The 72,089-nt window shown below is 44.0% G+C and overlaps 1 non-coding gene across 1 annotated transcript; it reads left to right on the plus strand.

The window, feature by feature from the left end:
* The first annotated feature begins 29,827 nt into the window (after nucleotides 1-29,827).
* On the plus strand, nucleotides 29,828-29,932 carry LOC138995197 (U6 spliceosomal RNA). The gene has a single exon (XR_011468531.1). It is a non-coding gene; the product is annotated as a U6 spliceosomal RNA (small nuclear RNA).
* The last annotated feature ends 42,157 nt before the right edge of the window (nucleotides 29,933-72,089 follow it).

The following is a 72,089-nucleotide window of genomic DNA, read 5'->3' on the forward strand; positions in this document are numbered from 1 at the left end:
CCGTGCCACTGCTCTCCATCCCCAGAGAGTTTTGGGTAGGTGTTTTCCCTCCGCAGATTTCTTCCAGGTCTATTATTTCATTTAATCTCACGCTCTACCTATGAGTTGGGTAAGGCTCTCATCAGTAAAGAATGATTTATGTTTGCCCTTGGGCACAAGAGAAACAAGAACATTGGCTGTAGAATTGTTTATAACTATTTATGAAGCATGAATTATGGCATTAGAGAAATGTTCAAACTAAACAGCCTTCAAAAAAGCCAGTCATTACCCCTCATTCTCTGCACACGGCATCCCGCCCCAGGAAAGGGAAATGACTTACCCAAGGTCACACAGCCGGCAGCGGGCAGAGGCTATGCTAATGCCAGGCATTGGGTTTTGGTACCTGGAGACAAAAGGATGACTGAACAAAGCTGGCGAGCCACCTGCCGGGAACAGCAGCGCAGGGCACAGTGGCTGCAGCATTGCTCTGCCTTCAGCAGGGGCAGCGCAGCCCTCTGCGTCTGATGCCACCGGGCCACAGCCACTGCCTCCCGCCATCCCGCTTCCCACAGTTGTTCCTCGTCCCAGCCTACACCTACTCGACTCTTTACAAAGTCTGTTGTCTTCATGTCACACCAGACTTTCTTTTTAAGGAGGTGTTTTGAATATTATTTTTAAATAGCTTTATCGGAAGTGTATTTTACATATTATAAAATTCATCATCTAAACTGAACGACTCAATGATTTTTAGTAACTTTGCTGAGAGATGCGACCATTGCCATAAATCAGTTTTAGAACTAGTTCATTCCTTCCACCCCTTTGCCGTTAATCCCCATTCAAAGACCTGCTACATGCTCTCCTGCCAGAACAGTTCGCACCCAAGAGATCATGTGCTCACCGTGTTGGCTCACCTCCCGGAGAGCAGGCCACGGGGGGATGCACCAGGAGAGTCACCCCATTTACGCCTGGGGATGTGAGTGAGTCTCCACACTGCCTTGTGGGGCTGGGCGGGCAAGGCTGCTCACTCTCCTGCGTGTACCCCTTTCCTCGCCTCTGCCCAAGGTCATCTCTCTTTATGAGGCTAAGAGGTTATAACCTAGAGACTAGGAAGAGTTTTCCAAATCTCCTTCTCACACTCAAAGCTCTCCCCCTGCCCCGGCTGCCTGGCTTGAGCCCTTGTCCTGAGGAGCGGAAGGGAGCATGTGGGGAGTGAGTTTCCTGTCAGAGCCTCTCTGGATGACAGGCTCTTTCTTTGGGTCACTTCACTTGCTCCGTCCCATAGTCCTGCCTTACAGTGTTACCATCACGGCACAGGCTCAGCCATCAGGCAGTGGCCAAACGCATCATCAAACGTAGATTTCTGTGTAACCATTAAAATATGTATAGCAGAGTCTCTTGCGATGTAGAAAAGACCCTGTGATGTCATAGGAAAGGGGATGCCAAATGATGCCCACACAGCACGAAGCCCGTCCATAGTGCATGCACTTACCAGTAAGTATGTGTGAACCTGAGAGTGTGCATGAAATCTGGACAAAAAGCAAACAAACAAAAAAACACCAAAATATTAGCAGTGGTGGCTATGCATGGCAGGTAATTTATACTGATATATTTATATTTTTCTGAATTTTTCTAACTTTCCACAACGCACACATAATAAATGCTGCTGCAAGGAGGGGAGGAACCGTGACGTGACAGCAGGAAGGGGAGATCATCGCCGCTGGGCTGCGATCGCGTGGCTGGTTGGCCGCCCAGGTGCACTGTGGGCACCGGCCTTCCCCTCACATCACTGTCATTACCGCTAATCACCGCGTGCAGGCTCCTTCCTCTGTGCTAATCGCCGCCGCACCTGGGAGGCTGGTCCTGCTGGAGGAGACGCGGAATCCCGAGCAGACAGACAGTTTGGACCGAGTTCAGAGACAAGTTAGCCAAATGATCAAGGGAGCGGGAGGGCTGCTGCTGGGAGGAGATGAAAGGGCTCCGTTTTTATAGCTCAGCTGAGCAGAGGCTGGGGCGGGGCACCTTGCAAACAGACCCGAAACATATGAAAATCATGAGCAATAAAAAGCGAGGAGGGAGCGAGCTTAGCCGGCCCAAGCTGGCGATCGCGGGCTGCGGTGAGCGGAAACACAGCGCATTAACATCAGGGCGTCCCCGCTGGCAGGGCCGCGGGTGAGCGCTACCCCGGGGGAAGGGAGCCTCGCCGGCAGTAAGTAGAACATGATGTTGCCTTGCACCGGGAAACCCTCCCGCTCCACGGCGCAGTGTGAGCCTTCAGTCCCACGTTCCTCGAGGTGAGGAGAGGCCCTTCTGGTTGGAAGCCCGATGCAAACTGCGCCCATCAATCACAGCCCGGCGCTTCTGCAGCAGAGCCCGCCCCTTTTCTGCAGCCGGAGAGCCGCTCACCCGCCCGCCCGCCCGCCCGCCCCCCTGCCAGGGGCCTCTGCTGTTTGTTTATCTTCCTCGCGCCCAGTCTTTCCAAGGATTTCCTCAGGGGCTCCTGTCGCCAGCCTGGTTTTGCAGTAAGTGCAGCCGAGTAGTGGAGCTAAACGAGAGCACGCAGCAGTGCCCAGCGAGGTCCATCAGACACACCGATCAAGCCCGGGGCGGGCGGAAGTGTCACTCCTGCATCCAGGCCTCCAATGTCCCTGACCTTCCCAAAGGAGGAGGGCCTCGATGCAAGCTCAGTCCAGGAGGCTTCCAGCAAGACATTCGATCAGATTTCTCTCTCAAGAAGATAACTGTGCTGACTTGGAGGTGGGATGGAAGAGTAAGAGACAAGAAGCAAGAAGACCTGCCTGGGAGCTGTGACAAGGGGGGCGGGAGGAGGAGGGGGGCAGTAAAAGGCAAGGAACGTTTGACTGAAGCAGTGGCCAAAAATTTGAGGAAAGCAATGGTTGGCAAATGCCATTCAGGCACCATTTAAATCCAGGAGCTAATTTCTTTAAGAGATTAATAAAATGTACAGAGAAGTCTTTTCTCCGGTTTTGTTGATTGTCATACTCTATACTCTGACTGGAGAGTGAGGGAAGTTTAGAGATCTGTGAACCCTGAGGAACTGAAAGGGTTTTTGTGTGTTGTGTGTGTGAGTGTGTGTGTGAGTGTGTGTGTTAGTGTGTGTGTGTGTTTTGAAAAAAGACAAGGCTGTAACACCCCAGCTGGTGTGGCTCATGGTTGAGCATCAGCCCATAAACCAAGAGGCCACCACATCGATTCCTGATGAGAGTACATGCCCAGGTTGCAGGCTCAGTCCCCAGTAGTGGGCATGCAGGAGGCAGCCAATCGATGTTTCTATCTCTCTATCCCTCTCTCTTTAAAAAATAAAAATAAAAAAATCAATAGAAACATTTTTAAAGGCTATAAGAAGAAGCAAAGAAGATGATTACATAATGATAAAGGGTTCAATCCAACAAGATGAAGTAACCCTCATAAACATTTATGCACCCAACATGTGTATGCACCCAAATATATAAAGCAAATACTGACGGACCTAAAAGGAGACATCAGCAGTAATGCAATCATAGTGGGGACTTTAATACCTTTTTATGTCAATAACTAGATCTTCCAGTCAGAAAATTAACAAGGAAACAGACTCGTTAAATGAAACATTAGACCATTTAGATTTAATTGATATTTTCAGAACATTACACCCTAAAACTGAAAGATTTTTTTCAAGTGCACATGGAATATTTTCCAGGATAGATCCCATGTTAGACCTTAGAACAAGTTTCAATAAACATAAGAAGATGGAAAGCATTTCTAGCATCTTCTCTGACCACAATGCTATGAAACTAGAAATCAACTTCATGAAGGAAAAAAAAACACTAAAAACATGGAGGCCATATAACATGTTACTAAAGAATGAATGGGTTAACAATGAGATCAATAAAGAAATAAAAAGATTCCTTGAGACAAATGAAAATAAGAACATAGCAATCTAAACTCTATGGGACACAGAAAAAGCAGTTCTAAGAGGGAAATTCATAGAAATATGGGCATAACTCAAGGAAAAAAATCAATTAATAATCTGACATTTTACCTAAATGAATTAGAAAAATAACAACAAAGTTCAAAGTGAGTAGAAGGAAGAAAATAATATAGACCAGAGTGGAAATAAATAAAATAGAATCTAAAAAGTACAAAAAAATCAATGAAACCAAAAGCTGGTTCTTTGAAAAGATAAACAGAATTGATAAAACTTTAAACAGACTCAGCAAGTAAAAGAGATAGAGGACTCAAGTAAATAAAATCAGAAATGAAAGAGAAGTAACAATTGACACCACAGAAATACAAGATTATAAGAAAATACATGAGCAATTATATGCCAACTAATTGTAAAGTACATTTTTGTTTAATCAGTATGCTGTATAACTGAAATTAATGCACAATAATATTGAATGTAAACTGCAATTGAAATAAAAATAAACACTGATTGAATTAAAATATATAATAAAATAGAATGTACAAACTCTCAGCCAAAACCAAGAAAATTAATTTCACTATCATAATTTAAAAGTTGTGTATACCCCAGACACAAAGTAGATTGAAGATATTTTTACACCCAGCTGTTAAACTTTATTCTAATTAGTTTTAGTCTGAATTAAAAATGAGTGGTTTTCTATAAAAATACAAAGTATTTAAATTCACTAGCCAAGTAAAAAATCTGAAAATAAATTTAAAATATTGTAAAAAAAAACAAAAAAAAAAACACTTCTCTAAATAAAGGCCAAGAAAACATATAGGTAGTATAGTTAATGGTATTGGAGTTCAATTAATAGAACTGTCTATAGTTTAATAATAGTATTAAAATAAACACCAATCAAAAATGAAATGCGTATTTCAACACATAAGAGAAAGCAGAGTGTCTATACCTATTACATTAAATTAACTAACAAATTAATTTTAAAAATACATTTTACTATTGATAAATAGGCAAAGAAGATGGATGTAAGTGCTAATATTTTTATGAAAACATTCAAGCTTATTAATCCTATATAATAAAAGAGGAACATGTAAATTGACCATCCCTTCATTACGCTCACCAGCCAATCAGGAGTGAATATGCAAATTAACCCGACAAAGATTGGTGGGTTAATTTGCATACACAGGTGCCAGGCGGAGAGTAGAAGCGGGAGAGCCCTCAGCTTGGGGGGACATGGCTCCCTCGGTCGCTTTCCCAAGCCACCAGGTGGAGAGCAGAGCAGCAGAGCCAGAGGCTTGGGGGGATGTGGCAGAGTGGGAGGCCATGGGATGGAGACAGAGCAGGAAGGGAAAACCTAGAGCACGAGGAGCACCAGGAATGCTGGGAATCATAGTTCTGGTGGCAGACTGATCTCCTAGACACTAAAGCAAAGTGAGCCTGGAGCAAGTTACTGTTGCGGTGAGGGATGGAGGGAAAGCAAAGGTGAGAGACATAAGTAAAATCAGAGTGTCTAGGAAAAATTAAAGGGAAGATATCCTAAAACTTCCAGGAAATCTCCACCAATGAAGCAAAGAAAAAAAATGCCTCTATTATTCTGTGAGCAACAAACCAAACTGAGTTGTGGGTCTCAGACAATTTGTTCATATGATTGCAAAGACAGACAGAAACTCCCGGATTGGAGAGGGCTCCCTTGAGGGCTCCCAGATTGGAGAGGGTTCAGGTCGGGCTGAGGGACCCACCCCCAGTGCACAAATCTTCGTGCATCAGGCCCCAGTAATAAAATAAAAGCTCAGTTGGTTAGAGTGTTGTCCCCATATTCCAAGGCTTGATCCCTGATCAGGGCACATACAAGAATTGACCAATGAATGCATAAATAAGTGAAACAACAGATCAACGTTTCTCTCTCTCTCTCTTCCTTCCTCTCTAAAATCATTAAAATTTTAAAAATGTAATAAAAGCAATGAGTTATTATTTTGTATGCATCAATTATAATTTTTAGTTAAAATATCCAAAATTTGTATGAGGAAGCATTTATATGCCGTGCTGGCGGGTGCGCAAAATAGTTTAATCTTTCTGGAAAGCAGGTAGGCAATTTATATCCAAGAGCCTACAATTTAGCATTTCCCTTCACCAAGCAACTTCTCTTTAAGAAATGAATTGTGAGGAAAGACAATGGCTAGGCCTAAGGACTTAGAGCCAAGGATGTTTTTGTTTGTTATACAAAAAATGCATTGCTTGTGGTAGCAAAAAAAGTATGCATAGATTTGTAACAGGAATCAATCTTCTAACCCAGCCTGCTCAGAAGTCCTGTTTAGAAATAATTTTTATCATGAAAAATATAAGTTACAAAGAAGCATTTTCAGCATGGTTTAAGTTTTTAGCTTTTAAGAGATAGAAAAATAGAATGTATGAGAGGATAGATATAAAAAGAAAGTATTTGACAGTTATAAAATATTTCTATTTTTCCATGTGGTGAGATTTGGACAATTTTTTTTTTTTCTTTTTTGCTTTTGCTTTTTAAAAAATTTTTCTCCAGAGTAAACATGTGTTACTTCTGTAATGGAAAGAATAATAGGTTTTTAAAAATGTATGTTACAAGAAATCGCTGATTTTCAGCACCTAAGTTGAAGAGTTTTCCAGTGTAATATTCTGTTCACCAGAGTACAGGAAATTATCGTCTCTCATGCAGAGAGGTTGGCGACAGGCACGAAATTCCCTCAGCTTTCATTTGCTTTAGGGGTGCAGTTTCTGTATCCTGCCACCTCCCCAACATTTTAAATCGTATCTTGGAACTATAAAAAAAGTGCCAAATAAAATGCAAGCTTTTCAGTTGTCTCACTTTCCTGGGTTGTAAGAAGTCTTCTGGTTGCAGTCCTGCCTACTGTCAGATGTTTCCATAAAAAAAACAACAAAAAAAAAACAGTTATACCACGTATAGCAGTCTAAACTAAATAAATGTAGGGTGTCTCCCAAGTTGCAGGGCAAGGCTGAGTTCAAAGAGCTACCTTGGTAATTACCACTCAGAGATCTCCTTGAAGTTGGAACTCAGAGGGAAGTAGGTGTCTAATGCCTGAACTTGCTTTCTGTGTCCTTGGAAGGCCCTGGGAAGCAGAAATAGACGGAAATGGAAAAATGATGACAGAACTTGAAAATTAGGCCTTGAAAAAAAAATGATTATGATTATTTAATTCTAAAAAAAGAAGGCTCATCTGAATGTCGCTGTTTTCAAATATTCAAAGAATGATGATGAAGAATAAGAGCATCTGGGACTTTAAGAGCTGTGAAGACAGAAGGAAACCTCTCAGCAGCTTAATTAATGTTTATGGAATACTAGAGCAGGCTACTGACAGAGGTGTTAGCTTTTCTCTCTTTTGGAAATTCTAAATAAGAGACAGGAAAGTAACTGCTGGGGGTCATCCCAGACGGTGGAAAAGGATAATAAGGAGAATTACAATGAATCACGCCTGTCAGGGCAGCACAGAGCATTGCTGCTGTGAGTCCATATATTCTTCTGAATTCTGATTGACTACCCCTTACAAACCCATCTAATGAGCTAAGTGTAAATGGACCCAAAAATACCAAACCTATGTTTTTCTTAAAATAAACAAGCATAAAACATTTAGATGGGAAGTCCTTAGGGGCAAACCACAGTTGGATTTTAGCAGGTTCCTCCTCAAACCCTGCTCCCTACACTAACTGTTGGGTCTGAGCCCCTCTGCCAGGGACTGGGCCTTCTTGGACGCCGGATCTAGATGAAGAAGCCATGAGAAGCTGTGGGTGTATAAGAATGAGTCTTAATTGCAGAAGCCAGTGGCCACATAGCCATCAGACAAAACAGTCCTTCACAGCAAAGTCCCATGCAGGCAGCTGGTGAACAAATATATCTTTCCTACACAGCAGTAGCGGTCTCTGTACTCACGGCCATTATCTGAGCAGCTGCACGCTGCCTCTAGACTCGCATCCTCACATAGTAGCAGCACCTAAGCTCTCCACTCAGCAGCCTCTCTAGCCTCTCTGGCCTTTTCCCCCAGCTCACTGGCTTCACATGGTAGCTATATCTGAGCTCTCCATGAGCTCTTAGTTTTACATCGTAACAGTATCCTCTGTGCCTGCCTTTTTCTCTCCAGCCTTTCCTGCACCCCTCTCGCAGCAGCAGCAGCCTGCTACCTTAGCTGCACCAGTACACCAGCTGGTCAGTAACGTAGTATACCACTTAGACAAAAGAGGCCAGTTGCCAACACTGACATCAATCATTTGGCTTATAGACGGGCACACTGTACTGTGAGATCATTGTGTCCTTGCACCTGTGCATGGCATCTTAGCCTTGAACATTCTGATTAAGATTCCCATGTTCAGAGTGGCCTTGGCCATCTGGGGTACTATCAACAAGGCCTCCGCACTCTAATTAGCCTTGGCTATCCAGTGACTCTGGCATGGGTCCCATAATGCCCAATACCCACCTGTGCTGTTCAATACCTACCCACCTCCACCCCCCACCCCATTTCCTTGATGAGCTTATTGGTGTTGAACAGATAGATGCACAGGTGGAGGTTACAGAGGGGCTTGAGGAGTCAGGAGGCCACAAAAATGTTGAACCGTTTTCCAAATGTCTTGGGATTAGCAAAAAGTTTTCAACTATTTTTTAAGTATTTTCATATCTGCTAAAATCCAACTGTGGTTTGCCCCTAAGGATTTTTCATCTAAATGTTTTATGCTTGTTTATTTTAAGAAAACCTAGGTTTGGTATTTCTGGCTCCATTTACACTTAGCTCATTAGATGGGTTTGTAAGCCTGTTCAGTGTCCAAGATGCCTATGAATTCAAAGGAAGATGCCTCTCACTTGAGGAGTTACATTTGGCGTAAAACAAGCAAACTGCAGAAGGCCTTTGGTTCAGCTCTCTCTTCTCAAGATACTCGGACAGAGTCTGAATTTGACAATCCTCCAATAGTTCTTAAGTTGCATTTGTGTTTAGGTATCAATGTTCCCCTCAATGACTGGGCTGGAATCAGTAGGTTGCTTGAACATGGGAGAGTGGTTAGAATTAGAATTGATGTCAGATAAATGGTCTTACTGAATGAAGGTTTTCTACGAAACATGCAGAAGTCAAAAGTTCAAAACATCAGCTTGAATAAGCCCTCATCTGTTGGCTTTCTGATTTCATTTTTATGCAATGCTAAGTTAAATGGTCAAATGTTTAACTCTGAAAATGTCAGTCATTCAACATGTATGCCTTTGTTCCTGTTGTGTACACTGAACTGTGTTGGTTAGAAAGTTTATGAAACAGCTATAATATATGGCCCATGCAACCTTAGGAGGCAGAGTTTATAGGTGTGAAGCAATTAACATGCAATTAATTATGAATTGCATGGTACAAAGTTCAAGGGTAATAGAAATTCATGAAAGAAAAAGATCTGGTTAAAGATATGGTTAAACATAATGTTCCTCAAGATGGACTTAAGTAGAATGTATACAAGGAGAGAGAGAAAGCAAGAGGGGGGGGTGAGAGAGAGAGAGAGAAAGAGAGGGGGGAGATGTCTAAGCAGGAAGAGCATTATTTATATGCTTGTGGTGAATGTAGTGCGACCTGTGGTCACAAGGAAGTCTATATGAGTTTGAGCGAAGTGGCGGGTTCTTATATTGTGGAGCAGTGGAAAATAAGAGCTCCGTAGAGGAAGGCTTCATAGCCAGAAAAAAATGTGTATATTCTTGATGCAGAAATCCCAAGAGCACCATTGCTGATTTTGAAACATTAAGCATTAAGCATGGAAAAAGCAGTGATGCCCTGGCCAGTGTGACTCAGGGTCACAGGATTGATTTCCACTCAAGGGTGCAATGCAGGTTCGATCCCCACCCCGCTCAGGGCACATGCAGGAGGCAACCAATGCATGTGTCTTTCTCACATTAATGTCTCTTTCTCTCCCCCTTTCTCCCCTGCCCTTTATACTCTCTCTAAATATCAATGGAAAAATATCCTTGGATGAGGATTCACAAACAAAAATAAAAGAGAGAAAGAAAAAGCAGTGCTGAAGCAAAATTAATATAAAGAGAGTGTTTAGGATGAACCACAGAGGGACTTAGCTAAAGTCAGGGAACCCAGCTATATAGTTGTTGAATGATCTAGGTACAAAGTGTATATACAAAATGTTGGTAGTCTCATCTCAAATAACACTTTAAGATGTTTTTTTCTGGCTTTTGTAATAAGACAACAATAGTCAGACATTAGCAATATCATATCATTCAATTAATACCTAAAAGTCCAGAGGTATACAGACTTCAGGTGTGGCTTGATCCAGAAGTTCAATGATGTCACCTCGATTTCAGTTTCTATTTCTCTCTCTTCTCTCTGCCTTTTACCACATTAGCTTCCTCTCTCAGGAGGAAGTCTGGCTCCCCTCTCAGGAGAGCAGTGAATGCAATTCCTTTGGGGTGGTGGAGGGGAGGAAGAGAGAGAAAACACTAGCAATGTGGCCTCTCAATTCCTTGCTCTAAAATAAAATGCTCCTCACTGAACCAAAGACTGTGGCCAGGACAATAGGATGAGGAAATTATATTCAGCCAATTAAGGTCCACCTTGAGCTGAGGGAGGGGTCAGTATCCCCCAAAGTCATACTGCTTTAAAATTTGAAGTCTCAATAAGAAAGGGGCTGCGAGGGAAGCCTGGGTCCCAGGTGCCAGAGGGAAGCCGGTGCCAGCAGCTGGGGGAAGGAAGGCCTGCTCTTGCACGAATTTCGTGCATCAGGCCTCAAATACTTTCATAATAGTCCTGACAGTACCTAGATTGTCCTAACAACCTAGCTCCATGCTGCAGACCTCTTTATGAGGCTGTAAACAATACCTGAGAGTCCATTCTGCTCCTGTCCCAGTGGATTATTCCTGCCTTATTCATTACCAGATACTTCCTCTCATTGAAACTCATCTACCACGTTCTTGCCCATTAACACAGACTCTGAAGCTCTTCCTGCAGTGGATCCCCATCCACATGGCATGGCACTTTCTGGAGAACTTCATGCCATCTGCCAATTTAAAATTTTCATGGTGCCTGTTTGTCTGAATCATTTATTTTGTGAGGAGAAATAAACAAGACCAATGCCACACCCATCTCCAGGGACAGTCTATTTTCCACCAGCTGGGCTTCAAAGCCAATTTTTGGTGAGTTATAGCTGCGCTCTGTCTAGTGCTGTCTTCAGATCCTTCCGATGCCTTTGCACCTAGAAGTGTTACAAATGATGCTTTTGTTTGTAGGTGCAACAATCACAGGGCAGCCAATATAAAACAAGACAGGTGTCTGCATCATAGAACAAATCAATGGCCTCAGGGGGACTTGGTGGCTTCCCCTTCTTTTTTTCTGATTTCTTCAGATGCACAGCCCCACCAGGCACCAGGCACTCCACCAGGGGGACAGCTGGCTGAACAAGACCAAAGGGAGCTGTCAGCTAGATGCTTCTTTTATGATGACTCAACAGCTCAGCAATAAATAATAATAATAAAAAAATCAGCTTTAACCACTCTCTAAATGCACTCCAGCCCGTGAGTAGTTTGCAGTTTTCATCTGAGTGTGTAGATACCAAAGCAGGCTTTGCCTGCAAAAGCCCCAGCAGCAATTAAAGACTAAATAGGGTTTACAGATGTTGGTAATATGCAAGCTAGCCAGGGAAACACTAATCTAAACAGATGTGTGTGTGGAATGAGAGCAATCCTAGCACCTGTAAGATTGACTAGATTAGTATCTAAAAGTGGGTTGGGGGTCAGGAAGTGGAAGGTTGGCAAGTATAGAAGGATATATAGTTCTGCAAGGTTCCAGCTTCATTACCAGGCATTTAGCAATGTGATGTGACTCTTCCAAGACTGGAAGAGTGAGCTGCACTCTTGGAAAAACAGCAGCTTATTTTCAATGTCCTTCCAAGTATGTCTGTCACTATAGAGGAGGTGGTGCTTAGCCCAGGAAAAATCTACTACTATTTCTTATAACTGATTATATCCTGTTAAAAACTAAGATGTAGCCTGACCTAAAGACATTCATTTGCTTACTTATTATTAATATCAATGGAAACACTAATAAGGAAAGCATACATTCTTCCTAGTAACAAAGAAATGCAAAATAAGACAATGACATACTATGACATACTAGTACTATTAATAAAAAAAAGAGACAACCATTTTTATTAATAGTACTAGTGGCCTGGTGCACGAAATTTTTCCATGGTGGGAGAGTGTCCCTCATCCTGGGCTGTACCCTCTCCAATCTGGGACCCCTCAGGGGATGTCCGACTGCTGGTTTAGGCCCAATCCCTGTGGAATTGGGTCCAATTCCACAGGGCCTAAACAAGCAGTCAGACATCCCTCTCATAATCTGGGACCACTGGCTCCTAACCGCTCATCTGCCTGCCTATCTGATCACCCCTAACCACTCTGCCTGCCAGCCTGCTCACCCACAACTTCCCTCCCTGCTGGCCTTCTCCCCCCTAACTCCCCCCCCTGCCAGCCTGCTTGTCCCCAACTGCCCCACCCCCCGCCAGCCTGCTCACCCCTAACCGCCTCTGCTTCGGTTCCACCACCATGGCTTTGTCTGGAAGGACATCTAGAAGGTCTCCCGGAAGGTCTCCCAGTCTAATTAGCATATTACCCTTTTGTTAGTATGGATAATTCAATGCCAGAAAGTATGTGGTGTAATTTATCATTTCTGGAAGACAACTTTAGCAATATATATCAAGAGCATAGTAATTCCTTGAGATCTTGGGTACTTCAAACAAAAGCTAGAGGAAGGGCTATAGCAGCTGCTGCTTGAGATGACAGCAAAGTAGGGGGATCTTGCTTGCAATACCTCCCAGAACCAAACAGGAAATTACAGCTAAACTGGGGAACAATCACCATGAAATACTAACTGGAGACTATCTGAACATGAGATTTTTTTCCCATTAATCCCCACCTGAGAATATTTTTCCATTGATTTTTATAGAAAGAGGATGGAAGAGGAAGAGACAGAGAGAGACACATCAATGTGAGAGAGACACATCAATTGGTTGCTTCCCATATATGCTCCAACCGGGGCCAAGGATCAAGCCTACAACCAAGGTACATGCCCTTGACTGGAATCAAAGCTGGGACCCTTCAGTCTGTGGGCCAATGCTCACACTACTGAGTCAAGGCTAGGGCTGAAGAGACTTTTGACCAAGGATGGCAGAAGCCACATCAAGACATCACCTGTACAACAACTCATGCAATGTACTGGGATTTGAGCCACACAGTCAGCCACCCTGAGAGCTGATTCCACACATGAATAGGCCAACAGCAATCCAGACCCAGCTACAACAGAGGGCCCACATAGTCCACACAAGGACATTCCTAGAGTATCCACCTCAGGAAATCAAGGAGACTGTGCCACTGGGTCCCCCCTCAAGACATTTACTACACAAGGTTACACCATGAAGAGTGGGAGGCATAGCAGTTTTACCCAGTACATAGAAATAAGCACAAAGAGACAGCTAAAACAGGAAGACAAAGAAATAATCCCCAAATGAGAGAAAATAAGGAGTCTCCAGAAAAAGAGCTAAATGAAATGGAGGCAAGCAATTGCTCAGATTTAGAGTTCAAAGTAATGGTGAAAAGGATGCTCAAGCAACTTAGTGAAAATTACATGGAACTTAGTGGGAACTACAACTGCATGAAAAGGGGAAGAAAAACCATAAACAAGAACCAGTGAGAAGTGAAGAATACCATATCTGACATCAAGCATATACTAGAAGGATTTAAAAGTATATTGAATGAAGCAGAAGATCACTTCAGTTACTTGGAAGACAAGGTAGAAAAAAACAACCAGCTCTAGCTGCTTTTGCTGAGTGGACAGTGCCTCAGTCTGTGGATAGAAGGGTCCCAGGCTCAATTCCAGTAAAGGGCTTGGTTACAGGCTCAATCCTAGGCCCTAGTTGAGTCCAGGAGGCAACCAATCAATGTGTCTCTCACATCGATGTCTCTCTCTCTGTGTCTCTCCCCCTCCCTTTCACCATCTCTAAAAATCAATGGAAAAAAAGATCTTCAGGTGAGATTAACAAATACAAGCAAAAAATTAGAAGAAAAAATAATTATAATTAAAAATAATGAGGATTGTTTAAGGGAACTTTGGGACAAAGTGAAATGTAGAAACATATGCATCATAATGGTACCCAGAAGGAGAAGAAAGTTAGCAAGGAATAGAGAATCTGCTTAAAGAAATAATGACAGAAAACTTCCCTAACCTGGTGAAGAAAAAAGTCATACAAGTTCGGGAAGCACAGAGAATCCCAATCAAACAAAGAGACCCACCACAAGACACATCATAATTACAATGAGAAAACTTAAAGACAAAGAAAGAATTCTTAAGGCTGCAAGAGAGACAGGAAGTTACTTACAAAGGAGTTCCCATTAGACTGTCAGCTAATTTTTCAACAGAAACACTTCAGGCCAGAAAGCATTGGCATGAAGTATTAAAAGTAATGAAAAGCAAGGACCTAAATCCAAGACTACTCTATTCAGCAATGCTATCATTTAAAATTGAAGGCAGCCGAAACCGGTTTGGTTCAGTGGATAGAGCATCGGCCTGCAGACTGAAAGGTCCCAGGTTCGATTCTGGTCAAGGGCATGTACCTGGGTTGCAGGCACATCCCCAGTAGGAGATGTGCAGAAGGCAGCTGATCAATGTTTCTCTCTCATCGATGTTTCTGACTCTCTATCCCTCTCCCTTCCTCTCTGTAAAAAATCAATAAAATATATTTAAAAAAATAAAAAATAAATAAAATTGAAGGCAGAATAAAGAGCTTGCCAGAAGCCCCCCAAAAACACCAACAAACAAAGAAAGAAAGGCTAAAGGAGTGCATTACTACAAAACAAGCATTGCAAAAAAAATATTAAAGGGACTGGTTTAAGAAGAAGAAAAAGAAGAAATGGAGAGAGAGAAATAGGAGCAAAGATATAAAGAAAAAAATGGCAATAAATAAGTACCTATCAATAATAACCTTAAATATAAATGGGTTAAAAGCTCCAATAAAAAGACATAAGTAGCTGAATGGATAAGAAAACATGACCCATATATATGCTGTCTACAAAAGACCCACCTCAGAACCAAAGATTTGCACAAATTAAAAGTAAAAAGAGGTAAAAAAAAAAATGCCATGCAAATGGAAATGAAAAAAAAAAATGAGGTAGCAATACTCATATTTGACAAAATAGTTTTAAAACAAAGGCCATAACAAGAGACAAATAAGGTCACTGCATAATACTAAAGGGATTGATCCAACAATAAAATATAACTCTTGTAAACACGTACGTACCCAATATGGGAGCACTTAAATACATTTTAAAAACCTCTTAGTGGAGTTTAAAGAAGAGATTGACAACAAAATAGTCATAATAGTAGGAAACTTTAACACCCCACTGACATCACTGGATAGATCTTTCAGATAAAAATTCAACAAGGAAACAGAGAACTTAAACAACACACTAGATCAGATAGATTTAATTGATATTTACAGAACATTTCAATGTCACCAATCATCAGAGAGATGCAATTATAATGGGGTATCACTTCATACCTGACAGGATGGCTATCACCCGCCAGGCCTAGGGACCCTACCTGTGCATGAATTTCATGCACTGGGCCTCTTGTAATTACATAAAGTAACTGAATATATATAAAGTGGACATACATTAAGAAGTCCAGTATGTATGCATGTATATGGTTGCTTTCCAAAGTAAAAAGATGTTTTTCTTTAAGCAGTTCCTTGTTTTTCTAAATTTTCTGGAAAATGATGTTTATTTAAAAAATTATAATTTTGAAAATTTTCCTTCCTTATTTTATTTAAATAAAAAAGATGTATTAAGCCTATAAATTGAGCTCCCTTGAAAGTATTCTGTCCATCAAAACAAACCTGAAGATAATCTATCTCGAGGTTTTTATCTTTCAGAATCCAAACAAAGGATGTCCAAAGTGTGGGATCGCATCCCTGCCTGGTGGCCAGGCCCTGGCCCACCCCTCCTCACAGCAGGGGCTCTAACAAGTGCATGTCTAGTTAGGAAAACGGCCTCTGGTCTACAAAGGAGTAGGGTTGTCCTGGCTTCGAGGAGGAGGATTTTTAACACTTCTTGTCTTGCTCTGCATCTCAGCATCATGTCCCCTGGACCTCTAGGCAAACCTCTGTATCCCAGACCTGATAACTGGACTTCTGCTGCATTGAGATCCACTGCCCATACTGTATCCCTCTGTGCCTTCCTGCACCGAGCCAGTCCTAGCATTCCTGCCTCTCCAGAACCATGGGTCCAGCCTAGTTCTTCCTGGCCTTGGATCATGGTCCACTGAGTCCCTGCAACCAATTGTCTCCCCAGGTCTACAAGTATCCCTGCCCCCCAACTCCTCATCCCATGGCTGTCCTGGGAATCTTCATGCCTTTCAGCCACCCTAGGTTAGTGGTCGGCAAACTGTGGCTCGAGAGCCACATGCGGCTCTTTGGCCCCTTTAGTGTGGCTCTTCCACAAAATACCACGTGCGGGCCTGCATGTACAGTGCGATTGAAACTTCGTGGCCCATGAGCAGAAGTCGGGTCACAGCAAGCAGTAGACATGGCCCGTGCCGGCTAAGTTTAGCAGCAGCTCTGGAATGATCATGCCTTGTATGCCTTGTATTCGGAAAGGAGATAGATGAAACAAGTATACAAGATGAATGTGGATGGGAGAGTTGGAAGGGGTCAACCTCAGAGAATGTACCTCAATCAGACTGAGGATGTTTTTAGCAAAAGCCAGCTTAGGAGTACCCTAATTAAGTTAATAATGATGTACCTACCTATATAGTTTAAGTTTAAAAAATTTGGCTCTCAAAAGAAATTTCAATAGTTGTACTGTTGATATTTGGCTCTGTTGACTAATGTGTTTGCCGACCACTGGCCTAGGTGATAAAAATGTTCATTCTTTCTGTGAATTCTGGCCCACTCATACCTGGCTGGACTCTGTCTAGGGGCCTATAGTAGGGCAGGAAGCCCTTGGACCACACTTGTGGACTGATACTTGGTGCTATTCTACCCAAGTCAATTCTAAAAGTAAGTTTATTCTAAACACACATCTCTTTCATTTATTAATGTAGCTTATAGGACACTTAGTCATACCTCCCACACCAGAATTGCCTAAAAAAAAATGTCTTGAGTTTCCCCAGTATATTCTATAAGAAACGGGCAGGACTTAGACCTACTATGTCTCTGTCTTTGGATAAAAGATACGAGGACAGGATGCCTTCCTCCCATGGCATTGCAGTTGCACCAGGGATGCTGTCCAGAGTGGCATAGATGTCCCCAAGCGATGCCCTTTGTTAGGTGTTCAGGCTGGGTGCTCCCAGCAGTGGGTTCAGGCAACAGAGCAGAGAAGTGGAGGGGGAGTTAGACAAGTTTCCCTGAGATGCTCTGATTCCCCAGTCAGGATACAAGGCATGATCATTCCAGAGCTGCCGCTAAACTTAGCCGGCACGGGCCATGTCTATTGGCCCAGTCAGGAGGCCAAACCGGACAGTATTATCTCTTCCCTCCTTTTAATGTTTACAAAAAAGAATAAAAGCTGGTGTAGCTCTTGGATAAATAATGAGAAGGGTCGATGTGAAAATAAAACTGTGTTTCATTCAGTTCTTTGTTTACTTGTTTTTCATGCCAGACTCTGGGCTGGGTGCTTTATACATGTCATCACTACAGTAGCTATTCCCCAGGCTGCCCAGTCTGCAGGTAAGTGGGGTGGTGTTAACTTTAACACCTGAAGATCCCTGGTGGTTAAGGGTTCCTGCCCCAGCTGAGAAGCCCAGTCCCGCAGAAATACTTACAAAGAACAAGAATTTCTGGGAGCCTCTAAGGAGAATGTTACCTAGTCCCACGGCCCAGGCCTGCTCACTCTTACACTGTCGCCTGCTGCTCTAGTCTCTTCCCCTCCCTGGTAACGGCCCCTGTAAGACTGGCTTCTGCCACTCTGCCCAGCCCACCACCACCAGCACTCAGGGGAAGCCACCTGCTGGTCAGACTTGCCCATGGCTCTCCCAGGATTCAGGTGTGGCTACTGCACAGGACAGCAAGGGGAGGCCTACCCTGAGTCTCAGTAGGGACCCACAGCAGAGATGCTTCTACCACAAAGTCCTGCTGATGGAAAGTCCTCTGTTCGAATTGGACAAAATCACATGCGTGAGCTGTGAATTGAGGTCAGATTGATTCAGGAACCTGAGACTCATGTTTTGTTTTGTCTCTCAGTTCCTACACGCAGTGCTTTATCTCCTGGGAAGGGGAGAGGCCACCCAAGTGTCTGGCTTGGGGTAGTTTCCACAAATGAACGCTGGTGGACCAGTTCTTGAAGTTGAAAACAAGCAAACAAACAAAAAACCTGACTTGTGATGTTGACAGTTTTTATAGTGTCAGTGCTCCCGCCACAGCCAACTTCCAGCTCCCTGATGTCCCTGCACACGAGTTGAGGTCTGCTGTGCACACAGGGAGTGGGTGGGAGCCCCCAGCACCCCGGATGGCCGCGGGCCAGGGACCACCAGGGCCGCCAGCAGCCGCCAACACATCCGAGTCTCCCTCTGCCTGACGCCTTGTCGCAAGTGGAGAGTTGGCTCTAGCACCCACCGCCCATGCCAGCTGCCCACAGCCTACTGCCCGCGCCCTGCAAACAGACGACATGACTTTCTGTCCTGACATCCATGTGGAGATGAGTTTAAGTTTAAATGTGTCTCCGCCCCCCGCCCCCCCCCCGTGACCCTAACTCCCATTTGGGTCAGCTAAACAAGCAGGCTGTCAGCAACCAGACAATGACAGAAGCACACAGAACCCTGACACACACACACACACACACACACACACACACACACACACACACACACTCCCCCGAGACTCGTTCCATGCAGCCAGGTCTCCTTCCGAGGAGGAAACCCAGGCAGTTCCCGCAACTGCCCTTCACGTTCAGGTGAGGAGCAGGAGCCGCAGCCCCTCTGCCACAGGGCAAGTCCTCAGTGATTTAAGGGCTTGGGTCACTCACATCCCCAGTTCCCTGTAAGGCCTCAGATTGTGAGCTCTACTAGAGGGAAGTCTTCTCCCTTGTCTCAGCTTCACTGAGAGGGTACAGGCTCTAAGGGCGGAAGAATCCTTTCCCCCGGGGTTACCTCTCCCCTCCTCCGGGGCTACCTCTCTCCTCCCCCTGTCCCTGGACTGGCACTGCTACCTGCTCTCTGCCACTGCAGGGGTGTGAAATGACCTCTTTATTTCCTGCTCTCTGTAGGTTCCTTGGCTGCAACCCAGAGACCCTACAGATTCCCTGCCACAGGTGAGTGCCGTCCTTTAGCTGGGGTGACGTGCCCAGTCTCGGTCTGAGGCTCTCTGTCCTCTCCTGTCCCCCTTGGCCAGAGCCTAAAGCTTCCCGGGATGCAGCCCAGCACAGACCTTATTCAAGGCCTTTGCTTGCTCCAACGCCTACCAGGGAGGAGGCGCTATCACCATTTCAACAGCGTAGGAAGCCTGTGCTGACAAGAGGAAGCCTGTTTTCTGAGCACCTACTGTGTGCCAAGTCTGGGCCAAGACCTTTACAGGCATTAGTTTATTTATTTTATACAACAGTTGGCACATGAGGCCTTGGCAATTTATAGACTCATTTTAATAATGAAAAAAAAGGAAACTTGGAGGCTCCCTGCTAGTTGCCCAGGATTAATCAAAGCCTCCTGCACGCCTTGGCTTGGCAGGAAGGAGGCGAGTGGCCTCTGCCTCACTAAAGACAAGGAGGCTGCAGTCAGGCACAACGTGACTGTTAGAAACAGTTGGTCTGTGGTCAGCCTGTTTATGTCAGGGTAAAGGAGGCAACCACTACTCAACCCTCAGGGATCTGCATTGTCCATGCAGCCTTCTAAGGGGTTTTTACTTAACCACTCTGGAATAGAGGCCGTCTGAACATTAAGTATACTGTGAAAATCGAATTTAAATCCTCCCTAAATAGATGTAGTAACGATGTGCAATGTCTACCGTCAGAGATGTGCAGACTGAAATCCTCCCGTGACACCAGAATTTGGGGGATGTTGGTCACTCTGAGCTCCACGAGGGCAGGAACCCTTCACTCCCACATTCTCAGCACTGGGCACTGTGCCTGCTACACAGTCACTGCTCACTTCATGCCTGTTGGGTGCATTTGGAAAGAACTTGTACCAGTGCTTAAAATGGCTCCTCAGTTCTGTCACTTCTGAGAGACACGGTCAATGTCAGAAGGTCATGGTCAAAAAGAGCCAATGTCTCCTGGCCTCATTTACAATTCTTGTTCTTAAAAATGCTCATAATTTACTGAAAAATAAATATTCTTCTATGAAATGGCTAAAATCCATAAAATGATCACAGTCTGCCTCAGAGATGTTTAATAAATTATTTGAGGTTCCATAGGAATGTAGCTGACAGCCCCATTCCTGGTCCTAGGCCTTGCCCCTCTCAAGGTTGGCAGTGAAGACATGAGTCTCCCTTTTAACAAGAATCATTGCAGCATTGAGTTGGACAGCCCAAGTGTCCATCAGTGGATGAATACATTTACACCATGGAATACTAATTGCCTTTTAAAAGGAAGAAAAGTTTACCCTTGCGACAGTATGGATGGACCTGGAGAGTATTAAGCTAAGTGAAATAAGCCAATCAGAGAAAGACAGGTACCATATGATTTCACTCATATGTGGAATTTAATGGACAACCTGGACTAACATGCAAATAGAGACAGACTCATAGATAGAAAGCAGGCTGACAGCTCTGGTTGGGGCGGGGATGTTGGGGGGTTGGAGGGATTGAGAAAAAAAGAATAAAAGAGAAAGAACTCATGGACATGGACAACAATGGGGTGGTTGCAGGGGAGTAGGTAGGGGGTGGAAGGGAAGAGGGTGTGTGGGACGATAGATGGTAATGGAACACATTACAATAAAATAGAGGGACAGGACTGCAGCCCAGCCATCCCCTGCTGTTTGTTGGAGCCCCGGCCAGATGCTCATTGGCTGCTGCCCTCTGAGTGATTGTAGAAGAGGCCCATGTGAAGGCTGGCTCCCTGTTACCCTCAGGGACAGACACAGGGACCACAATGCTCTTACTTGAGTCATCCACTCCGAGCTAAGGGCAGGGCCAGAGCCAGCCCTAAAAAACCCTACTCTCCCCAAATCTGACCTCAGGAGGCCAAGTGATCAGCTGGGGCTTAGCCCAGGGCCCCAACTCTCCCCAAAGGTCTTGGTGAAGCCATCACGGGCTTATGAGGGTGTTTCTTCTAGGAGACCTACACGCCATGTGTTAATAGTAAAATGAATGTGTATAACATATGTATATTTAGCCCAGCTGGTGTGGCTCAGTGGTGGTGTATCCACCTATGGACAAGGAGGTCACTGGTTCAATTCCCAGTCAGGGCACAGGCCCGGTAGGGGGTGTGCAGGAGGCAGCTGATCAATGACGTTTCTCTCTTATCAATGTTTCTATCTCTCTATCCCTCTCTCTCTAAAAATCAATAAAAACATATTTTAAAAATATGTATATTTATACAATAACTAGAGGCCCAGTACAAGGATTCATGCACATTGAAAGGAAATTAATTAGAAGAAATATTTTAGAGGCCAGGGAGAGACTGCAGGAGATTGGCTGACCAGGGAGGGATCATGGGAGGTTGGCTCCAGGGAGTGTCTGGCCCATCTCGCCCAGTCCTGATCGGCTGGACCCCAGCAGCAAGCTAACCTACTGGTAGGAGCATCTGCCCCCTGGTGGTCAGTGTGCATCATAGCGACCGGTTGACCAGTCGAACGAAGGTCAAACACTTAGCATATTAGGCTTTTATTACATAGGATAATATCATCTGAGCCCAAAAGGACAGGATGAGGACACGTAATGTGTAATGTGGATCCTGGAATAGAAAAAGGGAGTGAGATAAAAACCTAGGAAATCTAAATGCAGTATTGACTTAAATGAATAATAATGTATAGGTACTGGTTCATTCATTCTAACGAGTGTATCACACTAATGTAAGATGCTAAAAATAGGAGAAACTGGATATGGGGTATATAGAAACTGTATACTATCTTTGCAATGTTTCTGTAAATCTAAAACTATTCAAGAAATAAAGTATATGTGTAGATTATAGATCATAAGAAATAGTGTGGATAGATAGATAGACAGATAGAGATAACCTCCATAGTTTTCAGTCATCCCTTACTTCTCAATACCCAGAGTGACAACCTTTGCCAGTGTGTCTGAGAAGCTAAAATCCGGTTCTATTTTTTCCTCTGCCCCTTTTGTAGCAGCTGAGCAGGAATGCCTGCCTCTCGTTTCATGCCCTAAAGTTTCAGCAGACCCAGGTCCTGATTGCAGATTGGCCCCCTTTCTGTTCCAACCTCTAAAAGTGTGCGGTCAAGTCTTAAGTTTTCTTTTTTGAGTCCTAGGTTTTTGCAGACCAATTTCTGCTGCAGGTTTTGCCCCTCCCATGCATAAGCCCTAAGCTGTGGGTAGCCACCCACAGCTCCCAGCATCTGCCTCTCCCTTCCTCTCCCTCCCTCTCCTTCCCTCCCCCAGCCTCACCCTCCTGCTCCCTGCCTCTCTCTGCCTCTCCCAGGCTCCCCCTTCCTCTCCCAGCCTCTCCCTGCTGCCTCTCCCTGCCTCTCCCTTACAGCCTGATATCCACCTGCATCTGTGTTACCTAAGAAATGTGTTCTGTGTGTTCATAGATGAGAGATTGTAAAATCTCATTGGGAGGGAAGTTCTCCTTCCTGCTGGAACCACACATTGTAAAGAAACATGAATTCCTTAATACACAAGTAAACATGTCCCTCCCCCCCTGGCACCTGGGTCACATCTCAGTCCCTCCACTTGCCTGTGGGTCTCAACATGGGAGAGGCCTTCCCTCACCACCTGATCTCGTGCAGCATCTGGCTGCTAATCTCATCACCTGCTGCGTTTCCCTCTGCCTGGCGAGTGCCACCTCCCTGGATTAATGACTCATTGTTTACCTGTGAATCCTCTATCTCATACAACTAAATGGAAACTCCCACAAGCAAACATCATCTTCTTTTGTCTGCTGGTATCTCAGAGCCTGGAAAAGCACTCAACTGCATTAGAATCATGTGGGAAGTTTGAAAACTCCACATTTTGGGACCAGACCACACTCCCAGCAATTAAATCAGAGCCCCTGGGAGCAGGGCCCAGGCATTGATGTTTTTTAAAGTTTTCCCCACTGTGATGGTTCATTTTATTTTTTTGTTTTTAGATACATTTTTTATTTCTTTCAGAGAGGAAGGGAGAGGGAGAGAGAGATAATAACATCAATGAAGAGAATCATTGATCGGCTGCCTCCTGCATGCCCCACACTGGGATAGAGCCAGCAGCCTGGGCATGTGCCCTGACCAGGAATCGAACTGTGATCTCCTGGTCAACCACTGAGCCAAGCCTGCCGGGCTGTGATGGCTCATTTCATATGTCAACTGGTCTAGGCTATCGTGCCCAGGTGTTTGGTCAAATACCAATCTAGATGACGTTGTGATGTTCTAGGTGTGACTAACATTTAAGTCAGTAGACTTTCAGTGAAGCAGGTTACCCTACCTAATGTGGGGTTAGGGGCTCCTTAAATTAACTCAAGACCTTAACAGGAAAGACTGAGGTACTCCACCCCGACCCCATCACCCCACCGACCCCACCACCACACTCAGGAAGAGAAATTCTGCTCCAGATGCCTTGGAACTCAAGGCTGCGAGATCAGCTCTTCCCTGGGTCTCCAGCCTGACCCTCAAATTTCAGACTTGCCAGTCCCACCACCACATATGCCAGTTTCTTAAGATATCTCTCTCTCTCTGTATATATACTTCCTGTTGCTTCTGCGTCTCTGGAGAGCCCTCACTAACACACCCAGGGATTCCCTGATTGAGAATAGTGATCCAGAAGGATGTCTAGGGTATGGCAGGCAGGCAGAAAGGATTCAGATGAATGAATACCTGTTCCGCTTTCCCCTGTCATGTGTAGATTGCAATGGATTCTGCAAGATCTGTTCTCTGGGATATCCATATCCTGAAGCATCAAGAGAGAACCTAAGGGATGGAAGGGAAGTGGTGGTAAGTGAGACTGGACCCTGGAAGGACACACTTGGAAAGCTGCTGAATATTCTACTGAGATCTTCCCCTGGCACCTCCCCTAAAATCTCCACCCTCAAAACCATTAGGCTGGAGGACCCAGTGTGCTCTCCCTCTGGGGAGCAGGACCACCCCTTTTCTTCCTCTCTCTCCTTCCCTCTCCCCCTCCCCCCAGGCACATTACCATTACCTTTCTCATTCTCAAGCTCCAAGGGCCCTTCCTTTACCTCTATAACTTGCTTCATAAGCCCACTCATTCTACAAATTACTTTTCTTACCTCTGTGATTTTATAAATAAACTAGAGGCCTGGTGCACAGATTTGTGCAACAGTGGGGTCCCTCGGCCTGGCCTGCACCCTCTTGCAATCCGGGACCCCACCGGTGCATGATCAGGGCTAGGGAAGGATCAAGGGAGGGATCTAGGGCGTGTCTGGCCCATCTCACCCAGTCCTGATCGGCCGGACCCCAGCAGCAAGCTAACCTACTGGTTGGAGCGTCTGCCCCCTGGTGGTCAGTGTGCATCATAGCGACTGGTCAAACAGTCAAACGAATGGTCAGACACTTAGCATGTTAGGCTTTTATTATATAGGATGTTCCCTTACAGTTTGAGTCTTGCCTCTGAATTCTTTCCCAGCCAGAACTCAAGTACCGAGGTTGCTGAGCCCAGGTCTGGTCCAACCCCACCAGTCTAACACCCATGCCATTCCTGCCACCTACAACAGTTACAAAATAGTCAGGAGTCTATAAAGTACAGCATAGAAAATATAGTCAATAATCATCCTATAATAAAAGCCTAATATGCTAAGTGCCTGGTCGTCCAGTCATCCGTTTAACCAAAGCATAATATGCTAATGATATGCTAAGGCCAATCAACTGCTTGCTATGATGTGCACTGACAACCAGGGGGCAGATGCTCCAACCGGTAGGTTAGCTGGCTGCTGGGGTCCAGCCAATTGGGACTGAGAGAGACAGGCCAGACACGCCTTGTAGCCCTCCCGCAACCCCTCCCTGGCTGGCCAACCTCCTGTGTCCCTCCCAGGCTCTGATCGTGCACTGGTGGAGTCCCTCAGCCTGGCCTGTGCCCTCTCACATTCAGCCCAACGGTGGAACAACTGGTCACTATGATGCCCACTGACCACCAAGGGACAGAAGCTCAATGCAGGAGCTGCCCCCTGGTGGTCAATGTGCTCCCTCAGGGGAAGTGCCGCTCAGCCAGAAGCCAGGCTCATAGCTGGTGAGGGCTCCCAGACTGTAAGAGGGCGCAGGCCAGCCTGAGGGACTCCTCCAGAGTGCATGAATTTCGTGCACCAATGCCTCTAGTATTGTAATAACTGTGTGTGGTGCCAGGTGGGTAATGGAAACATTGGGGGAATACATTGTAAAATATATGGTTATCTAACTACTATGCTGTACACCTGAAACTAATACAAAATAATATTGAATGTAAACTGTAATTGAAAAATAAAAATTTTTAAAAATGTATAAAATGAAATTTAAAAAGTTGGTCTCTAGAAATAGGTCCAATTTGAATAAGTAATCAGATTAGAAACTTCCCCTTCAAGAGAGCCACCAGGCTCATGTACCATGGGCTTTGCTAAGGACCCACTGCAATGACAATGGGCAACCGAATCCGCTCAGAACCAGAGAAGAGGGTTATCCAGAGGTTTGACTCCTGAAGGAAATTCTCTAAGAAAAAGGAAGTGGAGACCAAATTGCAAAAGGGTTTACAAATCCACAGTTTGAAGGAAAACCCCTCGAGGTGGGCAGTGAATGTAGAACCTCAGCGTCCCTGGGGACCTCTGAGTCAGGGAGAGGGGAAGAGCCTGGGCTGGGAGCACCTCCCTGAGCACCCCGAGCCTGCATCTTCCAAGGCCCAAGTGTGGGGCACACACTCACCGTGGGAGGCTCAGAACCAAATACCAGGGGCCACCGTGCAGTCCAGGCCTTAGAGTCCCGGCTGTTCAGACGAGGGTCTCTGAGCACTGCCCCCAAGCCTCTCCCCACAGCCCGCTGGCCAGCAGAGCGACTCTGCCCCCTTGTACACCTGAGCCTGGCGCTTTTCAACAGCGACCTACCACTCTGAAAAACTCATCCCAACTGCTGGGAGTGGAGACAGACCCACACCCTTCTCCAGCCCTGAAGTCGCTGGAAATATGAGAAGGAAATATCGGTGTGTGGAGAGAAGGGGAAGCGAGCTGAGGAGTTACCCCATATATACCCATGGAGCAGACTGACTTCTGGAAACAAGAAAAACTCAACCCAGTTTCTATGATTCTGGAGGAGGCAAATAAGGGGACGACCACAGAGAAACCCCCACACATCAAAGTGCAGAGATGAGGACTGAGAAGTAGCAGGTGTCCACTCCTGGCCAGTCTCATGTGTCGGTTATCCGTGAGAGTCTGGAGAGAGGTCCCACCTCCCTTGGGAAACAGCTCGCACTGCACCAGGGGCAGCTCCAGTGTCTGGGAACAGTGGAAGGAGGAGGCTGAAAGGTGCCTTGTAGCATCAGCTTCCTTTTCCTTCAATGTAACATGGCCCTTTCCAAGTTCATCCTAAAGGTTCGCCATGTAACATGGAACCCAGACGTCTGCTTATTTTGCTGGGCTTCCTTAGAATCGAAGATGAAACCTCAAGGTTTCAAGCAAACTTAGCTTAGAATTTGTTTGTTTGTTTGTTTGTTTGTTTGGTCTGTGCCTGTTTTCTCGCCTGTTACTATGGTTTTTGTCTTATTTACCAAGAAAAGAGGAAATCGACATTTTCCTTGGTACTTAGAAATATGGACAGGAAGAAGAAGGTGAGAACAAGCTACCTTAAAATGCACAGAATTTGAAGCAAATTACTGTGTATAGATCTTTATACATATAGAGCAACCTCTATAGGGAAAAGGCAATACATTTCCATTCAAAAATTGGGAAAGGGGAAATTAGAAACAATCAAGTTAACAGATTATTGATACTGATGTTGACAAAATGGTAGAGAATCCACAATGCCTTGGGGAGTCTGCTGGTGACTAAAGCCCTGCATTCTGTTTTGTTAAAGAAAGGTGCTACTTTCTTTACTGCACACAGTGTCACCAGGAAGGGAGACAGCACCAGGCCATAATGGTTACTATACTCTGCAGATGGAACCGACTGAAGAAAAAGCAGATGGCCGCTCCTTTCGCAGGAGCCACATGATTTCATGGTGCATTTTCTCCTCGTGGTTTCACTGAAATTCAAGCCCAGGGGCCAGTTCTTTCGGAGCAGGATGGACTCAGGGGGCAGGAGGGAGCTGGGAGGATGGGAGAGGCCTTAACAAAAGATGGGGCAGTCAGATCTCTGCTTCAGGGGAGTGTCCACTGTTTCCTGGGCCAGTAGCTTTCTGGGCTCCACCAAGGCTCATGATGGCCACACCAGCCCCATCTCTGTTGGTCAACAGCCCATTTTCCTCCACGTCACCTCATTTCAATTCCTGTCGGCTGGGCTGAGCTCACTTTTTGAGTGAGGTTACCAGCTTGCAATACCCCTTATGTCAGCATTGGGCCATTGAGTACACCAAGGGCTATGCATGTGAGATCCCCCAGGACAGTCTGTGGCTGGGTAGCTACTCTACAGTCTGTAGGAGGTAGCACTTGGAAAATTAGTGAATGAATCCCTAGAACAGTAGTTCTCAATGTGTGGTCCCTGGACCAGCAGCACCTACACCAACTGGGAACTCGTCAGCAATTCAGATTCCCAGGCCCACCCCAGACTTAATGAATCAGAAACTCTGCCCTTGGGGCCCAGTGATCTGTGTTTTAAAAGCCCTTTAAGGAATTCTAATGCATGCTGAAGTTTGGGAGTCACTGGTATAGAATAATCCCCAAATGTCTTCAAGCTCAATACATAGAAACTGAATTGCAAAGGTAAATTTTACCCCCTTAAAGAAGACTATGGCCGAAACCGGTTTGTCTCAGTGGATAGAGAGTCGGCCTGCAGACTGAAAGGTCCCAGGTTCGATTCCGGTTAAGGGCATGTACCTGGGTTGCGGGCATATCCCCACTAGGAGGTGTGCAGGAGGCAGCCGATCGATGTTTCTCTCTCATCGATATTTCTGGCTCTCTATCTCTCTCCCTTCCTCTCTGTAAAAAATCAATAAAATATATTTAAAAAAAAAAAAAGAAGAAGACTATGGACCGCCCTGGCCAAGTGGCTCAGTTGGCTGGAGCATCATCTAATACACCAAAAGGTTGTGGCTCCATTCCTGGTCAAGGTACATCCCTAAGTTGTGAGTTCGATCCTCAGACGGGATGCTTACAGAAGGCAAATGATCAATGTTACTCTTTCACATCGATGTCTCTCTCTCTCTCTCTCTCTCTCTCTTCTTTTCTCTCTAAAATCAATAAAATCATATTCTCAGGTGAGGATTAAGATAATAATAATAAATAAATAAGTGTAAAATCCCTTAAAAAAAAGATACTATGGACCAATAGACAAACAATGGTAAATAAATATAATGGCATATTAGTCTCTAAAAGGTAGGAAAGTGTGATGTGGGCTGCAACATGGATGGACCTTGAAGACATGCAAAGTCAGGTAAGCCAGTCAAAAAGGACAAATACTGTAGGATTCCACATATATGAGGTGCCTAGCGTGGTCGAAGCCATAGAGACAGAATGTAGACGAGGTCCCCAGGGGAGAGGGGAATGGCGAGGTATTTGTAAATGGGTACAGATTTGCAGTTTGGGTTGATTAAAATGTTCTGAAGATGATTAGCTGTGATGGTTGACAATGCACATGTTCAATAGCTCGACATAAGGAGAAGAATCCAAAGATCCAATGCAAACACTTTCTTCTTTGAAACTGATTTAGGCCATAACATTTTTAAAAAAATCATTTTTATATTTCTATAAAATTTGAAAAACATTGCATCTTCAAACTGAGAATAATCTGGTTATCAAAAAAGGGAGGTGCTGTGATATACAAACAACTTCTAACATTTCATAATAAATTTAAAGACCTGAAAAGGATTAAAAATTAAAAAAACACATGCAATAAACCCACATGTACTCACAACCCAGCTTAACAATAGAATGCTACCAAAGCCATTCACCTTCCTGGGCTGTGTCCTCTCTCGAGGTTCAACCATCTGGTTACAATCTTATATTGTGACCCCCAATCTTTAAACATTGAGGTGGCAGGAAGTAGACCATATACTAAGGAAGCAATAGAAATACTTGTGAAAAAAAATGAACAGTGACTTGTTACAGTGTTTTCATATTTTATAGACAAGTTTAACCCATTCCCAAAGATTTTAAAAGATGCTCCTTGACCAAGTAAAATTTACTTCAGGAATGCAACAGATTTCCTTTGTTGGAAACTGTATAAAATTTTATAATGCTAACAGGTCTAAGAAGCCAAAATGTTCATTGTAAAAAATACTCATAATAGATATGATGAAATATAACATGCATTTCTTATTAAGTGGAATGGTACCCATCATAAATCACCAGTCACAATTTCTTTTTGAAAACATGTGTTATAGTAACATAATTTGGCAGAATTCTAAAGCACCAGTAAAAACATTTATAAGAAATCCAATCTTATTTGTGAATGGTAAGCTCCAGAAAATCTAAGAGAGTATGTCAACATTTATTAAAACTAGAAATGCAGTAACTTGGACAATGGTAAAACAAATTTAATAATTTTACCACATACCAACAATGACTAAGTAGAAAATATGATTTACTACAGTTTTAAAATATTAAAAAATGAATACCTAAAAATAAATTTTAAAAATTACATCTTTTTATTGAAATGCATTTTTAAAATCGAAATATAGAAACGTTGCATACTTAAAAGTCAACCTCACTGTGCTCGCTTCAGCAGCACATGTACTAAAATTGGACCGATACAGAGAACACTAGCATGGCCCCTGCTCAAGGGTGACCCAAACTGGTGAAGGGTTACATGTTTCTTACTTTCTATAGATCTTCTCTAGCCTACACAGTATTAACAATCCAATCGTATGCACTTCAAAATTTGTTAAGAGGGTAGATCTCATGTTAAGTGTTCTTACTAAGAAAATACAAAACAAAACAAAGAAAACCCCAAAGGGACACAGGGGAATTTGGGAAGTGTTGGATATGTCTACCACCTGATTGTGGTAAAGGTATCACGTGTGTTTGCACATGTCCAAACTCATCAGATTGTACACATTAAAAATGTGAAGTGCCCTAGCTGGTTTGGCTCAGTGGTTAGAGTGTTGGCCTGTGGACCAAAGGGTCCCAGGTTCGATTCCAGCCAAAGGCACATGCCCAGGTTGCAGGCTCGATCCCCAGTAGGGGGCGTGCACAAGGCAGCCAATCAATGATTCTCTCTCATCATTGATGTTTCTATCTCTCACTCTCCCTTCCTCTCTGAAATAAATATATATATATATATATATATATATATATATATATATATATATATATACTAGAGGCTCGGTGCACAAAATTCATGCACTGGGGATGGGTGGGGGGGCCCTTAGCCCAGCATGTGCCCTCTTGCAGTCCGGGACCCCTCCCTCATTACTGCCCACCTGCTTGCTGCTTCCTACTGCTCGGCTTGCTGCTCCTTAGTGCTGCCACGAAGGCCTTGGGTCTGCTGGGTGCTGGGCCTGCGGGTTTGTGTCTCTGATACCCCCAGCAGCCCCAGCACCTTGATGACGGGGCTTGGGGCTGCTGGTCTTTGATCAGGGCCCCAGCAGCCCCAGCATCAAGGTGGTGGGCCTTGGGGCTGCTGGGTACAGGCCCCCCGCTGCGTGTTTGTGTCTTCTATCAGGCCCCCAGCAGCCCCAGCAGCCCCAGCACCACCTAAATAACTTAAGGGAAACTTTATTTAGTCTTCTTTTAAAAGCAATCTAGTTTAAAAATGAGTTGCAGTTAAGACAGAACAAAGAACATGGTACCTAAGAGTGAGATAGACTGACAGAGGAGAGGCTGGGCACTGGTCAGGGGCTTACATGCCAACTGTTCTCCACCTGGGAAATGATGTAAAATCGGTTTCTTTAGTTTTCTGCTTAATGGTCTTCTCCAGCACTGAGGTCAGAGGAGCCGCCTTCCAGCCCGTAGGCTGCTTCTCAGAGTCGAAAATTTTGCCATAGGCCTCTGCCTAGGACAGGACCTCTGCACCCCCAGGGTGCATAAACACACAGGGCTTCCATCAGGCTCTGCTGATCCCGGGCCAGGAGGCCTCTCGGCTCCGCTGATCCCGGGGCCGGGAGGCCTGGCAGCTCCGCTGATCCTGGCCTGGGAGGCCTCCCGGCTCTGCTGACCCCCGGGCAGTGAGGCCTCTCTGCTCTGTGGCTTCAGGGCTGTTTGGCTTCGCTCTACTGCTTGGAGCCTGAGTATGCAAATTAACCGCCATCTTTTAGCTTCTATAATTGAAAACATTGTATCTTTTGGAGCTGTTGCTTCAGGAGCTCAGAGCCCCGTAGCCCCAGGCAGGAACCTTGGTTTCCTCTATCGCTGCGTCAACCAAGCATCCTGTTCTCAGCTGCCTGGCTGCCGGCCGCCATCTTGGTTGGCAGTTAATTTGCATATCGCCCTGATTAGCCAATGGGAAGGGTAGCGGAGTGACACCAATTTGCATGTTTCTCTTTTATTAGTGTAGATTTTTTAAATGTGAAGTTTTTATATATCAACTAGAGGCTCAGTGCACAGATTCATGCACCAATGGGGTCCCTAGGTGTGGCCTGAGGGGATCGGCCAAAACCAGCAGTCCAGTGCCGCCTCCCACTTCTTGCCTGCTTTCCTGCCTGCCACTCCCACTCATCCCGGCCCCACGGTGTGCTGTTTTTTTCCATTTCTTTTCTGACATTTCATTTTTAGTATATAGGAAAGTAGAGGATTTTTTAACATCAATTTTGTATCTGGCAACTTTAATGTATTTGTTTATTGTTTCTAATAGTTATGTGTGTGTGTGTGTGTGTGTGTGTGAAATTTTTAGGGTTTTCTATATACAGAACATGTCATTTGCAAAGAGTGCCACTTTTACTTGTTCCTACCCTATTTGGATGCCTTTTATTTCTTTCTCTTGCCTTATTGCTCTGGCTAGGACTTCTAGTAGTATGTTGAATAATAGTGGTGAGAATGGGCATCCTTGTTTTGTTCCTGATTTTAGAGGAAAAGCTTTTAGTTTTTCATCATTGAGTGTGATAGTGTAAAGGTTTGTCATATATGGCCTTTATTACGTTGAGGTATGTTCCTTCTATACCCATTTTATTGAGTGTTTTAATCATAAATGGATTTTTTATCTTATCAAATGCTTTTTCTGCATATATTGTGAAGATCATATTATTTTATCCTTTCTTTTGTTAATGTGGTATATCACATTAATCAATTTGCATATGTTGAGCTGTTCTTGAGCCCCTAGAATGAACCCCACTTGATCATAATGCATTATTTTTTTAATGTATTGTTGTATTCTAGTTGCTAGTATTTTGTTTAGGACTTTTGTATCTGTATTCATCAGAGATATTGGTCTGTAGTTTTCTTTTTTGTGTTACCCTTGCCAGATTTTGATAATAGGTTGTGCTGGCCTCATAGAATGTGTTAGGAAGTATTGCCTATTGACATTTAAAACTAAAAATTCATCATTGTAGATAGGTTATTTAATAAGTGATGTGGCAAAGACTGATTAAGCATTTAGAAAATAATAAAGTTAAATTTCTATCCTATACCAACACTCAAAATAAAATCCAATTGGCTTAAATACTCAAAAGTAAAACTGAAAAAATAAAGAAGAAAATATGGATAATTTTTATATAACCTTGACCTGGAGATGGCTATTCTTGAAGTGAATGAAGTGCTTATCTTACTACATAAAATTTAAAAAGAAAATTTCTGTGTGTCATAAATTATTATAAGTAAGATTACAAGACAAACAACATTGTGTTTAGAAAAAAACTACCATACAGATGTCTAACAAAAGTCTAATGTTCTTAAATTATAGAGATATTTTAAAAATAAAATTATAAGATAGATTGCTCTAGTGGAAAAATGATCAAAGATAAAAAGAGACATTTCATACATTCACATTCAGACTACACAGGGAGCCTATTAACAAATTAAATACTCAATCTCATTATTAATTAAAAATGTATATCCAAACCACAACGATACATAATTTGTAGCCTATTGAATTGGTAATGATTAAAAAAAAGGAGAATATCCAGTGTTGATATGGTTGTAACAGGTATTTATATTTACTTCTTAGCAAGTTAAGAACAAATTGCTACACATTCTTGAGTGTGTAATAAAGTATTTTTTAAATTTTTCAAATATTATAATAGCAATTCTGCTTCTAGAATTTAATCCTAAAGAAATAATCAAAATATGTGCATAAACACTCATGCTAGTTAGAACAATGCTGGCAACATGAATCAATTAATGTTTCTTAAATTAAAAACAATGAGCAAGTGTATGAATGAATATACAGGAATACTTAGCCTTGAGTTATTGTTAGTAACACTAAAGCTGACTAAAAACGGCGGGATAATGATAGTACAGTCCAATAAACTAAGATAATGCAACCAAAGGAAGTTTAAAGTATATTTCTTAGTATATCTATTAGAATCTAAATAGATAAAAGACAGAAGATGGATAGATAGGTAGGTAGATAGATAGATGATAGATAGATAGATAGATGATAATTTTATAGAAAAAGACAGATGGGTAAAAAAATTTACTGTTGTTATCTCTCAAAAATATGATTGAAATGTGATATTATAAAATTATTAATGTCTGAGCACTTTTTAGCTTCTTTTCTCTCTCATACCACTGAAGAGGATTCTAGCCTTGCCATTCCATCCCTTCCCAACACCCTGTTCTGAAGAAGGCTTTTCCACTATATTAGGAGCTGTGTGGGCCTTCAGGGAGGGAAGGATCCAGGAGGTCAAGCTAAAGCTGTTGAGACTGAGATTGTTTTGAGGAAAGAGGCAAGGAACTGCTAGAGTATATGAAGCAGGCATTTGGGAACAGTTGGGTTTTCAAGGAGAATTGTAGTTGCCTACTTGACTCCTTTTTTTTTTTTTTTAATATATTTTATTGATTTTCTACAGACAGGAAGGGAGAGGGATAGAGAGCCAGAAACATCAATGAGAGAGAAACATCTATCAGCTGCCTCCTGCACACCCCCTACTGGGGATGTGCCTGCAACCAAGGTACATGCCCTTGACCGGAATCGAACCCGGGACCCTTGAGTCCGCAGGCCGACGCTCTATCCACTGAGCCAAACCGGTCAGGGCTTGACTCCTTTTGAAATAAATAAATGCAAGGTTAATATGAAATATGCAAGTTGGTAATGTGTCAAAATTTTAATTGTAGCCCCAGCCAGTTTGGCCCAGTGGATAGAGTGTTGGTCTGCAGACTGGAGGGTCCCAGGTTCAATTCTGGTCAAGGACACATGCCCAGGCTGTGAGCCATCCTCTAAAGTTCTCCCCACCATACGAGGAGCTGTTTTGGCACGTCCCTAGGTGAGCAAGGAGCAGACATCTATCATGTTAAGCCACTATGCATTTGGATCCACTGTCATGTTAAGCCACTATGCATTTGGATCCACTGATTACATTTGTTAGATGACCACTCACACATCATCAAATGTAGATTTTTAAGGTAATGGTTGAGAAACTACTCCAAAACCCTGGAATCTCCTTATCCACACTAGAATTTCAAAGAGTTAAAATCAATAAAATAAAAACAAGCAAGAAATACAGTTGAGCAATTCTTATGTACAGAGGCCTTGCTAAGCTGGGACATGCAAGGAAAGAAACAGGGACGTTTCCACCGTTCAAGCTCAGGCCTATCATGGGAGCCTTCAGGACATCACTCACAGGGCCTTAACATGTGCTCTTCGAAGTTGAGAGACATGAAGACTACGTGTCTGACTTCCCCTGAAGAAAGTCAGAGCAGGCTGTGGATCAGCCTAACTTCCCCCTCCATGTCTAGAAGCCAAGGAAAGGAATGAGCAACCACCTCAGGGGCAGAGCCAGAAATGTGTAGCCACATGGACATCCCAGAGAAGTTTGCGCTGCTGCCCTCAGGAGGACTTCGGCAGGAAGAAGCTGTGCCTGGATGCCAGGATCTAGGAAAAGGGTGCCAAGCAACCACCTTGAAGCTTGGTCAAAGGAATTTAAGAAAGAGCCGCCCAGCAGAGAGTTCTGACGAGTGCAGCCAAGTCCCCCACAAGGAAATGAATCATCATTCAGCATCGGCCAGGTGAGGAGAACAGGAGACATCACATTACTACAGTCTCCTTCCCTGCCCCTATATGCCAGCCCATTGGCGCTAAAGCCACTAGCTGGAGGAGGCAAGGGGAAGAGAGGGAAAAACCAGAGAAGCCTCATCTTCCCATGGCAGGTGTCTAGCCTGAGTAAGGTACAGAGGAAGAAGACTTAACACTAAAGCTAGGCTTGAGGTTTTGATTTTTTATATAGGATTATACCTTCTAGTTCTGAAAGGAAACGGAACGGGGCCTTAGAATGATGTTTGTAGGACTTTTTGTTATCTAGGTCTGAGCAGCCTCATGGAAACCAGGGTTTTCCACAGAGGGGCTGGGGATGAGAAAGAGAAATACACTAACTAAATAAATGTAAAGGGATGGTAAGAGACAAAGTTGCATTTCAATTATGTCATGAGTCATACCTGTTGTTGTGTAAAGACCATCAGTTAAGAGTTATTTTGAAATTAACTTCTGGTTGCTTAACAGTTTTGATTTTGTTTTTGCCCTTGCCCTGGGAAGGGAAGTCCTCTGAGAGGAAGTCTTTCTTGAGTCAAGAGTGGACAGGAAGGTGGAATTCGGTAGGTAAAGAAGAGGCAGAGGTTGCATGGAGAAAATTCTGAAGAGAGAGAACAGAACATCAAAGGACATTTGCTGAAAGGGCATGGCCACTTTAAAGAACTGAAAGGATCAAAACTGATATTACAAGCAATTTTGAAATAAACGACAGCGACAGCACCACTTATGGCAAGAAGGCGTGGGAGGCGTCGCCAACTCAGTACTCAAAGGGAAGATGTACTCAAATGAATTATTTTAAAAAACAATAAAGACTGAAAATCAAACAAGGATTCAATTAAAAAACTCAGCATAGTAAATATTGAATGACGAAGGGGGGGACTGTGCATAATTATAAATAATAGCAGCTGCTCATAACTGAGTTTTCATCAAAACCTAATATTTTTAAGTTGCAGCTGATCTAAAAGCATAATTTTTTCTTAAACATTTGAACACAGAGATCATATTTTTATGAATCCAGTAATTGCCTCAATGTTTAAAGCACCCATTTACCCAGGTTTTTTTTAAATTTATTGACATTTAAATTTGATAAATATTTCCTTAAATAGTTCATGATATTTATTAGTTTGACTAATCAAAGATCTGCAAATATTTTAAATTACAATCATAATTTTAATATAATTGATTTGGTCAAGCACTCCAAACTTTTAGCGAACTTACATGCCTAACAGGCATTTAACCCTTTTAAGTCTAAAAATTCAAAATGTTAACTTTAGTAAATTAAATTATCTTAGATGTTAGGCATTTCAAAAAAATCTAAAATCAAAGTATATGCCAAGAACTATGATAATGATTAAAAGGTCATGTTACACTCAAACTGACATTGGGCCTAATCATTCCTACTTAAATATTCCTAATTATTCAATTAAATGATCATTTTTTCAATATACACAAATGTCAAATTATGTTGTACACCTGAAAAATAAAATGAAATAAAATAAATGAGAGGAACAGAGTTATCACATCACAAAAGCTGAAGTTTTGTGGACCTGGATCATGGGGTAAAGATCCGGGGTTGGGCTGAATCCTGAGGGGGTCCTCTAAGATTTTAGCTTCACATGTTAAGCTGGACCCTGTTCTATAAACAGAGCGATACCTGTCATGTCACGAGAATATTTAATGCACACTCTTCATCTGGGATTTCCCCATCATCTGTTTTGAAGGTACTCTCTTTTCCACAATGAACTCTCTATAAAGTTAGAAGATCCTGCTTGGACCTTTGAGTTTGAATGGGCTTTTCCAGGCACTCAAGACTTCCCATTACATTTTTGGGGGGTCTTTGAGACCACCCACATTTCACTTTCCAACCCTTGAAACTTAATGCCTTCTGGTCTTAAAAGCTCTAAGGTGAGAAATTCAAGCCCTGAAACATAACCCAATTTTTAACTGACTTGATCAGTTGTTTTCCAGGGAAACAGAACTAACCCGATCTATCTATCTATCTATCTATCTATCTATCTATCTGCCTGTCCACCTATCATCTATCTATCTAGATGTAGAGATAGATTTATTATAGGAATTGGCTCAGTGAAGTTATGGGGCTGAGAACTTTCACAATTTGCCAACGGCAAGCTGGGGAACCAGGAGAGCTGGTGGCGTGATTCAGTGAGTCCGAAGGCATGAGGATGAGGAAGTTTCTGTTGTAACACCTTGGAGTCCTAAGGCCCAGTGTCCAAGGGCAGGTCCAAGAGAGGAAGTTCACTCTTCCTTCACATGTTTGTTCTCTTCAGGATCTCAAGGATTGGATAATGCCACCCACATGCTGAGGATGGATCTTTTTTACTCAAATGCTAATCTCTTCCTGAAACGCCCTCATGGACACACCCAGAAGTAAGGTTTTACCTGCTATGTGGGCATCCCTTAGCCCAGTCAAGTTGGCACATAAAATCAACCATCACAGTAACTATTACATAATCTCCTGTAACATCACATTCTCAGATCAACTATTGAACAAATTTTGAAAGCAATATTCACATAGTTTCATCATTCAAAAGACATTATTTTCTGTAAGTTTATTGGAAATGCATACATGGCATAGCCATATAATCTATTCTCTTGGGCTTTTAAAGTTCTAATGGCTCCCACAGACCTAACTTGTATCAACTAACCACAATTACTGCCTTCACTTGATCTCTCCATTGTCATAAGTTGGGTAGGGGATGGGTGGAAAGAGGGTTTTAAGCTGGCCCCTCTGCCATTTCAGCTCTGTGCCTTCCTTGATTTTCCAGGCCTACCCTGATTTTCTCTGCAAAAAAAAAAAAAAAAAAAAGCATGGACTCAATTACTTTCCAGGGAGCCTGGGTCTTTCCTTGCTAGAATTAAAGACCAACATGGGTCCTAGTATGTGTCTATGAGTATTCTATATGTGGGGGAGGGAAAATGTTTTATCTTTTCCATCTTAATTCTTCTTGCTGGTCTAATAATCAAACTGACATAAGACAGGCCAACATGAAAAAATAATGAGACGTATTACGTATGTATATACAGGGGTTCCATAAGTGTATGAGGCCCGAGGACACATTGGGCAGCTGAACCTTACATGACATCTTGAGTAACTGAGAAAGGAAGGTTGGGACTTCAAAGGGAAGAAGGCAGTTCACATAGAGATTGAAACTCAAATGTTTGGTAAGTAAATGTTTGCTGGGCCATCTTTAACAATGAGACATAGAGAGGGCTTTGGTCCAAAGACTCCACTGAGTTCCTCTCTGTCTATTACACCTCGTTCATATTAAACCATAGTTATCTATGATGATGGCTCACTTCCTGAAGCGGTCCTCTATCTAAATTCTTTTAGGCAGTTTGAGCAAATATCAAAGGTTTCTCCTGTGTTTATTGTTTCTTAAAAATAACAAACTTGAAATAATCAATATCCCAAAGAGACACATTTTGTGATGGCAAAATTCTGCCTTCCCTCCCCAAGCCCATACACAAGGACAAGGGAAAGACACTCCTCCTTAGGCCTCCTTTGTGATCAAGACAATAAAGATAATTATCTTCTTTTCTTTTTAAATATGTTTTGCTGATTTTTAGAAAGAGAGGAAGGGAGAAGTAGAGATAGAGAAACATACATTGGCTGTCCACAGGCCTTTTACGGGGATTAAGCCTGCAACCCAGGTGCCCCAACAGGGAATTGAACCAGCACCTCTTGTTGCATGGGATGATGCTCAACCAACTGAGCCACACTGACCAGGGCAAGATAATTCTCTTCCAAAAAAGCATGAATTCATGGTGATGTTCAATTTTAACTAATTTTACTAAATTCTAATTTAATCTTGTTTTCCTATATATTTTTTACTTTCCCTGCTTTTAGCAACCAACTTCCCTACAACCAGTTTATATTATGTTTAAATTATAACATTATTTAAATATTAGGAACCTTAATTTTCTGAAAACTACTTGGAGATGCTTAAATTTGCAATTCCCTCACCTACACTAAACTTATACCCCTACTTTTCATAAACCTTTATGCTCCATTCATCGTCATTCTTCCATTCACAATGAGAAGACAAATAACATCCTTTCCCCAAAAAACAGGACGAAAGGAATTAATAAAGATAAAAGCAGAAATTAATAAAACAGAAAACAAAAACAGAACAGCTGCTCAATAAAATGAATGTCTGGTACTTCGAAAAGACCAACAAAATAGGTAAGCCTTTAGGAAGTCTAATTGAGGATAAAAGAGAAAAGACAGAATTAAATAACTTTACAATGACTGAGGACACAGCTGCACACAGATGGAATTTTTAACATTTTAAATGATAGATGTAGTTAATGGAAGGACACAGGTTCTGGAGTCCAAATACTGGGTTATGTCCTGGCTATTTTTTGCTGTGGATCCTTAATAAGTTACTTAACCCCTGTTTGCCCATTTATTTATTTGTTTATTTATTTTTCTTTATTTTTATTGTTGACACTATTACATATATCCCCATCCACCCTTACCTCCCCTACACCAATCTCCCAGACCGCCTTCCCTCTGGCCATCACAACACTATTGCTCATTTATTTTTATGAGAAAGGGGCAGATATTTATAGTACATACTTCATGGCACTGTAGCAAGAGCTGAACGAGTTAATCCATGTAATGCCCTTGAAATGGTGTCAAAAATGTAGGGAGCACTCAGTGCTGCTCTCATAACTAACCTCTTCCTAGTAATTAGCATCTCTATTCTCCCTGTTTGCAGTGACTCTAACATTCTGAAGGCATCCTTGACCCTCTTGTTCTCTCAAAACCGATGTCCAATCCAGAAGCCAATCTTGTTTTTCTTACCTTCAAAACGTATGCAGATTACCACTTCTCACCCCTCTATCACTATTAACAGTACTTCAAGCCACTTTACAGCTAGAACACTGGTTGAAATAATCAATAATCCATAGCTTCCTGCCTGATCATACCCCTCTCCTCCTGCAGTCTATTTTCCATGTAGCTGCCAAAGTGAACCTTCTGGAAAATATATCAGATAATGCTGGTCCTTGGCTCAAGTGGTCCTCTAGCTCCCTGATATAGCCAGAGTTTAAAAATGCATCCCAAGCCTTATCTGATCTTGCTCTATGTAATCCTCTAATCTCAACTCTCACCATTCTTGTCTTCCTCACCCACTCCTCACAAAACATCTGTTATCCTAGCTATTCCCTGAAATGCCAGCCAGGCATTGCCTGAGGGCCTTTATGCATCCTCTTCCATCCTCCTGGAATGCCTTTTCCTCAGATAACTGTATGGCCGCCTCTCTCTTTCCTTTGGATAGCTTCTTTAATGTCATTTCCCCAATACTCTGTGGTAAGTATCCATTGATGGTAAAATCTCTCAGCAAACTTGAAAGAGAAGGTGACCTGACAGGGGTTATCACAAAAGCTTATAGTAGACACACAAAATTTATTTATAAGTATTAGTCTTAGGAAACACTAGGTTCACAGAGAGGTAGATGGATTTTTTTTTATTGTAGGAAAAAATGAAAAAGATAAACATTTATCATAAGGTGAATATTTCATACACTATTATATGTTTTGCCAAATTTACAAAGAATGAAGTAGGTCTGCATTTTTACATGCGGAAGGATCTCCAAACATGTTGTAGAATACTTTAATAAGAATAATTCTAAATACATAAAAATAAAAATGAAGGAAAACCATCTATTTCACTTCATGTGACTATAACTGAATAGAAGTGGTAAGGAAAGTTCTTCACCAAATGGATAAAGTGAGAAGAATTGGGAGTGGAAAGGTCAAAATAAGTTTTGAAATCTCTTTATTCAAATTTTCTTATAACAAGAAGGTATTTATGAATTATTGATGATGTAAACAAAGAACTAAATTAGAGGGTAATTTGAATAATGAAAAAGGAGCAAGTTGATCCTGTAATATGAGCATTCTGCTCAGGCAAGAATAAAAAATGGGAAAGTGAATTCTTCTCTCTGCTGTTTGTAGAAAGAGAAGCTCTTCATTCTGAACCTGAGTTAGGACACGGGGTCGGGAATGGGACCCGGAAGAGCAAGATGCCTCATTCACCAGCTACCCTGCATCCTCAACTCCTCAATAAATCGGTGGGATTGCCCATCCCTGCAGTGTGCGTACTCCCTGTGTCTATTGGAAGGGGGGAGCAGGGAGGGTGCTAAGGGCTCTGCTAGCTGGGGACATGATCAAGTTGGCTACAGTCTTATTGCCTCCTAGACATGCCTTCAAATGAGCCCCACCATCTGCAGGAGCCCCAGCAGGAGACCGGGCTGAGCATGGGAGATGCCACACCACACCCTGCAGGTGCCTGCTAAAGCACCAAGATCACTCTCAGGAATGCTGCTGGAATCTTTCCCAGATGCATGGCAAATGCCACCCCAGGGAGAAAGCTGAAATCTGCCAAGCATATCAAACTCGCCAGAAAATGCGGAAGACTTGCAGATAAGTCAAAACTAAAATCTAAGCTCTAAAGCCACAACCAACCATTTATTTTCCTCACACTCATATGACATGGCAGGTTACCCTTCTGGAAGTTTCGTTTGTAGCTATCCATCTCATTCTCTTTGTCTCTTATCAAAATATTTCATCAGAGTTTCTCAATGGTAATTTAAGTAACTCTTATCTGAACATCATTGTAAACTAAATTATGCAGCACACCCTATATAACACTTCAGGTTAAAATAAGACCTATTTGGTAATAGCCCTCCTACACGATTGATTCCAAAACTACCAAATCCACCCTTTCTCTTGCCTTTAACACTTGGAGTGCGGGAAACGAGTTAAGTCGGCTCGCGTGAATTGCGCATACTCCGCGGGAGCCGTCTTAACTCGGTTCATATAGATTTGCGGTGGAGTGCGGGAAACGTGTAAACTCGGGCCGATTATAACTGCGTATTACCAAATATTTGTTTGTTTGCCGTTCACAAAGATACCTACCTGCGTATGCGAACCGTTTCATACCCATTGGGGTAATAGGTATCATAAAAATCCCTGATTTTGCGCGGGAAACCTAAATAATTGCCCGCGCCATCTTATATTTTGGCGGGAAATTCACCGCCTTCCTTTAGTCCAATCTACTTTCCAAGATCACGTCTAAGCAAATAGCCTTGAACATCTACCTTAAAACATAATTCACCACTTCCACAAAACCAAGACTTATTTACTTTAATTCCTTACCTCATCTGATTTATTTGGGTATGTATTTGGACTTAACTTGCTCACTTTCCTAAACTTGGGGTCTAGCAGGAACGTATTTTAAAGTGGGATGGGAGGCACATGGCAGTGGCTAAGCAGAATTTCTATGTAACTCCGAACAAGTGATCGGCTTGAGAAACAGTTTGCATTTTTTATTTTTATTTTAACATTTGCTCTTCAAGGGACCAAAAGTTAGTTTTAGGAGTAACAGGAGCAAGGGAAGAGTAACTATCTCTTTAAGAAGCGAGCACAGAAGGAGCCAAAAAAGAGAGGGAAGAAGAAAAGGAGATGGGAAGGAAAGAGAGGGGAAGAAAGGGAAGGAGGAGGAGGGGAAGAGGACGAGGAAGAAAGAAGGAGGAAGGGGGAGAAAGGAGGAAAGAAGAGAAAGCATAGCTGAAATTATTCTACTCTTTTCGCTCATTCTGCTTGGTATTTAACAAGAATATTTCTAATTATTTAGCCAAGAATCAAACAAAAGGTGGTGTCTCTTTATCAATCAAATATCGGGCTCCATATTCTTGATTGCATTACCGAGTCTATGATTCATGGCACCAAAATATTACTCAATCAAGCTTGATGCGCCCCCCTCCCCCAACACCAGCTTTAGCTGAATGACTTTGAACAGCACAGCGGACAGGTGTTCATTCCCCAACGTGCTTTCCACTCTCCCTCAGTTTTGTGACATCAGCGGTGCTTTAGGAAATAATTCCAGTGGCAGGAATGAGATAAGTATTGATTGATCAAAGCCAAACTCATTAACCCACCAGATTGTTTGAGGGACCAGGACTAAAGCCGGGAGGATGAAGATGATGGAAAAAACAAGCAGTGCCAACGATGATTTCACCATAAACCCCTTGAAATGTGGTCCCCCACTCTTGGACCTGTCTGCCAGGAACAGGAGGAGAGAACTGAAACCATGGGGAGAACTGATTTCACTGTAACCCAACACCATTCCTCAGAAGTTTCTGACTTATTGAACAGGGATTAAAATTGGTGAGTAGAAGTTAGGGGTCTCAAGGAAATCATCATATCCCAAAAATGGCATTCACACTAAAACCAGTGAGTGATTGCCCGGCCGGCATAGCTCAGTGTTTGAGCACCAACCAGGAGGTCACAGTTGGATTTCCCGTCAGGGCACATGCCCCGGTTCCCGGCTTGATCCTCAGTAGTGGGTGTGCAGGAGGCAGCCAATCAATGATTTACTCTCATCATTGATGTTTCTATCTCTCTTTTCCTCCCTCTGAAATCAATAAAAATGTATTTTAAAATAAAGAAATAAAGAAAAATAAACAGTCAGCGATCAACCGATCAACCACGAGGTGTTTCTGAGCACTGTCCATTGCCAGCCTGGAAGCGAAGGCACGTGTGGGATGGCGCTGGGACATACGGTCAGTCCCCTGGAGTGACAGGTCAGGGGTGTTTTGCAGACCTGTTTGGCTGCATAACCAAAAACCAAAACATAACCTATGTCCTGACGGACCCACTGAACATGCCAGGCAGGGCGCTGCCTCTCCCTGGACCAGGTTCAGCAAATCTCCCCCCATGTGTTTGCGTCGGGGTGTGCAGCACATGACACTGGCAGAGCAGGACTCTGAACGGTGCCCTGTGACTGGTGACAGAGGGAGTGGAAAGTCCCCTTGATACTGATCATGTTTGACAGGCAACAGCACAGGCCCGGTTCACACAAGGCGCAGGTGAGCCGAGTGAGGCACAGGCAGCTTCGCCAGGCTGTGTTCAACCCCTGCGCACAGAGATTTCCTGCAACAGGGAGCCCCTGAAAGTTCTTGAGAAAGGGAGTAAATGACCAAGCTGGCATTTTAGGAATAAGAACAACCTGATATCCCACTATTGTCCAATATACACCTGTTACTTATCACGAAGGTATGGCAGGTATGATGCCGATATTCATTTCAGGAATGACTGTGTTTGCTTCACCCAATTTCCATCCCGTAGTCATATTTTTGAGCACTAATTATTGATGGATGTGGGACACATTTGAAAATGAGTTCTCTTCACTGTGTCCTAGAACCCCCATGTGGAAATGGGGGGATTGGTCCACCCGGCATCAGCAGGGGCCTCCTCTCCTGCAGGTGGAAGGCTAAGCTGCTGGCCTGGCTGGTCTTGGAAGGGGCCCTCTGGCTGGCAAGTTCAGGCCAGCGCCTGGGAGACAAGGGTGCAGGTGGCCCACCTGAGCCGGAGGGCTGAGACAGGCTGAGGCTGCAGAGCCCAGAGCTGACGGAGGACCAGGGAGGAGGATGAGTTCAAGGACTCGTCGGGAGACACCTCCAAACTCAGCAAGCACGAGGACACCCCCGGCGAGCTCTGTGGTCTGTCCCGGGTGCCGGCTTGACAAAGCTCAGAGGCCAGCAGCGCAGGTCTGGTCCCGGCCAAAGCATGATTTACACACATATTTTTCTTTAGACCAGACTGAGCCCTTCTTCCCAGAAGCCTCTCTTATTTATCTTGCATCCCCAAACATCTGGCACATTAACTCACAAACTGGGCTCCTCGGTGCTTCTCAGTTACATTTTATCAAAGAGCATCTTTCTCCCACAGTCGGAAACAAACCGAAGGAGATTCGAGGTGGGGGCAGTGTTTGCAGCGTGGAAACCGCAGGTAACGCTCCCTCCCTTCACCTCACGCAGGCCTCCAGCCTGGCCTCGGCGAATTCACTCCAAGTCCTCGCCAGGTCCTTCTCCCCAAGATGTGAGTTCTGCATCCTCAGGCCCTGGGCCCCTCAGCCTCCTCGGGGGCCTCTGCACTCTGAAGGGCTGGCTTCCTTTAAAAAGAGCCCCATCCCCTGCTTAGTTGCAAATCTAAACCACACCAGCACACAGCTTTATAAACACATCCCAGAGCACTGCACAAGGCTTTCCGCCAGAGAGAAAAGTAGCAAAGGGGGTTTCCACCTCTGCCCTGCCGTGGGGACAGCTCTACTCTGCTGGGCATGCCAGGTCTGAAGGTGTGACAGCCGTGAGAGCACTGAGGGAGTGGGTCCGTCCCCTGTCACCTGTTGCTGCCCAGCCACTGCCCCTCCCACCACAGCAACCTCTGAGACACATGAGGGGGAACTTCAAACTCACACATTCTGGTGAGTGCACACCACCCACAGAGACTTGGGGGCAAATCACTACTTTCTTTTACCAACTTTATTGAGGGAGGTGTAATCTATCTCTATAAAAGGCTAATATGCTAAGTGTCCGCCTGGGCAATGACGTCACGTAGCAACGGCTGGCTTCCTCTCCCTATCAACTACTAGCCTCTTTGCGTTTCTGCAGCCCAGGAATATGACTTGCTTTATAGCCAGGTGCAAACATTTCACACTGTAACCAAATGTCTGTGAGGTGTTTTCCTGTGCCTCATCTCATTTGATCCTCACAGAAGTCCTGGAGTAGGTAGACAGGAGACTTGGTGGAATCCTATTTTCTTTTCATTAGCCAGAAAATGGAGATTTAGAAAGCTTAGAAACTTGACTCAACTGAAAAGAAGTAAGAAATGGTGGACCTTGAAATATAGTCAAACACTGCTGCAGTTAAATATTTTACCCTTTGTTCTCTCTGTGTGATCTACAATAATAATCTGCTTCGTGTTGATATTTGCTGCTGTGTTGCTGACAATTACCTGAAAGAGAAGTTGGAGTGCTTCACTGGGCTGGAAAAAATTTAGCTAAATCAAAGAGCAGATCTAATTAAACAAGTTTATTCTATATCTATAAAAGGCTAAGTTGATTCACGCATTCACGATACATATAAAGCTCTCATTGGCTCCAATTGCATGTGTGTGTTTCAATCTGTCATTGTCAATCATGAATTTGGTTGACACTTCTATTATATAGAAAGGGTGAATAGTGATATTAAAATATTTATTCTAATTAATTTCCTTTCAATATGCATAAATCTGTGCACTGGGCCACTAGTTTACAGATAATAAAATAGACCCATATTAACTACACAGCACGGTGAGTTTTGACAAACATATGCTTGTGCTAGGAGCACCATAACCAAGACAGAGCACATGTGTGGTGCTATGTGATTCCTCACATCTCTTTTCAGTCCACCCATACCCCAGCCTCAGCCCCGGCAACCACTCTGCCTGTCTTTTCTATAACATCACCCAAATGACATCCTACAGTATGTACTCTTCTATGTCTAGCTTCTTTAGCTCAGCCTTACTCATCTATGCTCTCGCTTGTAATAATGACTGATTCTTTGATGAACCCTAAGTAGTTTTTATGACATAGATGTAGCAGAATTTCTACTGCTTGATGGCCCTTTGGGTTGTTTCCTGCTTGGAGCTGTCATTGAGTAAATATGCTATAAACATCTGTGTGCAAAAGTGTGCACGTTTTCATGTCCTTGGGTAAATATCTGGATGGAATTGCTGGGTCATATGCTAAGTGTGAGTTTAACTTTGTAAGAACTGATCACTGTTCTCCAAAGTGGCCAGGCCATTTGCATTCCTACCGCAAACTGTGAAGGCTCTGGGTGTTCTGTGCACCTGTCAACACTTGGTGTTTTCTGTCTTTCTGTCCTTTTAGCCGGTGTCTGGTTTTAAGTTACATTCCCCAGATGCCTAATAATGTTAAACACCCTTTTTATGTTCTTATCAATCCCTTATGCAGCTTTTTTTGGGAGTGAAATGCCTGTTTAAATTGTTGAGACAAGTCACTTTTAAAAAGCTTTGGGTATGATGGGATGACTCTAGATTGAGGGCCAGAGGACTAGGAGGTAAATCTTAGCCCTATAAATGGCCATGTGACTTTCAGAAATGATTCACAGACTATAGGTTTCAGTGTCTTACTATCACAACAGCGACAATTAGATTATCTTTAACCCTTTGTACGCCATGTGCGTCTATAACCGCCAACCTTGCATATTAACTCTGGTCGTCCAATTTTGAAATCAGACTTGTTAATGACATCTCTGGGTTTGTAAAGAAAATTATGGTAACTTAAATTTGTAAATATTCCAGCGCATCTGGAAGAAATTCCAGTATCTTCCCATTTTAGACACGTGGCAGGTAACTGGTTTGTCTTTTTTTTTTTATTGAGACCAGGACTAAAATCTCCATTTCTTCCTTAGAAGACAGACGGACACACCCTTGGGGCTCAGAGAAACACACAGTAACAGACATGGAAACAGAAAGGGACGTCGGAGATTGCATCCAGATCCTGCCTGGATTCCATACCAAGAGCTTCGCACGTTCTGGTGCGTGCACACCACCCATAGCGACTTGGGGGAAAATTACTACTTTCTTCTACCCACTTTATCGAGGGAGGTGTAATTTACAGATAATAAAATAGACCCATTTTAACTACACAGCACGGTGAGTTTGCACAAATGTGTGCTTGTGTACAACTAGTTAGTGGTATAGATGCAACTAAACCCAGACCCTAACTGTAGCAACTACTGATAGAAGAGTTTGAGAAACAGGCATACATTTCATCTCTGATTTAAGAGGTAATCCCCTGGAAAAAGATCTGGGTAATGTGACTTTGCGTTTTTTGTTTGCTTGTTTTTTAACTAAACATTAGGACATTTTCTTTGGTGCCCCTAGCATTCATGTGACAGTGGACAGAAATTAACCTGAAGGACCTGGAGGGGTCCTGAACGCAGGCATCTGTCTCAGGGAGCGGGCACCCTGGTTGGGCAGGTGCATTCCCACTAAGACAAACCCAATGTCCCAGCCCAGGCGGCCTTTAACAGAGCTCTGGCTGCTATAAACATTGCCGTGCAAATTACATTTGCACTCTGGTCTATGGAGTGAGTTCTGTAAACGGACAGTACTTAGGGGAAGGGTATATTCCTCCGTAATTGCGGCACGCCATTCCCATGGGTGTTAATGTTTACAGAAGGATCGTTAACTTTGCACAGGATCTGGGATCACAGGGCTGTGTGTGCCGTTCAGCTTCAGAGCCAAAGAATGCATGTCCATGGCTGCCAGTGTGTACCAGTGCCGGGGGGACAATTGCAGCTTGTTCTCGGGGCTGGGGCAGGGCCCCCAGATCTAGTGTGCTTGGCCTCGAGTCCCCTGATTGCTCAACCAAGACCTGGAGCTTCACTCTCCCTGAACAACCCCAATTAATGGACTGTGATGATTGGCCCTACACTGTAATTCTGTTCTGTTACTTGAGCAAACAGCAAACTATGTAGTTACACATTTGTTTGTAACTTTCCAAGACCCCCTAGGAAAGAAGGGGCCATTGTTAACCTTTGAAACAGAACCCAGACACTGAGAAGCTTGGAAATTGTTTCAAGTAACACAGAGCTGCTTTTCATCAAGCACTCAAGGGCTAGAAAGTGGGAGGACGTGTTCCAAAAGTTTACAATCTATAGTTTTTGGATAGACAAGGCAGGCATACATGAAAAATTCAATCAAATACGATATGTGCTACCTCCCTACTGGAGGGTGTAGAGGTTAGTCCATGAGAGATGCAGAAGTGGACAAGGCCTGGCTAAAGGGAGGAAAACTTCCGGAAGGAGATGGAACTGGGCATGACTCTGGATGGACCCTGGGATTTGGCTACCAAGTGGGTCAGATGGAAATGTGTAGGGTGTTCAGGTTGGACTGAAGCAGAGACTGAAGTCAGGGATGGAAAGCATGGGTCATGCCAACAGATTCCGGGCACAGAAGAGAACTAAATGGGTAATCATGTGTTGGTTGTCTGTTGAATACCCTCCAATGTCTTCTTAACTCACTGTAAAATCCAAAGTCCTAACAATGGCCCTACATTGTCTGCCCCTCTCCCTATTACATCTCTGCTCTCACTATCTATTCCTTTCTCTTTTGATCATTCTACTGCAATTACACTTATTTTCTTGTCCCTGCAACATTGGAGGCAACTTTCCACTCTGGCACTTTTGTATTTTCTGTTCCCTCTTCCAGAAATGCTCTTCCCGCTGGTATCCACATGGGTTTCCATCTAAGCACTTTCTTTTATTTAAATGTCCCTCTGTTCCTGATCCTTCCCTAATAACTCAATTTAAAATTGCAATAGCCCCTCACCTTTCACTCTTTCTATTCTCTTTCTCAGGTTCATTGTTTTCCTCGGGTATTTCATTATCTAACATGTATATACTTACTTTCTTTATAGTCTCTCTCTTCTCTCATTAAAAGTAAACTCATGAGGTCACAGGATTTTGTCAATTTTGTTAATTGATGCATCTTCTGTGCCTAAAATGACCCCAAGATGCTCAATAAATATTTGCCCCATGAAATAGATGATTTTTTAAAACACTGATATGACCTGGGGGCTGTTGCAAGTGCACCAGGGACACACTCATATAGCAGAATATGCAGTGCACAGAGGCAGTGAGAGGAAGATATGTGATGTTGGCAGCTGCCATTATAAGACAGGTTAGGGCAGGTATTAGTTAGCACTCTTTTGTTGCAAGAAGCAAAACTTAAAGCTGGCTTAGGTTAAAGGTAGTTAACAGAAAAGGGTCAGGAGTGCACAGAACTGATGAAAGGCCAGAAGACCAGGCTAAAAATACAGAGAAGGAAGCAGCCCTGGAGACCAGGGATCAGAGACATGACACCTGCACGGAGCAGGGAGAGTGTGGTCAGAAGGCAGCAGATGAGTGGAACAACCTCTGGTTAGTGGAATGACTTCTGGTGAGTGGAACGACCACAGCTGAGTGGATTGTCTGCAGGTGAGTGGAATGTCTGCAGGTGAGTGGAATGTCCGCAAGATGAGTGGAATGACCCCAGGTGAGTAGAATGACCACAGGTGAGTGGAAAGACCCCAGGTGAGTAGAATGACCACAGGTGAGTGGAATGGAATACCAACACTGTTCAATTTTTTGTTCCTCTACCAAATAATTAAATTCCATCAAAGGAGCATCCAATTGGCCTAGGCTGAGTCACATGCCTGCCCCTTCTCCTCCTTATAAAGATGTATTGTGTTTTGGTGGTCCCCCATCCATTATCTTTTCCTAACATCATCACTCACCAGTCTCCACCCCCCCCCCCCATATTGAGTTTAGTGGGATTGTAATCACAAATTTCTCTCTCCTCTGCCAAGGAGTTGAGCTGCTTTTCTTGTCTATGCTTTTACTCAGAAGGTATAACCTGGGGAATTGAACAAAGAAAGAGATTTTATTATAGTGATCTTTTGAGATCTTAACATAATGAAAATAACTTTGAAGTACAAAAGACATTCGTGTTTACAAAACACTCCCACATATATATACTGTCTCACTTGAGTCGCAATATTTCTGTAAGGTAGATAGGTATTACCCTCATGTTATAGATGCACGAACTGGCACAGGAAGAGTTTGAACAATTTATTCAAATTCATCATGCCAGATCTGTTTTAACATTAAATTCTATTATAAATGGCCAGCATTTATGAGCACTTGTTATGTATTAAGCACAATTATGCACATCACATATATTAATAATATTAATTCTCACAGCAACCCTATGAGTGAGTACTAATATTCTAGTTAGTAGATGAAACTGAAGTAGGTCTATGTAACTTATCCAAGGTGACATATTTACAAAGTGCTGGAGCCAGGTTCCTATCTCTGGGCCTGTCCTAGTACTATGCTGGACCACCTCTCAAATTTTATTAAGTAAATGTCAACAGATATATGCGACATCAACACTATTTATGTTCAGACAAAATTCCAGAAAAATGCATGCTTGTGTGGTTCAAATTTACAGATTCCAAGAATGCACAGTGCCTCTTCCATGGTGTCATTCATTAAATATAAGTTGAACGAATGAATGTCTTTTCCTCACAACTCTTTGCAGCAAGAAGCTTGGTTTTTCAAGTAACATTGCAGATGCTAGAACTTAGGAGGTTTCATTCTAATGTGGTTGGTACATTTGTTTCTACTTGATGTCCATAGGCTGGGAACCCAAGAGAGACAGGTCACTTCTATAACTTCCTTTCATTATCCTGACTCCTGAAGCATGACATGCCTAGGAAAGAAACCAAGGATATCATCATTCTCTGATATTCTGTATCTAGTCTTGTTCCAAGTTGTCCATTTTTGTCAAATAGAAAAAAGTCTTCTGATCTGGAAAATAATCGAGTTGCACATTCTTTATCCTATCCCAATGGATGCACTGAGATGGCAACTTTGGAAGCTCATACTCATGAGTTTCCTCATCTGTGAGTATCTTTTGCTTATGAAAATTGAAGTGAGGAAGAAACAAACTCATTTTTAGTTTGTAAGCAATTAGATATTTGTTCTTTTTAGCATCATGTTATATTGGCCATAAAAGCAGGAATGGTACAAATGAGTCATAGAAGGCTGAAGTAATAAATACAAACACAGGAGACAATCAAGGTGAGAAACAAATTGATTGACATTGAGTGCTCACTAGCTGTCCACACCAGGCACTTCGATGGACTGTGGGAATGAAGAGATGAATGAGACTTGACCCCTACTTCTTGAGTGTGCTGCCGCTTCTGTTCCCAAGGGTTCAAGTTGGTCTGTGTATAAAATATACCTTTTCTGGAATATTTTTCAGGAGAAAGTTCCAACAAAGTGAATTTGATTCAGAACTACCTGATCTGGAGGTTAGAAAGCCAAACAGGAAGCTACAGTGAGTGAGTATCCTTGGGAAGCTGAGGGTCTGGCAGAAAGATACTCATGGAAATGAGAAATGAAGACGATGTGAAAGGCACTAGGCAAAGGCCTCATCACTCCAGTGGTTCTCATCACCCCAAATTCTTCAGTGGATGTTTGGCATCATGTTGGTCTGTGCAAAGGCTTCACAAAGAACCAGGCATATCCAGGCACAACCTGACTGGTACATGGTAGGTGATCAAATAAATGTTTGGATTATTACATTTCTTTAAGGGGCTGCAAATGTACTAAATTATCCATGAATAGATTATATTATCAGGAGTAGCTTTCAAAAGTTGTGTTTCCAATAGTAGTTATATTTTAAACAGATATAACTGCTGATAACTGGATTGGTGGAAGAGGAAAGCTGAAATGTGGGAATATACCAACCCTATCCCATCCTAAGCTTTCTGAAAGGACTCAGAGAATGAGTATGTCAGCAACTACTTGGATGACAAGATCAAGTCATTTAGCTACATTCAGATTAAATACCTAGCATCACTTTAAAAAATGCAAATCCACAAGTTCAGTGCAGGTTACACCAATCTCACTTACTCACTCTTGAATACAAAACAGCTTGAGCAGCCTGGCCGGCGTGGCTCAGTGGTTGAGCATCGACCTATGAACCAGTAGGTCACAGTTCAATTCCCAGTCAGGGCATATGCCTGGGTTGGAGTAGATGTTATCTTTATGCTGAAGGAATGGAATGAAGAATGGAGAAAAATAAAGCAAACAACTGTGGAGAGGTGGGCCCTGCCCTAGGAGAGGTCAGAGAACACGAACTCGAATTCAAGATTTCCATGAAAATTTTAGTTTTACTTTCTGTGTGTGAAATCATTGACTGTAAATCCAAGTCATTAAGATTGTCATATGCAAATATGTAATTTGAGTGTGATAAGTACTCTGCAGTACCAAGTTGATACATAAAACAATCAATGAGAAGACAGGATTTGGGGGTATAATGTACAAAGACAGTTTCACTTCAAGTATAGCATTGGGTTTATTTTTGGAAAAGCATGTGAATTTAAGTCTGAGAAAAAAACTCTCAATAAGAGTCCCAGATTTTATGAGTAAACCATTCCATCCTCAGTCCTGAAGTTTCACACCTCCATGGGCTCTCTAAATATCAACAAAAACTCCAAGGATTTGATGGAAAAATGGTGTTAAGTCTCATGTTGTTTCAGGAATTTCTCAATATGCACTAAATTAAGTTTGGGGCCATATGAGGCTGAGTGGTAGGAAATCGCTCCATTGGACACAGATGGCAGTCCTAATGTTCCCAGCAGCTGTTGCACACACATGAAATCAGATTGGGATTAGCACTTACCTTCGGAGTGATCACACCCGGATGGGGTGGCTCGTCTATAACACACTAAGCTTAGCTCTGTCTCTGGAACCACATGACCTCACAGGTCTTGGGAACATTTGATCCAAGAAATCTGAACCTGGCCAGAAATCATAAAGCACCAGGCACATGTTAGACAGGAATCTATCTGCTTTTTGTCTGAAGTGGCCTCACATCCATCCAGCTTTTGTCTGACTCGGAGTGAAATATTTATTTCGAAGACAGAGTCGCAGACTATTCAGGTTTGGTGTGAAATGTCTCTGCTCGCTGGCCACCTGCTGAAACTTAAATTTCAAGTGCAACCAGACCTAAGCTCGTTTGTATCATCATGAGGGTTAGTTACTGATATCAGGGTGGTAACCAGAGTAAATTGTACAATGAATTCTAGTTCATATGCCGAGTAACTGGTTATTGACAAACAGATTAAAACATCAAATTTGTGATTACTTCAGACTTCCAAAGACCCTTTTAGTCTTGCCCTGGGAAAGGGATATTTCCTTCAGTGAATTTGCAGTTTTATAGCTTCTGAAATTCTCTTTGACACATTTTTCAGAACTTTGGCTCAATCATTCAATTAGATTTACAACTATATATTTGAAGGATAGGTTTGGTTTTTAGAAATAACCAAAGGTCATTCAGAGCTAAACTTGTTGATTTAGGAAGAGGATCAAGTTGGGTGAAATCAATATATATCAAAATGAGGTGTGACTTTTAATTAATAAGGTGGATTTTATTGTGTGGTATACACATATGGTCTTAAAGCAACTCCAAAACTTTTTAAGAATAATATTGCTATTGTAGCAATTTGAATCTTTAAATTTTGGAATGTTTGTTTTAAAATAATGTTTTATTACATAGCATTACAGTTTTCATATGGCCTTAATAAGGGTAAACTTACAGAAAGATATCAGAAACCTTTCTGTGGTTAATCATCAAGAAATAAGCAACTCAAAATTCCCAATGCCTAACTCTGGTCCTCTTCAACTTTCAGAATTATTAGTCAAGACCTGACATTTTCTTTGCTTTTATGTCTTATGGAAGATCTAGTAACCAGTTTAAATGCCCTTCTATTATCCCCTTTCATTATCCCAAATTTTGTGGTTCATCTTTTGTTACAAAGGCCAAAAGAGCAATAGCTAAAACCCAACTGAAGTTTATTTCCCTCTCGTGACACTGAGTGTGAGCAGTCCAGGGCTGGTGTTATGACCCAGGGGTTGTGAAGACCCGAGGTCCTCTGTCCTTTGTTCTCTGTCCTTCACAAATGCCTCCCATCTTGGCATCCAGGTGCCTGCTCCAGCACCAGCCACACACCCACACGGCAACAGCTGAAGGAGGAAGGGAAACCCCTTTTCTTTCAAGGATACAGCCTGTAATTGTACACTCTAGTTTACCCTTTTGTTTCAATTCTCCCGCAAGCAGGGCTGGGAAACATCATTTAACTCCAACCACGCATCCAGCTAAAACGTGTGATTTTGTTATTAAAGTGAAGAAGAAAGGAATACTATTGGGGAAAACAAGTAGTCTCTGACACAAACTCTTTGGCAAAGTTTTATTTAATTGATAGATAGTTTTACCTCTACCTCCAGGAATTAGGGGAGGGGAAGTGTCCACAATGGGTAAGAAAGCAGCCAAGAGACACCAGGCATAGAGACAGAGGTGAGGACTGAGAAGGAGAGGCAGGAGAGACTGTGAGATGGCTACGTTTCCTCAGGAAGTCCCCCCAAATCCCTAGGCTACATGCAATGCTGTCTGTCAGGATGGGCACTGTCTATTGGCGTTTAGATGTTAAAAGAAAATTCCAGAAAACTAGAGCCCGCTGGAACATCTAGGGCAGTGGTTCTCAACCTTCCTAATGCTGCAACCCTTTAATACAGTTCCTCATGTTGTGGTGACTCCCAATTTCATTGTTACAAATTGAACATAATTAAAGCATAGTGATTAATCACAAAAACAATATGTAATTATATATCTGTTTTCCAATGGTCTTAGGCGACCCCTGTGAAAGGGTCGTTCGACCCCCAAAGGGGTCGCGACCCACAGGTTGAGAACCACTGATCTAGGGTTAAGCTAGTCCACCTATTACACAATACCCCTACTTCTGAAATGCCAACCTCTCATTCTTCAAAGCAAAAGCCCCCTGGGACACATTTGTTTTAACAAATGGTAACAGACCCGAAAGGCCTGGTGGTTAAAGATATAATAATGTAAGAGTATTTGGAATTACTGGGAAACTAGTTGGAAGGAATCATTAAACTCCCTGGAATACTTATTTGGCAAGTGCTTTGGAGTTAGCACTCTAATTACTTCACTAAGTGAAAAAAAAAGAAAAAACATTTAATAAATTTAAGATCAAGAAAGTCCACAGCATATGGCCCCATCAGCACATTCTGTGGATTGATGTCTCCACGCAGGAAATGCCACTTGGCTGCAAGGCGAGGTTTTTCTCCTCTGGCTTCAGTACCTTAATATTTATGAGGATATTTCTCTAGTTGCTAAGATTTTCCAAGTCCAATTGTACCCAGAAGCCCAGTACAACGTGTGGCTGACAACTGTCCGCTCTGTGTGTGCTGATAATTAATAGTGTATGTATTAGAGTGCCCTTCCAAGAGGACCCTTACATTTAAGAACCTGCAATCATGAGAAATCGTTTTCAATGATACCCTTCAGCCAGCATAGGGCAGTATCTGAGAAGAGATCAGAGTTGGCGAAGAGGTGTGTGAACCGCGCCCCTGCAAAGGCTGAGAAGACAGATGAGGGGGAGGGGGGGCCAGAGTGTTGTGATTAAAACCTCGCTCACGCAGCAGGCCAGACAGCAGTTAAATGGCCGTGGAGCATGCTGTATAACCCTGCTACCCTGATGAAGGAGGAACAGGAGCAGGAGCAGCAGGAGGGAAGGAGCAGGAGGATGGCTTTAGCCATGTTGGAGGAGACCAAATGTCGCCAGTGAACAGTGGACCAGAAATGTGTAGCAGTTTGTAAGAGACAGAGCAGATAGAAGCAGCTCTAACATATATAAGCAAACCACATCCCAGTGAGGACAGCACAGCTCACAGAGTGTGAGGATGGAGCTTCCTTAGGGGAAGAGGCCCTTTGAGGGGCCGTGAGACCAGAGCCCTTGGTCGCAGGAAGCAGGAGCAGGCGAGCTGCCTAGCGGAGCGCAGCTTTCGCATCTAATGTCCGATTATCCTTCCCCCTCTTCTTCAGTGCCAGCCAGGAGGCAGCAGCGGTAAGGGTACCAGGGACAGAAAAAAAAAAGCCAACAGCCTCAAAATATAGAAGCCCCAGGAGACACAGGCACTCTGTCTATACCCTGAAGACAAGCCACCAGCCCCTCCTAGCAACGTTGGGGGTGAAGGAGAAGGGGTGGGTCTTTTTTGGGGGTGATTAAAATGTTCTGAAATGGAATGTGGTGATGTTTGCACAACTTTGTGAATAGACTGAGAGCCACTGAATTGTTCACTTTAGATAGTTGTATTGTATGGCATGGTGTGTGAATTAGATCCCAATGAAGCGATTACCAAAAGAAAAAGAAAAAACATCCTCAGGGAAGAAGTAATAGAAGAAAACTTCCTAGCCTGATAAAGGGGAACCTACAACAAATGGCAAATTAAGTTCCCACGAACATCAGAATAGAATGAGAATGTCAGCTCCCACTATCGCCCAAGACTGTACCCAATACATGGTCACCAGAAGCACTGAGAGAAGGAACGGGCAGGTCCTGGTGCTGGGAAAGGGGCAGCATTCCTGCTTGGCATCTTCAGATGGTAATATTACCAACCTGGCAGGTGTAAGAGAAGCAGCCCAAAACTATGAGATCAGTAAGTGGGTTCAGCAAAGTGATGGATGCAATATCAACAGACAACGATTCTTCTATACCAGCATTAACTTGCTATAAAATATTTTAGGAATAAACATTTTCATTCCCATACTACAGGAAACATAAAACACCTAAAAGTAATGCATAAGACCCATACACATAAAACTATAATGTTACCAAAGTGCATAAAAGAATGAAATAAATGGAGAAATACATCATGAAGATTTAAGTTCTGCCCGAATTAATAGACAAAATCAAATAATTCTATTTTTTAAAGTTTTTTAATCTGCATCCAAGGATATGTTTTTATTGATTTTTTTGGTGGGAGAGAGAGGAAGGCAGAGAGAGAGCGCAAGAGCGAGAGCAAGTGAGAGAGAGAGAGAGAGAGAGATGTGAGAGAGAAACATCCATCAGTTGGTTGCCTCTCCTACACACCTGGACCAGGGATCAAACCTGCAACCTTTTGGTGTACAGGATGACACTCCAACCAACTGAGCCACCTGGCCAAGGCTCAAATAATTCTTATCTAAATCACTGTAGAATGTTATGGAATGTAACAAGCTAATTCTAAAGTTTATAACGAAGAGAAAATGTGCAAGAATAGCAAAAAAGAAAGAGTTGATGAAACAGAACAATGAGGGAGCCATGCCTCCAACCATTAGCTCCATAGGATGCTGATTTGCAGTTTGCTTGATTGCTAATACTGTTTGGATATGTTAGGAAAGTAATGTATTCCTGCCTTATTTGTCATGCATATTGCCACTGTGTAATGCATATTGCCACTTATCCTCTGTCCCAGAATATTTGTCTGGAAATATTTTGCAGCAATATCATAACATATTAACTTCTGAGCTGCATTTTGTAGATAATGCCTTACTACTGATTTGGGTTGCATTAAAAAGTAAAAGAAAAGAAAGAAAGGGCACCAGACCAATTTTATGAGACTAGTAGCCTGGTGCATGAAATTCGTGCACATTAAAAGGAGATTAATTAGAGGAAATATTTTAATATTGCTATTTGCCCTTTCTCTATAATAGAAGTGTCAGAGATGAAAGAAAATTAGTAAAATGTATATGAAAATCTTCCTCCTGTCAGAGTCTGGGGTGCACCATGGGACCCAGAGTCAAGTCCCCGCCCACACATGTATGCCTCAAAATCATGTGAGACCCAGACCTGGCTGACCCTCGCCCCCATTGGGCTAGATTCAGACCTGGCCAGTCCCACCCCTTGTCAAGCCCTGCCAAGCAGAGGGCGCAGCCTCAGGTCCCCCAGCCTGGTGTTGAGATGCAGGCACAGCCTCAGGTCCCCTGTCAAGCCCTCCTGGGCAGGGGGCACAGCCTGAGGTCCCCAGGCCTGGCACCAGGGTGGGGGGTGCATCCTGAGATCCCCTGTCAAGCCCCACGGGGCACAGCCTCAGGTCCCTGCTGATTGCTCATTATGGCTCGTTACGGGAACTTGGCCTCCGCTGTGGGTGCCACCATCTTTGTGGTGGGGTGATGGTCAATTTTCATATTCCCTCTTTATTATATAGGATGAGCAAAAGCTAAAAGGGGCTGAGGAGCTCCTCAGGAAAACCAGTGTGAGAACATCTCAGGAGCCACTACTCCCCTGAAGAGCAGAGAGCTGGCCCAGGAGCTGGCTGCGTGGCCTGTCTCACCACCACACACGACGACGGGCAATTGCATTTGTGTTGTTGCTGTGAAAGGGTGGAGATAAGACCTTTATAAAACTGGATACTTCTGGCCAAAAATATCCTCGCATTCCTCTGCTTCGTGCCCCAGATGCCAGCAGGTGTGGCCACTTCAGTGATTTTTAGCAAATCAGGCTAAACTTTTGCATGTTATTTGAAACAGATACACAAAAAGAACCTCAGAGGAAGATAGGTTTCTTGATGGATGAAAAGATTAGCCTTTGTGTAATCATTCACAAGAAACTAAGTGTAAATAAATGATAAACCCAAGTGGTGCGTGTCCCCACGGTGTTCTGTTCGGACCCCTATTATCACATTTGTCTGCAATTATTTTAATTATTTGTTTACATGGAGCAGCCTAGGGCTTGTCAAATCATAGACACTCCATAAACATTTGTTGAAGAGATGAAAACAAATGAGGAGGGAATTCCCATGGTACCAGAGGCAGGACTGTTATCTAATCACCATGTTTGCACTTACTCTCCGTCTATTACTTGGAAATGGGTTTCTGTTTAAAGTCATCCGCGGTCAGTCAGGACCCCTCAAACTCTGACACTTGGGTGCCCTGCCCAGGTCACCCTCGCATGATTTGACAGAATCCAGAGGGTTCGTTATCTGCAAACTCTCTGTTCCCTCAGCCTCACAGGGGTGTCTCCACTCGGGGCAGGGCCTCCACTCAGCGCAGCATCTCAGCTCCGTGCACCGCCTGGCGCTGCGCTGGTTTCCCACAGCTCCGGCCAGCAGTCCCCGTCAGCATCCTCAGTCAGTAATCCTGGTCAGTAGCCCCGGTCAGCATCCTCGGTCAGTAGCTCTGGTCAGCAACCCCGGTCAGCATCCTTGGTCAGTAGCTCTGGTCAGCATCCTCAGTCAAAATATGCAGGGTAACGTTCTGAGGTCTCATTACACTAGTTACAGTTTCACTTCCTTAACCAGATGACGGATATTCCCTTCTGTTAAAATTAACCTCAGTGCACAGGGCCTCACTCCAAGGCAGCCTTTCCTCCCAGTACCAGAGGTCCCCCCATTGCCTCACTCCCTCGTGCCTTCCCCACTGCGCTCGCAGTGTGAACAGGGCTTCAGTTCACACTCGACGGCAAATGTCTTTAGAAGTAAGCTCTGCCTTCCATTTAAAATTGTTTCCAGTGTCCCATTAAAATGACTTTTAAAGTAGGAGCAAAGCAAGAAACTCACAGCACTATAAACCAGAACTGACAAGCGACAGAGCTTAAGGCTCCTGAGGAATGTCTCCTAAGGGAGGAGGCGAGGGGAGCCCGGTCTGGGACAGACTATGCACAGGATACTTTCAGCATCCCGCCCCTCCAGCTTCCTACCATCTCACCAGAAAACAGAGCCTTCTAAGCTGCCACATACTTTCTTTCTTTTTTTAAGATTTTTTAATTGATTTTTCAGAGAGACAGGAAGGGAGAGGGCAAGACATTGATTGGCTGCTCCTGCATGCCCCCTACCAGGGATGGAGTTTAAAACCCAGGCACCTGCCCTGACCTGGAATAGAACCAGGAACCTTTCAGTGCACAGGACAACGCCCAACCAACTGAGCCACACTGGCCAGGGCACCTCCACATCCTTTAAAAGAACATAAGGATACTACAAATGACAAAATTAGTACTATTTTGTTTAAGCAAAATGCCCACTAATAATAATATTTGTTGATAATAAAATGTGTTAATTATTTATTATTATTATTATTATTATTGTTGTTGTTGTTTTACAAATAATCTACTTTCAGCTACTTATTTCCCTTCGGCATCCAGATGGATGGGCATCTGGATAGCCATTTTCAAATATAAAAGTAGATGTCAGCAACCTTGTAGGCCTTCAGGGCCCTTAGTGGGGCAAAACACTTCCTGGCAGGCATACCGCACAGACAGGGAAGAAGGAAAAGAGGAAACAGCATAATATGAGGAATGAAAATGGCACATTGTTTCCCCACTCAAATCTTACCAATGGATCCCTACACACCTAACAAATCCCAAAGGCTCTGCCTGGGGGACAAGGTCGGCTCACGGCTGCATCCTGCCTCTTCCCCACCCCCTCTTCTCTGGGACATCTTCCCCTACTACTGTTTTCCCTGTTGCTCCTGCCCCAGCCACTCGGACCTTCTTACTATTTCTCCAGAGTGCCGCCTCAGGGCCTCTACGCCTGCCTCTATCTTCACTCTTCAGACATCCAAATGACTGCTTTATGCACCTGTTAGCACTTCATCAGCTCCAGCCCCGCTCCCCTTCACACTGCATGACACTCCTTTTCTTACCCTCTTCATAGCAACTTTTCACCACGTGCACCTATGTAAGGATGTGAGTGAGTGTGGGTATTATATCTGCATTGCTGTCTGCCCTCCCTGGACTGTCCTTCCTCAGCGTCCCTCCTCTCCAGCTTCCTATCCTTTCACCAAAAGGAGGGCCTTCTCAGCCGCCACGTCTAGGGCAATTGCTCACTGTCACATCCCTTTGCCTGGAACCTTGCCCTATTCAAACATAGTCCATGAAATAAACAGCCCTTGCCAATATAACTTGTACTCCAGTCCTGTGTGTACTGGTGATCATGTATTTTATGAATATCAAATTGATACAAGTGGAGAATCAGCTCGTGTAAAGGGAAATTGTTACCCCGCAAACAGTACCAGAGGTCTGAAAAGCAGTCATGAACTTCATGACACCAGAAGACTTGGAGAGAAATCATCACAACATCATCAGGAATTCAGTTTGCAAAGGCCAAGAGGAAAAAGCAATTCCGCCAGCTACTTGGGAGAGTCTCATCAGGTGGTGAGTCTGCAGGGTCAGGCAAGGAGCCTAAATGAGGGAGGCTACAGAGAAGAAGCAGGAGGGAGCAGTGGGGATTGTGGGGCACCTGAGTGTACAAGAGAGGAAGCAAGTGACGACCACTCAGGCCTTTGTGGTCAGGTGGAGAGGAGGCCAGCATGGCCAGGTCTTCCAACTTTTCAAGAGGACATGGAAATGCAATTTTTATGTGAAATCACATTTTGCTAATTTTTTAAGAAATAAAGCACTGAGTGAGGCAACTCTTCCAGGGGATCAGTCCATTGGCCACCAGTACATCCTCTCTGCTCTAAGGAAATAAATGAGATGTAACGAGGCCTGGAGATGGGTCATTTGGGTTCAGGTGCTACTGGGTTTGGGTGGGCTTAGGAGTTTAAGTCAGTGTGCCCAGCTTTTGGTTGTTGTAATTCTCTGATGAGAAAGCCTAGCACCCCTAGCACATGAATAGAGTTGAATTTATTATTGTTCTTATTACTTGGTCCATTCACACAAGAATCCTAACTTCTCACAGAAGTATTGCATACTTACAGTCTGTGCAATTGCTTTTCACAAACTGAACACGTCTATGTAATAAGCACCAGATCAAGAAGCAGAAACCACCTGAATCCCAGTCCCCTCCCTCCGAAGTCTCCGCTTCATGACTTCTCTCACCGACATTGTTTTAACTGTTTGCACTTTATATCGATGGACTCACATGGCATGTGTGCTCTGTGTCTGGCTGTTAGGCCAGGCTTACAGTTCTAGATGGTTCAGCCCCATTGCTCTACAGTGTCCTGAAGTGTGAATACTGCACTATTTCTACTTCCATTTGATTGTAGGCAGACATTGGGGTCTCCACATTTTGACTATTACAAATAATGCTGCTGCAAACATGCTGGTATGTCTTTTGGGGAACTTTTATATGCATTCCTGTTGGGTATATTCCTATAAATAGAATTGCTGAGTCACAGAGCATGCAGAGGTTTGATGAATACTATGGAACATTTCACAAAGCAGTTGTATCAGGTTCCACTCCAACCAGCAGTGTTGCTCCACAGTCTCACTAGCACTTGGTATTATCAGTCTCTTTAATTTCAGCAACAATGGTGGGAGTGATGTAATCATTGGAACACATAATGCTTTTAATTTGCATTTCCCTTTGACTAATGAAGTTGAACACCTTTTCACATAATTTGTAGCCATTTGGGTGTTACCTTTTCTGAACTGTCTGGTCAAGTCTTTTGCCCATTTTTCTATTGGCTTTTCTGGCCTTTTTGTAATGATTTGTAGAACTTTTATATTTTTCTGGCTAAGAACCTTTTGTTGGGTGATCGAGAGAGAGTTCTCATCCTATTGACTACCTTTTCATCATTTTTATAGTTCCCTCTTTTGTATTCTAGTAAAAAAAATCTGTTCCCCCACCAAGGTTATGAAGGTGTTCTCTGAGTTGTTTCTTCCTAAAAGCTTTATTGTTTTGCCTTTCACGTTTAAGTCTATAGTGCATCTGGAACTGATTCTGTGTATGGTGTGAGTTAGGGGTCAAGATAGTTTTCTTTTCCATATGGTTACCCAATTGTCCCAGCATCATATTCTGAAAGACCACCTTTCCCTCGCCATTATTTTTTAATTTTCATGCTGCTGACTCATGTTGACTTTGTGGTCAACCAGACAGTACCAGTGCTTTTCAAATGGACTGCATTAAACCAGGTCTCTTCCATCCTGTGTATATTACACAAGTGCTCATTTTTGTGTTTGTTTTTCTTTACCTAAACAGGAAACTTGATGTTTATTCTTGATGAATCTCCTCTTATTCTTTTCAATCTATTATTTCTACCAATCAGAAAATTTATAAAATTTCATGCCACCATCCAGTATATTTGCTATATTCATCGGATTTAATAAGAATATGTTTTCACCCCAAATACTTAGAATATCGAAGAGGACCAGGCTTTCTATTGCCCCTATGCCAGGCCACTAAGGCATGTCATGTAGGTAAACACTGATTAATTTGACAGTAGTTTGGAACACAGATAATCAGACAATTGCCTGCATATCATCCAGCCATGTTTACTTCTTGACCAATCATCCATGCTACCTCCAGGATCATCTGTTTTTAGAGCCACTTTAGGTCACAAATACAGTTCTCCAACATCAGTGACCAAAATGCAAATAACGGCCAGTTAGCAATCTAACAGCACAGCAATAACTCTCTCATGACCTAAGAAGCAAAGCTTCCCAATAAAGTTTGAATTGTGCCAGCTCCTCCAAAAATAAGGAAGCCTGACAAACCCCAGCCAATCACACACACCGGAGCCCAACCCCTGAGCCATCAGCCTCACACATACCACAGTAACATCTGTCAGTCAAGCGCTGTGCATCCTCACCCTTCCCGTGGCCAGCAGTGTGCTTTGGGGGACCTTTGAGAGAACATATCCCATCCTCAGCCCATGTGCTTTTGGTGGGGTTGACTCCAAACATATTCCCCAGTGGTAGTGCACATGACTTAGATGAAAGCCAACTGGCAAGCTTTTTTCTGTAAGGAGCCTGATAGGAAATATTTTAGGCTTCGCAGGCAACTACTTCAGTCTGCCATTGTGGCACAAGCAGCCATAGACAATACAGCTGTGTCCCCAAAATCTTTACCTTCAAAGGTGGCCGAGTTTGCCAACCCCAGGCCTAGACTAAGCTCTTCAGCACATTTCATACCATTGGCCACAGTGATTGGTTTGAGTCAAACCAATTAGGGCTGAAGAGTATCTATTCTATGTCTGTGAGACATGGGAGGGCAGGGGGAAGCAGAATCTCATTTTCCTTGGACTGGACGTGGTGAAAATGCTGGTGACCCAAAAAGGCACCTCAGAATGGAGCCTTCGCAGAGGAAGTGGAGGGGAAGTAAACATTTTATTTTTTTTAATATTTTTTAAATTGATTTTTCACAGAGAGGAAGGGAGAGGGATACAGAGTTAGAAACATCGATGAGAGAGAAACATCAATCAGCTGCCTCCTCCACACCCCCTACTGGGGATGTGCCCACAACCAAGGTACATGCCCTTGACAGGAATCGAACCTGGGACCCTTCAGTTCGCAGGCCGATGCTCTATCGACTGAGCCACACCGGTTAGGGCAAGGGGAAGTAAACATTTTATTGCATCCCTTAAACTGTGGATCTAGACACACAAAGGCTATCTTGTAACACACATAGACATACACACTTCCCCCTATTTTTCCTCAGTCTGCTTCGGTTTGTGTTTTCCAGTCCTTGCAACTAAAAGGAACTTATCAGACACACACATCGACTTTCAGTCCAGATCCCCCACATCCTGCTCACCATCAGGACCTGCCCTTCAGTGTGGGTCCTTGCATCCATCCTCATCAGGTCTGACTAGCATGTTCAAACCTTTGTTAGCCAGGGTAAGCCTTATCTATTCTATAAGGTCCAGATGAATGCACTGAGAGAAAGAGGATCGCCTTTATCACCTATCTATATTAATAAAAGGCCCGTGGCCGTAACGCCATGATGCCACCACCACCAAATGAGCAGTGGCTCTTGCAGTGGATGGGGTGGGGTGCGCACTGCTAGCCATGATGGGTGGGGTGGGCAGCTGAGGCAAGTGGAAGCGAGCTACTCGTGCATGATTTCGTGCACACTAGGCCTCTAGTATTTTATAAAGGTCATGGCAAATGTGTTCATAAGGTAGGAGATTTTAATAAAAATGATCAACCTGATGGTTTTTTGGGGGTGCTCATCAAAATGGCAATGGATTTGTGCACAATGACTTTAGTGATAGGACCTTAGATAAGGTGAGACAAACATTTAAGAAAAAGATCTCATAACAAATGTGGCAGACATTATTCACAGCCCAACAAGCTCCCAACTCTACCTCCTCCCCTGTGGTTACACAGCTGGCTTGTTTGGGTCACAGGGAGAGAGCTCTGCTCTCAGGAGGCACCTCCTCCGCCAGGTCTCAGATAAGACAATTACTTATCCCTCGCCTTTCTCAGCTCCCCTTTTTCAGCAGGGGTAGGGACTGGAAACTCTGGCATGTGTGCTCCTGGGAAGGACTATCCATCTATATTAAGAAGACAACAAGTTATGAAAAAACCAACAGCAAACCTTTTGTTCCTGCCCCTTCCTACCTGCTTGGGATAGTAGTCTAAGGGCCAGTGACTGGTGCTGCTGCAGCCATCCTGTGACCATGAGGGAGAGCAGGGAGAGTCTGACCCTGTGCTGCCATCACTGCTATGCTAGTTTTACAGGTGACAATTCAGTGTCTCCTCTGATGAAGCCACTGCACTTGCAGGTGTTCGCTACTTGCAACTGAAAGTATTCCTGACCCACCAAAGATTCAGGAGGGTGCTTAACACATCACTGAACAAGAATATCCAAATTTGGGGGATCCTAAAATATATACAGAAAGATTATCCTATATAATCCTATATAATAAAAGGCTAGTATGCAAATTGTCCTCTCAGGAGTTCCACCGACCGGGAGTTTGACTGCTCTCTATGAAGTGTGCTGACCACCAGCAGCTGGGGGAAGGAAGGCCCCAATAGGTTCTGATCACTGACCTGGCCTAGGGACCCTACCTGTGCAGGAATTTCGTGCACCGGGCCTCTAGTTAAAAAGTAAGATAGTTAGCCACAGGCCTTTAAACCATATAACAGGGTCATGCTCTGCGGCAGTCATTCCTGCAGGTTCTGTGTCACTTGCATGCTTGTCGTGCTTCTAGTCAGCCAACCCCACTGATAACTATGCCAGTCAGACTCGGTCAGGCAACAGCAGCACAATGTATTCCTGCAGGCCAAGAGTTAACCTTCAGAAGACATCGAAGGCCTGCATGGGCGGTAGGGAATGGGGAGGACTGTGGGAAAGACAGGTGCATGTCCTGCCACTGATGTTCACGCTGCTGGTGACACTAAGCTGACCAGGAAAACTCCCGCAGAGCGGATGTGGCATCAGGCCCTGTTCTAGGTCATCACCAACTAAGCTGTTCATAGAATCCATTGTCCAAACCAGGAGACCCTGGAGAGTAAAAGATGCTAATCATGGTTCCCCTGGGAACAACAGGGCACCTGCACGTATCCCAGGCAAACCAGGATGAGGAGTACCAACATGTTCTCCAGAGGAGAGCAAGGCCAGATTGTTCTCAATGGAGCTACACCTGGAGGGCAGGGTGAAGAGCTCAGCAGTTCAGGTTGATCTCTGAGGCCAGGGTCCCCCTGAGGGCCTCTGGAAGCCAGTCTGACAGCCACTGAGTGCAGGGCAGGGCCCAGCCGGCTCAGCTGCCTGGTCTCTCCACACAGCGTCTCCTGGGGCCTTTCGGGAAGCATTTCCGGGCAGGTCTGTTTTCTTGAACTCGGGATGTTTTGAGGCCTGTAAGTGAACATGGCAGCAACATGCTGAGCAAACGAGCAGACTGCAGCCTTGGAAGGTTTACAGAGCCGCATCTGCTCAGCAGGCCTGGGCTCCAGGCTCAGGAGGCTCCCTCTCTGCCTGGATGGTTCCACAGCCGATGTCAGAGGAGCCTCCTCACCTCGGAGCCTGCAGGCCCGCACATGGCGAACCCAGGAGAAGGCCCAGCCCTCCGAGCTCCGATGGATGCTACAAGGTGTGCGCCCCACCTGGAGCCTCTCCACCCACAGGGGCTCCTTCCGGGGTTCTGGACCGGCTCTCCAGTGCTTCCATGACCAGGTCTCTCCCAGACCTCCGTAACAAGGAAACATGCGCATTGAAAGAGGAAGCTGGGAGGCCCGAGGCTCTTTATTACCGAAGATAAAACTAAAGTCCCTTTAACCCACGAGGTTCCCATCTGTCAGCGCCTAACAGGGGTTTCATCGTGTGGGGATTTGGAAAACAGCTCCTGAGCGTAGGCCGTGTGGCACAGGGTAATACATGAAGGACCAGCATCCATCACGGGGCTGTACACTGCAGGTGCTCAATTACTGTTCCCAGGAAAACCGAAAGAAAAGCAGCAGAAACAGATTTTAAAGGGTGGGACAACATAAATTTCCTCTTCCTCTCCCTGCTGCCTCTACATACGTCCTATACTCACTTATTTACAGCAACATTAGTTGCGGCCTTTTAAAATGGACACAACCAAAGCCAAGAACCAGCCAGGGAGGCCGCAGACAGGCGGAGGGAAGTGTAAATTTTTACAGCTTTTCTGGACTCACTTGGTGAGATGTTCCAAATGCCTGGAATACAGCAATGCCCGTTATGCCGACCCCGCACTGAGAAATGGATGCAGAGGGAAATACTGTGGCTGCTCCTCAAGCACGGTCGCCATCAGTACAAAGGGGCAAACAGTCTGATCACTAAAAAGCGGAGACTGATTCTAAAACCATGGTGCGTGCCTTCGCCGGATGCTGTGCAGCCATTAAGAATGGGCGTTTGAAGCTTATATACTGACGTGCGAAGATGATACAAGAATCATTTTTAATGGAAACTGTAGAAAAGTGAGTGCATTATGATTCCCCTTAAACTAAAAATATAAATAAATGAATATGTACACATCCCATCCACCCATCTTACATTCTTATTGTTTATGAAAAGAAAAAAAGATGCCCGAAACGTACTAAATGTTAAGCATAGTTACCTGTGAAAGGAGGGGTTATGAGTTTCTTTTTCTCTTTCCTTCAGGAAATGCAGACTGTGTGACAAAGATCATAATGGGAGCGCACACCCCCACGAGGCGGCACAGACCTGCATCCTGGATCTGCCGTGTGTCCACCTCCACCTTCTGGGACCCAGTGGCCACACCTGGCCTCAGACCAGGCAGGACCAACACCTGGCACGTGGCCATTATCACTTGTGTTTCTCGGGCCCACCCTGTGCCTCCCCTCGGTCCGCTCCCCTAAACAAATATTGACACTAAGGGGGCGGGTGGGGGGGTGGGAGGTGGGGGGGTGGGCGGGTGCTCACGTTGTGTGCTGAGTGCGGTCCCTGTGGTCCCGGCAGCTGTGGGCTGAGCGCAGCATCTGTGGCTGGAAGCTGCTGCCCAGGAAGTGGAAGGCCTCACAGGAGCCAGTGCTCCCCAGGAAAGAAGAATCCAAACCAAACCTGCACTTTAGCTTTGAGGGCTGGGAAGGTTTATAACTGCGGCCCCGCACACCTGGGAGCTGCATGTCACCACGGGGCGGGGCGTGGGCAGGCCCTGGAAATGAAGTCCGCCGTGCAGTGGGGGAGAGGAGCCCGGAGCTGCCGGGCCAGGAGCTGTGCGTGTCTGAATTGGTGGGGGAGGGTGGTGGGGATGGTGGGTGGGGAAGGGCCCCTTCATCTGAAAGGCGGACCATTTCCGTGACCAGGGGCAGGTCCTTCACCCACCCTGTGTCCTCACAAACCCAGTGCCTCTGAGAAGCCTCATCCCACCACGAAGGGACTCTCGGGCTTAGGGCACAGAGAGTCCTGCCAACCCGTCATTCCCAAACCCAAACGGGGTGGCCGGAGGCTGGAGAGGCAGATGCTGTAGTGTGGGTTCCCCCAGCCGTGCCCTCTGCTGGGAGGTGCCCTGCTGGCCTCCGACCAGCTGCCCCGCCCATGTTCTGTTTCTGTTCTGTTTCTCTGGGAATCCTGGTGCCACACATCCCGAGAAGAACTCTAAAATTAGAGCTACAATATCGGAATTGGGAAGAATCTGAGGGGAGACCTGACTCCCATTATGGATCTGGGGGAAGAGAAGGTGAAAGGGGAAGTACCACAGCTGTGTTTCCCTCCAAGTCAGCACGCCTGGTCCTAGAGCCGCATCTCTGCCCAGGGCCACACACAGCCCACACTCCCCCCATTTGGCCGCTCGCTGCGGTGGGGCCCAGATGTGTCAGTGTCACCTGGCAGCGATTTAGGGAAGTGGAGTCTTTCCTAAGCCTCAAAGACTCTGCAGCAGATCCTGAACTTCGGTAAGACTCTAAGTCAGACTCAGTCCCAAAAGCACATCTCCGGTGGTCTCCCATTAAAACCCAGGTCCCCTCCCTAGAGTTTCTGATTCAGTAAGTAGGAGAGGGTGCGAGTGTCTGCATTTGCAATCAGTTCCCGGGGGAGGCTGCCCAGTGGATCTGAGAGCCACTGCAGTGTTACCAGGGCAGGGAGAACGGCCTGTCCAACAGGCCACCTAGGTCTCTCCAAGGCAGCTGAGGGCAGGCCGGGCAGCTGCGGGGCCTGTGCCCAGACAACCCAGAAACTGCGAGGGTGAGGACAGAGCTCAGCAGCCTGCTCCATCGATGGCCCTGGGGTGTGTGGCCAGCCTGCTGTTACCTTGGCTCTGCTCTCCTGACGGGGTGAACAGTTCTGCAGATTCTCTGCCCCCCCATTGTGGTCATCGCCAGAAAAATGTTTAAATTTGTGTCAACCTTTTGACTTTTCACGTATTGCCTGCTTTGATCCTTACTGCGAGTGGGGGAAATGAACAGGTCAAGTACTATTGACCCCTTTACAAATGAGAAAAACCACCGGCAGAGAAAGCGAAAGGGCGCTCACCTAATTGCTGACAAAACTAGAATGAAAAACCATTTCTCAACTCTTACTTCATTTATTTCCCCCGGGACCATTCACTGCCCTTTGGGTTCTACCGAAGTGAGCGCAACTAAGGTGTTTCTGCTCATATCCCAGGCGGGGCAGGTACACTGCTGTTCCAGATGAGGGAGAAAGAGCCATCCCACCCATTTTACACGTAAACAAGAGACACAATACAAATGCCGTGTATGTGTACCCACAGCCATGGAGTGATGCTTGGTCCCAAAGCCAAGTGCTAAAAACATATTGAGCTCAGCATCCATGCCTGAAGGATCAAAGCCTTGCGAGGGAGAGACCATCTCCAACAAGAGAAAATCTGGTACTAATTTAACTCCACATTTGCCATTTGTAAAATTATAGGCGGTGCCAAAGCTTTAAAAGTGCTTTGCTTCAAACGTCGTTTCTTGAAGTGCAAAATGCCTACAGAGCATTTAGTACATAGTGGGTCATTAAAAATTAATGCATTTCTTTGAAAGCTACAGTGATATAAATAGTGGAGGTCTTTCCCAGGCTAGTCCATAAAATCTGACTTCACCCACAAGGTATCTGAAATCCACTTAACTCCCTGTCAGTGTCTTTTGAGGGAGATGGTATTTAAACTTCTCATTCAAAGTATGTAACACAGGGATTCCTCACAACTGCTTCACACTACCTGTTAATTGCTTGATAATTTGTCTTCCCCTCTTGAAGGCAAGAAAGTAGGAACCTGTATTTTATTCATTACTGCACCCTATGGCAATGCCTGATACATTCATATTGAATGAATGAATGAATGAATGAATGAGTGAATGCTGTTCCCAAAGCTGGCAATGCTCCTCGACAGATAAGACCTGCTCTCAGACAGGAAGCCAAACCTCACTTGACCTCCATCAAGTTCAGACACCCACTCATGCCAAGTTCTCCCCGTAACACCTGGTGCTGTCCTAATCACAGGAATGACCACACCGTATTTTACATCCTTCTCATTTCCCTCAAGTATCATTTTTCAAGACGACTCCCACATGCTCCGAGCTACAAATTAGCTTTCTTAGTCCCTCATTCTTAACATAGAACAGATACAGGCAAACATTAAAGACAAAGACTAAACCAACAGCTAGAAACAACGTGTAGGAAACAAATGGCAGGAAAAAGAAGGAAACAGAATTTTATATGTAAATGAAGGAACATTCAAGGAACAAAAGAGGAATAAAAAAAAAATACTGTCATCAATTATAAGCTAAAGGTTGGAAGATAAATTTGTACATCTCTCCCAGAAAAGAGACAGACACAAAAGGGGAAAACCAGAAAGGGAATAGAAGAGAATGAGCAGGATGATCCATAGAATCCATCACCTCAACAACTGGAGTTCCCGAAAGAGAGAGCAGAGCAAAGAGTAGAGAATCACCATCATCAGCAATAAGATCAATGAATTCTTACAGAACAGAAATGAAAAATGTGACTTTCCAAATGGAAAGGGTAAGGTTGAAGAAACTGGACTTTCATGAAATTTCAAGACATGAATGACAAACCCCACAAGCTCCCAGAGAGAAAGAGGTAAATCACATTGAAAGGGTGAAGGTTGGGAACAGCTTTGAACTTCTCAATAGCAACACTGAAAGATAGAGGACAATGGAGCAATGTCCTCAAAATTCTGACTCTCTCCCTCCTTCCTTTTCCTTTCCCTTCCTCCCTCCCTCCATCCCTCTATCCCTCTCTAAAACACTCAATGAACAAATGCCCCTGGGTGAGGGGAGAGAGAGAGAGAGAGAGAGAGAGAGAGAGAGAGAGAGAGAGAGAGAGAAATTGAAACAGAAGAGTTCCTGATACAGTTGACTTTGGTAGAAAATTTCACTGAGAAGCTTTGAAAAAGTGTGGAGAGAAATTAGCATAAACACAAAGAAAATCAAGCTGTTAAAAAATAAATATTGATATGAGCTATTGGGCTGCACCAGAAACC

This window comes from Myotis yumanensis, unplaced genomic scaffold, assembly GCF_028538775.1.
Source record: "Myotis yumanensis isolate MYYU_CA2020_CCGP unplaced genomic scaffold, mMyoYum1.0.hap1 SCAF_16, whole genome shotgun sequence".
Classification (NCBI taxonomy): domain Eukaryota; kingdom Metazoa; phylum Chordata; class Mammalia; order Chiroptera; family Vespertilionidae; genus Myotis; species Myotis yumanensis.